Source organism: Ascidiella aspersa, chromosome 3 (genome assembly GCF_963924565.1).
Source record: "Ascidiella aspersa chromosome 3, kaAscAspe10.2, whole genome shotgun sequence".
Taxonomy (NCBI): domain Eukaryota; kingdom Metazoa; phylum Chordata; class Ascidiacea; order Phlebobranchia; family Ascidiidae; genus Ascidiella; species Ascidiella aspersa.
Window position 1 is genome coordinate 38,767,542 of NC_139449.1, and position 58,651 is coordinate 38,826,192.

Genomic DNA, 58,651 nt, shown 5'->3' on the forward strand with positions numbered 1-58,651 from the left:
TATGACTTATCGATCTACAACCGGCTTAATTATGTGCCAAAAGTACACAACGCCACTAGTTTTTATGTTCGTCCTGTCATAATTTCATTAATTACATTGAGATTAGTCCATCATTAAAATAAAGTTTACTTAAAATCAGTCTGTAACCTCGGGGTGATAATTGATTAACTTACAGGGGTCAATCACACATATTTCACGGTCTTGGTTTAGTTTCTCACCTAAAGTTTCGCAGCTGGCGCCTTGCACAATTGTCGACGATGCACCTGTTCGCTTTGCGTCTAAAGTTTCGCTTTTGCTGGACGTTAATTGTCTGTTTATGATTAGGTTTTTTGTCTATTTATGACGTCATTACCATATCTATTGTAGGACTTTTTTTAATTTCTAAATACAGCTCTGGTCTAATGCCATCTTCAGTTTTAAATTAAATAAAATAATTACGTTCTTTCATAGTTTATGTCAGTTGCTGCAATTTTATTTCCTACTGTGTGTAGCGACATGCAATTGGCGAATAGCATTGCCGAAAAAGTCTAGTTTTTCTGCCCTGTTGCTAACGGTATGTTTGAATCAGGGGCACGAGGTATGTTTTTTCCAAAGCCAAAAATGGATATTTTTCCTATAGAATGTTTACAAACCTACTTTATAAAGGTCATTTCACTCAACAAGAACTAACGACGATAAATCCTTATAAATTTTTAATGTTGTTGAGCGACTTACACAAAACACCGATGAAAGCAAAAATGCAATTTTATCGGAAAGGAGCCGATACCCGATATCAAGCGGCGGTACTCGTCCGATACTAAGGTGGTGGTATCGGTGCCGACTCGATATCAAGTTATTAGATCTATTTCCGCCCTGGTTTGCGGCCCGACGTATATTCGCATCTCGGCACTTCGCTCGTCCATTTCCCGATTCCGTCACTATCGAAGTCGTTGATGCATGTCGACGATCTGTCGCCAACCAAGCGGAACCCTACGTCACAGCTGAACGTGCACAGGCTGTTGAGGGAATTCCCCCGGTCGCAAACCACACGTACGTTGTCTGGTGCTTTTATTTGAGGGCATGTGATACCTGTGGGTGAAAGTTTGGGGTCATTTAGAGTTCAAAATGTGGGGAATGAAGTAAGTTAGAGAAATGCAAGGAGCCTGTGAGTTTGATCGACAAAGAAGCCACCAAAATGCTGTTCTACTTCGACGTTATTTGTTAGATTTGTTTTTGTTATTTCGAGTTCAAAATATTGGGAATGAAGGTAATTTTAGTAAATAAAGCAAGGAATCTGCTCGTATCGTGTTTTCCATAGAATTTTGCTGTTCTAGTGCTACACTTTTACTTTTGTTGTTTGTATTTGTTTAATTTGCCACAATGCTGAGTTCTTAAAATGTTTGTTTGGGCCAAAAAAGTCTACAATTCAACAAAAAATAAATGGTACCTACAACAAAACAGATAAACAAGCATACAAACTTAACCTTAAGCATCAATGTAACAAAATAGATAACAAACTAACAAGCACATTGCACAAAATTCACACAAACTAGCATGTAAACTCATAATCTGACAATCAGGCAACCATACAAGAAGACAACAGACAGACACATGTTCTTACTTTCACACGGGTTGCCGCAGATCTCCTCCCCAATCCGGTCAAGGAACTCTTGATCCGAGAGACTCAGGAATCCTTTCTTAGGGATGATCATCCTCTGTTCGCTTCCTGCTATCGTCAGCAGCTCCGTGCGGTTCAAGCGGATTCCCTTAGAGGGGCGGTGCACCCCCAGGGCGAACGTCTGGAAGTAGCGGTTGGTAAAAGCAGAGGTTCTTAAATGAACTAGTTCTAGGGGATCCATGTAACACAGTTTATTTATTTAAATAAAGTAAAAATTGAATATATCTAATCGAGCACATTAAGTAGCTCCCGTAGAACCCCATAAGCACTTAATACCTTGACTCCATCTGCCCTCAAGCTCCTCGCCACTTCGTCGATCGAGTCGTCCGACCTTCCATCAGTGATCACGATCAGCACGTTGCTCACACCTGCTCGATCCCCATTAGCTGGTTTGAATATCACGTCACGCGCGTGTCGTAACGCATGACTGGTGTTCGTGCCTGAGTCATGCAAGAGAGGTTTAAAAGTTGATTCATGCAAAGTTGTAAGTGGTGTTCTTAAATCACTTGAAAGAAGAATTTAAAATTGGAACGCAAAATATAAAACAAGTAAAGTTACAGAACACAGGCTTCATTAAATGAATAGTTCACAGTTTTAATTTCTTGGGACTAGAATTTAAGTTAGTCTTTTTATATTCTCACCGTCCGCTTGCAGCCACTGGAAATCATCCAAAGCCCTGATGAGCCCATCTTGGTCCCCGATATGATCGTTGAGTAGAATCTGTGAGATCTGGCTCGTGTGGGTTCCGTAGTTGAACGCAGCGAAGCGAGCCACGTCCTGGGACATCTGGAACAACCTGGGACCCATGGGGTTTGGGTTAAAAATTGGAATTCCCAAACTTATGTCATTAATAACTTGGCAGTGAAATATTTAAATTAAAATATTAGACTGATTTTTTTTATTACTCTCTCAAAGGTTTGAAGTTAAACTCACGCCAAGCGGATCAAGGTTAGTTTTATTTGAAAAAAACAAATAAATTTAGGCAGTAATATCTAAAAGTGAATTGCTTTAAAAACTGAAACAAAATAGTAGTTTATTGCAAGTGGCTGAAATAAACCCTTTTATTATAATATAGGTAATAAATTGTAGAAAAATTAATTTATGTACTTTAGTCCTATTTATAAGCCAGTACATGGGTCTTAACTAAATGACCGGGTCTTTAACGGAGGTTCGCGAATAAAACAATAAAATAGTTCAACTTTTACTGCAATCTACAAAACCCCGTGTAGTTTTAGTTAGCAAGTAGTTTACTAAAAATGCAGTCGTTACTCGTTACCCTAGGTTGTAAGCCACTCCAAAGACTACCAACTTAATTCACTACCCACTTAATTGACCACCCTCCAACCCCTAAACATGATCAACAACCACCTCACCTTATAACTCGTTTTACGAAGTTGACCATGATCTCCCAGTTCTTGTATCCAACCGAGAAGGTCGAGTCAAGGACGAAGCAAGCGTCCATGAAAGCACGTGGTGGACATGACTCTAAATGGACAAATATAAATCACGTGGTGGACATGCCCTCAATGGACAAATATAAATCACGTGGTGGACATGCCCTAAATGGACAAATACTAAGCACGTGGTGGACATGACTCTAAATGGACAAACACTAAGCACGTGGTGGACACGACTTTAAATGGACAAATACTAAGCACGTGGTGGACATGACTCTAAATGGACAAACACTAAGCACGTGGTGGACATGACTTTAAATGGACAAATACTAAGCACGTGGTGGACATGACTCTAAATGGACAAATACTAAGCACGTGGTGGACATGACTCTAAATGGACAAATACTAAGCACGTGGTGGACACGACTCTAAATGGACAAATACTTAAAATATTTTACAGGGTTTAAATTGCGAAACACATATATCTGCAACATCCAGCAAATAAGCTCAAAAAAATATAACAAAAATAAAAACTTTCACCAACCTGCACAGCAAGGTTTCGTCACGTTCCACTTATTAGCGGGGATTCCCCACTTGGGGCTTGTTTGTTGAGACCTGGGTAAATCCGGGTCACCACAGCGCGTTTTGTTGATGGGGTAAGGGGGGAATACCCGTCCCTTGGGGCACACAAGCTCGCACTCTGACCCCAATTTGAACCCGTCGCTGCATCTGGCCTCGCCGTTCGTGAGGTCAAGTGGGGGACAAGGGTTCCCTGAAAGTAACAACGTGTCAGTATTTATGCTTTTTTGTGTTTTTTTGATGTTTTTTGTTGAATTCCTTTTTGTACTTTAATGTTTTCTTACTTAGTATGACGTCACTCACTTAGTATGACGTCACTCACTTAGTATGTCGCCACTCACTTACTATGACGTCACTCACTTAGTATGTCGCCACTCACTTAGTATGACGTCACTCACTTACTATGACGTCACTCGCATATTATGACGTAACTCACTTTCACATCTCGGCTCTTTGCTTGTCCATTTCCCGACTCCATCACCATCGAAGTCATTGATGCATGTCGATGAGTTGTCGCCAACCAAGTGGAACCCTTCGTCACAGCTGAACGCGCACAGGCTGTTGAGGGAATTCCCCCGGTCGCAAACCACACTTCCGTTGTCTGGTGCTTTTATTTGAGGGCATTTGATACCTGTGGGTGAAAGTTTGGGGTCATTTAGAGTTCAAAATGTCGGGAATAAAGTTAATTAAACGAAGCAAGGAGCCTGAGTTGGAAGGAAAAAAAGCAAACAAATCTACTGCGTTGATATTTTTTAGATTTATTTTTGTTATTTTGAGTTGTTGGGAATGAAGTTAATTTCAGCAAGGATTTTGAAAGGGTTAGAAAAAAGGTAAAAAAGCAAGAAATTTTGTTGTTCTTGTGTTGCACTTTTACTTTTGCAACAATGCTCAGTTCTTGAAATGTTTGTTTTGGCCAGCAAATTATACAAACTAACGTAACAAAAAAAAAACAAGTGTACCAACAACAAAACAGATAAACAAGCATATAAACTGGCGAGGACATGTCACAACAAAAAAACAAACTAGCACGACAGACAGACAAACAAGCAACAACCGACAGACAGACAAAATGACAGACATTCTTACTTTCACACGGGTTGCCGCAGATCTCCTCCCCAATCCGGTCAAGGAACTCAGTATTTATGCTTTTTTGTGTTTTTATGATGTTTTTTGTTGAATTCCTTTTTGTACTTTAATGTTTTCTCACTTAGTATGACGTCACTCACTTAGTATGACGTCACTCACTTAGTATGTCGCCACTCACTTAGTATGAAGTCACTCACATAGTATGACGCCACTCACTTAGTATGACGTCACTCACTTAGTATGTCGCCACTCACTTAGTATGACGTCACCCACTTAGTATGACGCCACTCACTTAGTATGACGTCACTCACTTCGTATGATGTCACTCGCATATTATGACGTAACTCACTTTCACATATCGGCTCTTTGCTTGTCCATTTCCCGACTCCATCACCATCGAAGTCATTGATGCATGTCGATGAGTTGTCGCCAACCAAGTGGAACCCTTCGTCACAGCTGAACGCGCACAGGCTGTTGAGGGAATTCCCCCGGTCGCAAACCACACTTCCGTTGTCTGGTGCTTTTATTTGAGGGCATTTGATACCTGTGGGTGAAAGTTTGGGGTCATTTAGAGTTCAAAATGTCGGGAATAAAGTTAATTAAACGAAGCAAGGAGCCTGAGTTGGAAGGAAAAAAAGCAAACAAATCTACTGCGTTGATATTTTTTAGATTTATTTTTGTTATTTTGAGTTGTTGGGAATGAAGTTAATTTCAGCAAGGAATTTGAAAGGGTTAGAAAAAAGGTAAAAAAGTAATAAATTTTGTTGTTCTTGTGTTGCACTTTTGCAACAATGCTCAGTTCTTGAAATGTTTGTTTTGGCCAACAAATTATACAAACTAACGAAACAAAAAAAAAACAAGTGTACCAACAACAAAACAGATAAACAAGCATATAAACTGGCGAGGACATGTCACAACAATAAAACAGACTAACACGACAGACAGACAAACAAACAACCACCGACAGGCAGACAAACAGACAGACAAAATGACAGACATTCTTACTTTCACACGGGTTGCCGCAGATCTCCTCCCCAATCCTATCAAGGAACTCTTGATCCGAGAGACTCAGGAATCCTTTCTTAGGGATGATCATCCTCTGTTCGCTTCCTGCTATCGTCAGCAGCTCCGTGCGGTTCAAGCGGATTCCCTTAGAGGGGCGGTGCACCCCCAGGGCGAACGTCTAAAAGCAGCGGTTGGTAAAAGCAGAGGTTCTTGGGGTTATATGAAAGTCAAGTCGAAATATTAGTGTATATTTCAGAAGTAATCAATGTTTCAAAGTAAATGGTTTAATAAAAAATAAAACGTTTCCGCACTGAATGCGTTCAGACTCTATTTTACTTTCACATTTTGTGGATCGAAAACTGCAGATTTCTATTCTATTTGTACTGTGACGTCATTTTATGACGTCACTTTTGAGAACTTCTTTAACGTCAATTTATGACGTCATTTTTGACAATTTCTTGCCTACCGTGGTCCACAAGGAGCAAAGAATTATTTTAGGGGTCAGCGGTAAAAAAGTTGAAGAAGCCCTGGGTTAAAGTGATGCATTAAGCTTTAGATTACAAGGGTGAAAATGACACCCACAACGTCAACACATTTTAACTTCACAAACATGGGTTGGTATTGTTGCAATGACTTAAGTCACTGTGATCAAATGACTATACTTGACTCAAGTATTTTGAACAAATGACTTAACTTGGACTTAAGTCATAAACTAAAAAGACAAATATTTTTTATCTTTTTTTATTTTCTATTTCAGTTGGCATTTTTTTAGCCTTTATCTTAAAACTTGCTAAAAATTCACCACCAAGCTATACCTAAACATCATTAGAGTAGATTAGGAAACTAGATGTTGACTGTTTATGTATTTAACGGTCAACAAAATGGTGCATTAAGCCTAAATTAAGCTGTCAAAACCACAAATTATTTTCAATTTCACCAAATATTTGACATTAACAACACAGAGGTTATTTATTTAAATAAAGTAAAAATTGAATATATCCCATCGAGCACATTAAGTAGCTCCCGTAGAACCCAATAAGCACTTATTACCTTGACTCCATCGGCCCTCAAGCTCCTCGCCACTTCGTCGATCGAGTCGTCCGACCTTCCATCAGTGATCACGATCAGCACGTTGCTCACACCTGCTCGATCCCCATTGGCTGGTTTGAATATCACGTCACGCGCGTGTCGTAACGCATGACTGGTGTTCGTGCCTGTGTCATACAAGAGAGGTTTAAAAGTTTGCAGACTCATGATATGAAAGAAAGACTTTCAGAAAATCTTTTGAAGGAAGACTTTAAAATTGGAACCCAAACTGTGTTTTAAAACAAAAGAATTTACAAAACATAGGCTTCATAAAATAAATAGTTCACAGTTTTAATTTCTTTGGACTAGATTTTAATTCAGTCTATGTATCTTCTGAGTTTGTCTTTATATCTTTAAGTCAGTCTTTTTATATTCTCACCGTCCGCTTGCAGCCACTGAAAATCATCCAAAGCCCTGATGAGCCCATCTTGGTCCCCGATATGATCGTTGAGTAGAATCTGTGAGATCTGGCTCGTGTGGGTTCCGTAGTTGAACGCAGCGAAGCGAGCCACGTCCTGGGACATTTGGAACAACCTGGGACACCATAAGGATTGGGTTAAAAACTGACTACCCACTTAATTGACCACCCCAAAACTTAGGAAACCAACGACCACCTCACCTGATGACTCGTTTTGTGAAGTTCACCATAATCTCCCAGTTGACAGATCCAACAGAGAAGGTCGAGTCAAGGACGAAGCAAGCGTCCATGAAAGCACGTGGTGGACATGACTCTAAATGGACAAATACAAAGCACGTGGTGGATACGACTCTAAATGGACAAATACTAAGCACGTGGTGGACACGACTCTAAATGGACAAATATAAATCACGTGGTTGACACGACTCTAAATGGACAAACATAAATCACGTGGTTGACACGACTCTTAATCGACAAATACTAAGCACGTGGTGGACATGACTCTAAATGGAAAAATACTAAGCACGTGGTTGACACGACTCTAAATGGACAAATATAAATCACGTGGTTGACACGACTCTTAATGGACAAATACTAAGCACGTGGTGGACACGACTCTAAATGGACAAATACTAAGCACGTGGTTGAAATGACTCTAAATGGACAAATACTAAGCACGTGATGGACACGACTCTTAATGGACAAATACTAAGCACGTGGTGGACATGACTCTAAATGGAAAAATACTAAGCACGTGGTTGACACGACTCTAAATGGACAAATATAAATCACGTGGTTGACACGACTCTTAATGGACAAATACTAAGCACGTGGTGGACACGACTCTAAATGGACAAATACTAAGCACGTGGTTGAAATGACTCTAAATGGACAAATACTAAGCACGTGATGGACATGACTCTAAATGGACAAATACTATGCACGTGGTGGACATGACTCTAAATGGAAAAATGCAAAGCACGTGATGGACATGACTCTAAATGGACAAATGCAAAGCACGTGGTGGACATGACTCTAAATGGACAAATACTAAGCACGTGGTGGACATGACTCTAAATGGAAAAATACCTAGAATAGGCTACTCTACAGGGTTTAAATTGCGAAATACATATATCTGCAACATTCAGCAATTAAGATCCAAAGAGTTAAAATATAATAAAAATAAAAAAAATAAAAACTTTCACGAACCTGCACAGCACGGTTTCGTCACGTTCCACTTATTAGCGGGGATTCCCCACTTGGGGCTGGTTTGGTGGGACCTGGGTAAATCCGGGTCACCACAGCGCGTTTTGTTGATGGGGTAAGGGGGGAATACCTGTCCCTTGGGGCACACAAGCTCGCACTCTGACCCCAATTTGAACCCGTCGCTGCATCTGGCCTCGCCGTTCGTGAGGTTAAGTGGGGGACAAGGGTTCCCTGAAAGTAACAACGTGTCAGTATTTATGCTTTTTTGTGTTTTTTTGATGTTTCTTGTTGAATTCCTTTTTGTACTTTAATGTTTTCTCACTTAGTATGACGTCACTTACTTAGTATGACGTCACTCACCTAGCATGAAGTCACTCACTTAGTATGACGCCACTCACTTAGTATGACGTCACTCACTTAGTATGTCGCCACTCACTTAGTATGACGTCACTCACTTACTATGACGTCACTCGCATATTATGACGTAACTCACTTTCACATATCGGCTCTTTGCTTGTCCATTTCCCGACTCCATCACCATCGAAGTCATTGATGCATGTCGATGAGTTGTCGCCAACCAAGTGGAACCCTTCGTCACAGCTGAACGCGCACAGGCTGTTGAGGGAATTCCCCCGGTCGCAAACCACACTTCCGTTGTCTGGTGCTTTTATTTGAGGGCATTTGATACCTGTGGGTGAAAGTTTGGGGTCATTTAGAGTTCAAAATGTCGGGAATAAAGTTAATTAAACGAAGCAAGGAGCCTGAGTTGGAACGAAAAAAACAAACAAATCTACTGCGTCGATATTTGTTAGATTTATTTTTTTTATTTCGGGTTGTTGGAATGAAGTTAATTTCAGCAAGGAATTTGAAAGGGGGTATAAAAGCAAGAAATTTTGTTGTTCTTGTGTTGCACTTTTACTTTGGCAACAATGCTGAGTTCTTGAAATGTTTGTTTGTACCAAAAATTATACAAACAAACAAAAAAACCAACGTACCAACAATAAAACAGACAGACGAGGGGTTCCCAAACTTTTTTGGTCTGTGGCTCAAATGTCTGTTTAATAGCGATTCATGGACCACGTGCCTTGAAGATGTTGAGCAACATCGGTCTTGAGCGCTGCATCCAACTCAGAAAAAAATCCCAAATTCGCTTGAACAAGGCAGCTTTGCTACTCACCCACTTTAAACTGCTATCTCAAACACAGCAGCTAAACCCCATTGTTAGAAGACAATGACCTTTCTTGCTACATAATTATTGTTTTTTTAAATAAAGCGCATAATGTCTACAGCAGAGGAGGGCAACATACGGCCCGCGGGGGGACAGTTCTCGGTTGTGGCCCGCGGCCACATTCTGCCACGAATAATAGTGATTGCTTGTTATTCTTTAGTTCTTTGTTTCTTTGTGTTTTCATATTCTTTGTTTTGTGTTAACATTATATTTAGAATTTACAAGAAATATTTTCCCATGGATTTGCTAAGAATCGTAATTTGACGAAGAGTGTCGCGAATTTAACAAGGATTGGATGCAAAAATACTTTTTCACTCAAGTCGGCAATAATCAGAATTTTCTTTCGAATGACAAAATCTGCCTGAATCCTAATGGTGAAAACAAACGATTCTGGTTGCACATTAATCATATCGAATGTTTGGATGTTATAAGATGAATATATGTCGCTACTAAATACATGATTAGTATTGATGCTTTTAGTAGCGAAATATTGTTATCTTATAACATTCCAAATATACTGATTTTTGGTTTCCCAAGTTCTGTACTTGTTTATTTTTTACGTCGTGAAGAAAGAAGTATGTTTGATGTGCAATAAAATTGTCGCCGTGTTTAAATAGTACAACTCTAGCCGCAATTATGCGCCAAAACATGCAAGCTTTAGCAGTACCTAATCCGGCCCTCCAAGTACTTTATTTTCCCATATCTGGCCCACCGACCGGAGAAGTTGCCCGCCCTGGTCTACAGTATAACAATACAGTAGAATCTGCTCAAATGGGTCTGTGCCCATTGAAAATGTCTTGGTGGCCTAGCACTGGGCCATGGTCCACAGTTTGGGAACCACTGAGATAGACAGACACATGTTCTTACTTTCACACGGGTTGCCGCAGATCTCCTCCCCAATCCTATCAAGGAACTCTTGATCCGAGAGACTCAGGAATCCTTTCTTAGGGATGATCATCCTCTGTTCGCTTCCTGCTATCGTCAGCAGCTCCGTGCGGTTCAAGCGGATTCCCTTAGAGGGGCGGTGCACCCCCAGGGCGAACGTCTAAAAGCAGCGGTTGGTAAAGCAGGGGTTCTTAAATGAACTAGTTCTAAGGGGTCCATGAAGGTCAAATCGAAATATTAGTGTATATTTCAGAAGTAATCAATGTTTTAAAGTAAATGGTTTAATGAAAAATAAAACGTTTTTGCACTCAGTGCCTTCAGACTCTATTTTACTTTCATATTTTGTGGACCAAAAACTGCAAATTTCGTAAGTCTATTTATATTGTGACGTCATTTTTGACAATTTCTTGCCTACCGTGGTCCACAAGGAGCAAAGAATTATTTTAGGGGTCCGCGGTAAAAAAAGGTTAAGAATCCCTTGGTTGAAGTGATGCATTAAGCTTTAAATGACACCCACAACGTCAACACATTTTAATTTCAATAACATGGGTTGACAATGTTGCAATGACTCAAGTATTTTGAACAAATGACTTAACTTGGACTTAAGTCATGAACTAAAATGTCTTAAGGTTAGTTGACAAGTTTTATATATTTAATGTTGTTCAAAATGGGGCATTAAGCCAAACGTGTGCTGGTTAATATGGCGACGAAATTATTTCTACATTTAGCATATATTTGATATTGAAAACACAGAGTTTATTTATTTAAATAAAGTGAAAATTGAATATATCCCATCGAGCACATTAAGTAGCTCCCGTAGAACCCCATAAGCACTTGTTACCTTGACTCCATCGGCCCTCAAGCTCCTCGCCACTTCGTCGATCGAGTCGTCCGACCTTCCATCAGTGATCACGATCAGCACGTTGCTCACACCTGCTCGGTCCCCATTGGCTGGTTTGAATATCACGTCACGCGCGTGTCGTAACGCATGACTGGTGTTCGTGCCTGAGTCATGCAAGAGAGGTTTAAAAGTTTGCTGACTCATCATATGAAAGAAAGACTCATTCGAACGCAAACCATCGTTTATAACAAGTGCAGTTACAGACAACAGGCTTTATCAAATAAATAGTTCACAGTTTTAATTTCGTGGGACTAGATTCTAAGCTAGTCTTTATATTCTCACCGTCCGCTTGCAGCCACTGGAAGTCATCCAAAGCCCTGATGAGCCCATCTTGGTCCCCGATATGATCGTTGAGTAGAATCTGTGAGATCTGGCTCGTGTGGGTTCCGTAGTTGAACGCAGCGAAGCGAGCCACGTCCTCGGACATTTGGAACAACCTGGCACACCATAAGGATTGGGTTAAAAACTGACTACCCACTTAATTGACCACCCAAAAACTTAGGAAACCAACGACCACCTCACCTGATGACTCGTTTTGTGAAGTTCACCATAATCTCCCAGTTTCCAGATCCAACAGAGAAGGTCGAGTCAAGGACGAAGCAAGCGTCCATGAAAGCACGTGGTGGACATGACTCTAAATGGACAAATACATAGACGTGATGGACACGACTCTAAATGGACAAATATAAATCACGTGGTTGACACGACTCTTAATGGACAAATACTAAGCACGTGGTGGACACGACTCTAAATGGACAAATACTAAGCACGTGGTTGAAATGACTCTAAATGGACAAATACTAAGCACGTGATGGACATGACTCTAAATGGAAAAATGCAAAGCACGTGATGGACACGACTCTTAATGGACAAATACTAAGCACGTGGTGGACATGACTCTAAATGGACAAATACTAAGCACGTGATGGACATGACTCTAAATGGACAAATGCAAAGCACGTGTTGGACATGACTCTAAATGGACAAATACTAAGCACGTGATGGACATGACTCTAAATGGACAAATGCAAAGCACGTGTTGGACATGACTCTAAATGGACAAATGCAAAGCACGTGATGGACATGACTCTAAATGGACAAATGCAAAGCACGTGGTGGACATGACTCTAAATGGACAAATACTAAGCACGTGGTGGACATGACTTTAAATGGACAAATGCCAAGCACGTGGTGGACATGACTCTAAATGGACAAATACTAAGCACGTGATGGACATGACTCTAAATGGACAAATGCCAAGCACGTGTTGGACATGACTCTAAATGGACAAATGCAAAGCACGTGGTGGACATGACTCTAAATGGACAAATACTAGGCACGTGATGGACATGACTCTAAATGGACAAATACTAAGCACGTGGTGGACATGACTCTAAATGGAAAAATACCTAGAATAGGCTACTCTACTGGTTTTAAATTGCGAAATACATATATCTGCAACATTCAGCAATTAAGATCCAAAGAGTTAAAATATAATAAATATAAAAAAAAATAAAAACTTTCACGAACCTGCACAGCACGGTTTCGTCACGTTCCACTTATTAGCGGGGATTCCCCACTTGGGGCTTGTTTGGTGGGACCTGGGTAAATCCGGGTCACCACAGCGCGTTTTGTTGATGGGGTAAGGGGGGAATACCCGTCCCTTGGGGCACACAAGCTCGCACTCTGACCCCAATTTGAACCCGTCGCTGCATCTGGCCTCGCCGTTCGTGAGGTCAAGTGGGGGACAAGGGTTCCCTGAAAGTAACAACGTGTCAGTATTTATGCTTTTTTGTGTTTTTTTGATGTTTTTTGTTGAATTCCTTTTTGTACTTTAATGTTTTCTTACTTAGTATGACGCCACTCACTTAGTATGACGTCACTCACTTAATATGTCGCCACTCACTTAGTATGACGTCACTCACTTACTATGACGTCACTCGCATAGTATGACGTAACTCACTTTCACATCTCGGCTCTTTGCTTGTCCATTTCCCGACTCCATCACCATCGAAGTCATTGATGCATGTCGATGAGTTGTCGCCAACCAAGTGGAACCCTTCGTCACAGCTGAACGCGCACAGGCTGTTAAGGGAATTCCCCCGGTCGCAAACCACACTTCCGTTGTCTGGTGCTTTTATTTGAGGGCATTTGATACCTGTGGGTGAAAGTTTGGGGTCATTTAGAGTTCAAAATGTCGGGAATAAAGTTAATTAAACGAAGCAAGGAGCCTGAGTTGGAAGGAAAAAAAGCAAACAAATCTACTGCGTTGATATTTTTTAGATTTATTTTTGTTATTTTGAGTTGTTGGGAATGAAGTTAATTTCAGCAAGGATTTTGAAAGGGTTAGAAAAAAGGTAAAAAAGCAAGAAATTTTGTTGTTCTTGTGTTGCACTTTTACTTTTGCAACAATGCTCAGTTCTTGAAATGTTTGTTTTGGCCAGCAAATTATACAAACTAACGTAACAAAAAAAAAACAAGTGTACCAACAACAAAACAGATAAACAAGCATATAAACTGGCGAGGACATGTCACAACAAAAAAACAAACTAGCACGACAGACAGACAAACAAGCAACAACCGACAGACAGACAAAATGACAGACATTCTTACTTTCACACGGGTTGCCGCAGATCTCCTCCCCAATCCGGTCAAGGAACTCAGTATTTATGCTATTTTGTGTTTTTATGATGTTTTTTGTTGAATTCCTTTTTGTACTTTAATGTTTTCTCACTTAGTATGACGTCACTCACTTAGTATGACGTCACTCACTTAGTATGTCGCCACTCACTTAGTATGAAGTCACTCACATAGTATGACGCCACTCACTTAGTATGACGCCACTCACTTAGTATGACGTCACTCACTTACTATGATGTCACTCGCATATTATGACGTAACTCACTTTCACATATCGGCTCTTTGCTTGTCCATTTCCCGACTCCATCACCATCGAAGTCATTGATGCATGTCGATGAGTTGTCGCCAACCAAGTGGAACCCTTCGTCACAGCTGAACGCGCACAAGCTGTTGAGGGAATTCCCCCGGTCGCAAACCACACTTCCGTTGTCTGGTGCTTTTATTTGAGGGCATTTGATACCTGTGGGTGAAAGTTTGGGGTCATTTAGAGTTCAAAATGTCGGGAATAAAGTTAATTAAACGAAGCAAGGAGCCTGAGTTGGAAGGAAAAAAAGCAAACAAATCTACTGCGTTGATATTTTTTAGATTTATTTTTGTTATGTTGAGTTGTTGGGAATGAAGTTAATTTCAGCAAGGAATTTGAAAGGGTTAGAAAAAAGGTAAAAAAGTAATAAATTTTGTTGTTCTTGTGTTGCACTTTTGCAACAATGCTCAGTTCTTGAAATGTTTGTTTTGGCCAACAAATTATACAAACTAACGAAACAAAACAAAAAACAAGTGTACCAACAACAAAACAGATAAACAAGCATATAAACTGGCGAGGACATGTCACAACAATAAAACAGACTAACACGACAGACAGACAAACAAACAACCACCGACAGGCAGACAGACAGACAGACAAAATGACAGACATTCTTACTTTCACACGGGTTGCCGCAGATCTCCTCCCCAATCCTATCAAGGAACTCTTGATCCGAGAGACTCAGGAATCCTTTCTTAGGGATGATCATCCTCTGTTCGCTTCCTGCTATCGTCAGCAGCTCCGTGCGGTTCAAGCGGATTCCCTTAGAGGGGCGGTGCACCCCCAGGGCGAACGTCTAAAAGCAGCGGTTGGTAAAAGCAGAGGTTCTTGGGGTTATATGAAAGTCAAGTCGAAATATTAGTGTATATTTCAGAAGTAATCAATGTTTCAAAGTAAATGGTTTAATAAAAAATAAAACGTTTCCGCACTGAATGCGTTCAGACTCTATTTTACTTTCACATTTTGTGGATCGAAAACTGCAGATTTCTATTCTATTTGTACTGTGACGTCATTTTATGACGTCACTTTTGAGAACTTCTTTAACGTCAATTTATGACGTCATTTTTGACAATTTCTTGCCTACCGTGGTCCACAAGGAGCAAAGAATTATTTTAGGGGTCAGCGGTAAAAACGTTGAAGAAGCCCTGGGTTAAAGTGATGCATTAAGCTTTAAATTAGAAGGGTGACAATGACACCCACAACGTCAACACATTTTGATTTCACAAACATGGGTTGGTATTGTTGCAATGACTTAAGTCACTGTTATCAAATGACTATACTTGACTCAAGTATTTTGAACAAATGACTTAACTTGGACTTAAGTCATAAACTAAAAAGACAAATATTTTTTATCTTTTTTTATTTTCTATTTCAGTTGGCATTTTTTTAGCCTTTATCTTAAAACTTGCTAAAAATTCACCACCAAGCTATACCTAAACATCATTAGAGTAGATTAGGAAACTATATGTTGACTGTTTATGTATTTAACGGTCAACAAAATGGTGCATTAAGCCTCAATTAAGCTGTCAAAACAACAAATTATTTTCAATTTCACCAAATATTTGACATTAACAACACAGAGTTCATTTATTTAAATAAAGTAAAAATTGAATATATCCCATCGAGCACATTAAGTAGCTCCCGTAGAACCCAATAAGCACTTAATACCTTGACTCCATCGGCCCTCAAGCTCCTCGCCACTTCATCGATCGAGTCGTCCGACCTTCCATCAGTGATCACGATCAGCACGTTGCTCACACCTGCTCGGTCCCCATTGGCTGGTTTGAATATCACGTCACGCGCGTGTCGTAACGCATGACTGGTGTTCGTGCCTGTGTCATACAAGAGAGGTTTAAAAGTTTGCAGACTCATGATATGAAAGAAAGACTTTCAGAAAATCTTTTGAAGGAAGACTTTAAAATTGGAACCCAAACTGTGTTTTAAAACAAAAGAATTTACAAAACATAGGCTTCATAAAATAAATAGTTCACAGTTTTAATTTCTTTGGACTAGATTTTAATTCAGTCTATGTATCTTCTGAGTTTGTCTTTATATCTTTAAGTTAGTCTTTATATTCTCACCGTCCGCTCTCAGCCACTGGAAATCATCCAAAGCCCTGATGAGCCCATCTTGGTCCCCGATATGATCGTTGAGTAGAATCTGTGAGATCTGGCTCGTGTGGGTTCCGTAGTTGAACGCAGCGAAGCGAGCCACGTCCTCGGACATTTGGAACAACCTGGCACACCATAAGGATTGGGTTAAAAACTGACTACCCACTTAATTGACCACCCCAAAACTTAGGAAACCAACGACCACCTCACCTGATGACTCGTTTTGTGAAGTTGACCATGATCTGCCAGTTGACAGATCCAACAGAGAAGGTCGAGTCAAGGACGAAGCAAGCGTCCATGAAAGCACGTGGTGGACATGACTCTAAATGGACAAATACAAAGCACGTGGTGGATACGACTCTAAATGGACAAATACTAAGCACGTGGTGGACACGACTCTAAATGGACAAATATAAATCACGTGGTTGACACGACTCTAAATGGACAAACATAAATCACGTGGTTGACACGACTCTTAATGGACAAATACTAAGCACGTGGTGGACATGACTCTAAATGGAAAAATACTAAGCACGTGGTTGACACGACTCTAAATGGACAAATATAAATCACGTGGTGGACACGACTCTAAATGGACAAATACTAAGCACGTGGTTGAAATGACTCTAAATGGACAAATACTAAGCACGTGATGGACATGACTCTAAATGGACAAATACTAAGCACGTGATGGACACGACTCTTAATGGACAAATACTAAGCACGTGGTGGACATGACTCTAAATGGAAAAATACTAAGCACGTGGTTGACACGACTCTAAATGGACAAATATAAATCACGTGGTTGACACGACTCTTAATGGACAAATACTAAGCACGTGGTGGACACGACTCTAAATGGACAAATACTAAGCACGTGGTTGAAGTGACTCTAAATGGACAAATACTAAGCACGTGATGGACATGACTCTAAATGGACAAATACTATGCACGTGATGGACATGACTCTAAATGGACAAATTCTAAGCACGTGGTGGACATGACTCTAAATGGACAAATACTAAGCACGTGGTGGACATGACTCTAAATGGAAAAATACCTAGAATAGGCTACTCTACAGGGTTTAAATTGCGAAATACATATATCTGCAACATTCAGCAATTAAGATCCAAAGAGTTAAAATATAATAAAAATAAAAAAAATAAAAACTTTCACGAACCTGCACAGCACGGTTTCGTCACGTTCCACTTATTAGCGGGGATTCCCCACTTGGGGCTGGTTTGGTGGGACCTGGGTAAATCCGGGTCACCACAGCGCGTTTTGTTGATGGGGTAAGGGGGGAATACCTGTCCCTTGGGGCACACAAGCTCGCACTCTGACCCCAATTTGAACCCGTCGCTGCATCTGGCCTCGCCGTTCGTGAGGTTAAGTGGGGGACAAGGGTTCCCTGAAAGTAACAACGTGTCAGTATTTATGCTTTTTTGTGTTTTTATGATGTTTTATGTTGAATTCCTTTTTGTACTTTAATGTTTTCTCACTTAGTATGACGTCACTTACTTAGTATGACGTCACTCACCTAGCATGAAGTCACTCACTTAGTATGACGCCACTCACTTAGTATGTCGCCACTCACTTAGTATGTCGCCACTCACTTAGTATGACGTCACTCACTTACTATGACGTCACTCGCATATTATGACGTAACTCACTTTCACATATCGGCTCTTTGCTTGTCCATTTCCCGACTCCATCACCATCGAAGTCATTGATGCATGTCGATGAGTTGTCGCCAAACAAGTGGAACCCTTCGTCACAGCTGAACGCGCACAGGCTGTTGAGGGAATTCCCCCGGTCGCAAACCACACTTCCGTTGTCTGGTGCTTTTATTTGAGGGCATTTGATACCTGTGGGTGAAAGTTTGGGGTCATTTAGAGTTCAAAATGTCGGGAATAAAGTTAATTAAACGAAGCAAGGAGCCTGAGTTGGAACGAAAAAAACAAACAAATCTACTGCGTCGATATTTGTTAGATTTATTTTTTTTATTTCGGGTTGTTGGAATGAAGTTAATTTCAGCAAGGAATTTGAAAGGGGGTATAAAAGCAAGAAATTTTGTTGTTCTTGTGTTGCACTTTTACTTTGGCAACAATGCTGAGTTCTTGAAATGTTTGTTTGTACCAAAAATTATACAAACAAACAAAAAAACCAACGTACCAACAATAAAACAGACAGACGAGGGGTTCCCAAACTTTTTTGGTCTGTGGCTCAAATGTCTGTTTAATAGCGATTCATGGACCACGTGCCTTGAAGATGTTGAGCAACATCGGTCTTGAGCGCTGCATCCAACTCAGAAAAAAATCCCAAATTCGCTTGAACAAGGCAGCTTTGCTACTCACCCACTTTAAACTGCTATCTCAAACACAGCAGCTAAACCCCATTGTTAGAAGACAATGACCTTTCTTGCTACATAATTATTGTTTTTTTAAATAAAGCGCATAATGTCTACAGCAGGGGAGGGCAACATACGGCCCGCGGGGGGACAGTTCTCGGTTGTGGCCCGCGGCCACATTCTGCCACGAATAATAGTGATTGCTTGTTATTCTTTAGTTCTTTGTTTCTTTGTGTTTTCATATTCTTTGTTTTGTGTTAACATTATATTTAGAATTTACAAGAAATATTTTCCCATGGATTTGCTAAGAATCGTAATTTGACGAAGAGTGTCGCGAATTTAACAAGGATTGGATGCAAAAATACTTTTTCACTCAAGTCGGCAATAATCAGAATTTTCTTTCGAATGACAAAATCTGCCTGAATCCTAATGGTGAAAACAAACGATTCTGGTTGCACATTAATCATATCGAATGTTTGGATGTTATAAGATGAATATATGTCGCTACTAAATACATGATTAGTATTGATGCTTTTAGTAGCGAAATATTGTTATCTTATAACATTCCAAATATACTGATTTTTGGTTTCCCAAGTTCTGTACTTGTTTTTTTTTTACGTCGTGAAGAAAGGAGTATGTTTGATGTGCAATGAAAGTGTCGCCGTGTTTAAATAGTACAACTTTAGCCGCAATTATGCGCCAATACATGCAAGCTTTGGCAATACCTAATCCGGCCCGCCAAGTACTTTATTTTCCCATATCTGGCCCGCCGACCAGAGAAGTTGCCCCCCCCCCTGGTCTACAGTATAACAATACAGTAGAATCTGCTCAAATGGGTCTGTGGCCATTGAAAATGTCTTGGTGGCCTAGCACTGGGCCATGGTCCACAGTTTGGGAACCACTGAGACAGACAGACACATGTTCTTACTTTCACACGGGTTGCCGCAGATCTCCTCCCCAATCCTATCAAGGAACTCTTGATCCGAGAGACTCAGGAATCCTTTTTTAGGGATGATCATCCTCTGTTCGCTTCCTGCTATCGTCAGCAGCTCCGTGCGGTTCAAGCGGATTCCCTTAGAGGGGCGGTGCACCCCCAGGGCGAACGTCTAAAAGTAGCGGTTGGTAAAGCAGAGGTTCTTAAATGAACTAGTTCTAAGGGGTCCATGAAGGTCAAATCGAAATATTAGTGTATATTCCAGAAGTAATCAATGTTTTAAAGTAAATGGTTTAATTAAAAATAAAACGTTTTTGCACTCAGTGCCTTCAGACTCTATTTTACTTTCATATTTTGTGGACCAAAAACTGCAAATTTCGTAAGTCTATTTATATTGTGACGTCATTTTTGACAATTTCTTGCCTACCGTGGTCCACAAGGAGCAAAGAATTATTTTAGGGGTCCGCGGTAAAAAAAGGTTAAGAATCCCTTGGTTGAAGTGATGCATTAAGCTTTAAATGACACCCACAACGTCAACACATTTCAACTTCAATAACATGGGTTGACAATGTTGCAATGACTCAAGTATTTTGAACAAATGACTTAACTTGGACTTAAGTCATGAACTAAAATGTCTTAAGGTTAGTTGACAAGTTTTATATATTTAATGTTGTTCAAAATGGGGCATTAAGCCAAACGTGTGCTGGTTAATATGGCGACGAAATTATTTCTACATTTAGCATATATTTGATATTGAAAACACAGAGTTTATTTATTTAAATAAAGTGAAAATTGAATATATCCCATCGAGCACATTAAGTAGCTCCCGTAGAACCCCATAAGCACTTGTTACCTTGACTCCATCTGCCCTCAAGCTCCTCGCCACTTCGTCGATCGAGTCGTCCGACCTTCCATCAGTGATCACGATCAGCACGTTGCTCACACCTGCTCGATCCCCATTGGCTGGTTTGAATATCACGTCACGCGCGTGTCGTAACGCATGACTGGTGTTCGTGCCTGAGTCATGCAAGAGAGGTTTAAAAGTTTGCTGACTCATCATTTAAAAGAAAGACTCATTGGAACGCAAACCATCGTTTATAACAAGTGCAGTTACAGACAACAGGCTTCATTAAATAAATAGTTCACAGTTTTAATTTCGTGGGACTAGATTCCAAGCTAGTCTTTATATTCTTACCGTCCGCTCTCAGCCACTGAAAATCATCCAAAGCCCTGATGAGCCCATCTTGGTCCCCGATATGATCGTTGAGTAGAATCTGTGAGATCTGGCTCGTGTGGGTTCCGTAGTTGAACGCAGCGAAGCGAGCCACGTCCTGGGACATCTGGAACAACCTGGGACACATGGGGATTGAGTTAAAAACTGACTACCTACTTAATTGACCTCCCCAAAACTTAGGAAACCAACGACCACCTCACCTGATGACTCGTTTTACGAAGTTGACCATGATCTCCCAGTTTTCAGGTCCAACTGAGAAGGTCGAGTCAAGGACGAAGCAAGCGTCCATGAAAGCACGTGGTGGACATGACTCTAAATGGACAAATATAAATCACGTGGTGGACATGACTCTAAATGGACAAATACAAAGCACGTGATGGACATGACTGTAAACGGACAAACATTAAGCACGTGGTTAACATGACTCTAAATGGACAAATACTAAGCACGTGGTGGACATGACTCTAAATGGACAAATGCAATGCACGTGGTGGACATGACTCTAAATGGACAAATACTAAGCACGTGGTGGACACGACTCAAAATTGACAAATACTTAAAATAATTTACAGGGTTTAAATTGCGAAACACATCTATCTGCAACATCCAGCAATTAAGCTCAAAAAAATATAATAAAAATAAAAACTTGCACGAACCTGCACAGCAAGGTTTCGTCACGTTCCACTTATTAGCGGGGATTTCCCACTTGGGGCTTGTTTGCTGGGACCTGGGTAAATCCGGATCACCACAGCGCGTTTTGTTAATGGGGTAAGGGGGGAATACCTGTCCCTTGGGGCACACAAGCTCGCACTCTGACCCCAATTTGAACCCGTCGCTGCATCTGGCCTCGCCGTTCGTGAGGTCAAGTGGGGGACAAGGGTCGCCTGAAAGTAACAACGTGTCAGTATTTATGCTATTTTGTGTTTTTATGATGTTTCTTGTTGAATTCCTTTTTGCACTTTATATTTTCTCACTTAGTATGACGTCACTAACTTAGTATGACGCCTCTCACTTACTATGACGTCACTCGTATAGTATGACCTCACTTACTTAGTATGACGTCACTCACTTAGCATGACGTCTCTTACTTAGTATGACGTCACTCACTCGGTTTGACGTCTCTTACACAGCATGACGTCACTCACTTAGTACAACGTCACTCACTCAGTATGACGTCACTCACTTAGTATGAAATCCGTTACTTAGTATGACGTCACTCACTCGGTTTGACGTTCATTACTTAGTATGACGTCACTCACTTAGTATGACGCATGTGGGGGGAGGGTGTGTCCACCTTCCTCTAGTGCTTGTAAGTTCCTCGCACTCAGTCTCTTCGCTTCCCACGAGTCGGAATCCCTCGTTGCACCTGAACTCGCAAAAGCTGTCCACGCTCTCACCGCGTGAACACAACATCTCGCCGTTAGTGGGCGCGCTGATCGCCGGGCACGTGATGTCTGCGGATCAAAATAATTGAAAATGTGAAAATAAATTAGTAGGTGCTTGAAGACTTAGTTTTAATTGAGGGTCGGTGTTTAAGTACAGGTTATTTACGCTCTACTGTTTGCAAGGATTCTCCCGCATAAAATCAAGAGTCAATTTTACCGAATTAAATATTTAGACTGTTTATTAAAACATTAAATAGCAAAGATCATGTATAAAAAAATAAAACAGTAAGAATTAATATTATCTACTTAAACACCATATTTTATTCTATTATCCCTGCTTCTTTTCTGATTATGTGAAACTCAAGCTATTTTCTACAATCAATAAAGAAACATGATTATATTGTCCGGTGATTTTAAACAATAAAACAGCTTTCCCCTGACACAAAATGTCACCCTCCCAAAGCACAATATAACCAACAGGTTGAACAACTTACTATCCAGACACTCCAGATACATCTTGTTACATCCTTCAAAGTTGCAGCAACATTTACAGTGGGTTGTTGGGGCGTCGATGTTGCACTGCGTTGGAAACCAAGCTGCTCGTTCGTTCTGTGCATCAAGGCGGTTAATTATTTGGAGGACATTTTGTGTCCAATGCCATACTAGTTATAAACGTTGTAAGAATGTTGGTAAATATATTCGAAATTTAGGCTAATGTAAAACGAATTGTTATATTGAAAGAAATTTTGTGCCGCTGTCTTACTCATTTATCATAACACAATTTTTAACACAGTTTGTCGATCTTTTATTTTTTTAAAACTATTTTTAAAGTGTTTTGAAGAACCGAAGTATTCTTTCAAGTTTACTCAACGGTTTCTCGAAATATTGCCTACTTTTGTAATTACAGCAAACAGTTATACAAGCAGGTCGTTTCGGTCTTATAACATTTCTTAGCGGCCACTAAAGCCAAACAAATAATGTTTGTACCTAAAACTTGTGCAACGATGGTTTTAGAATTAATTAAATGCTCAACATAATTTTATTGGATTTAATTATTTGAGTTTTAAGAGTTTTAAACCAACACCTATTACAACCAAACAAATCCAAACTTGAAAGTTTTATGGAACTGTATGGTATATGGTAGGCAGGGGTGGATTAAGGCGGGGACTGAGGGGGCTGCAGCCCCAGGCCCATCACAAAATAGGCCTACCGCAACAACTTAAGTTATCTTTATAAAAAAACTATTAAGTTATAATCTAAAGATATCACCTATAGTACCAGATAGTTTCATTGCTTAGATTTAGAATAAACATCCCTCATGTTTATTTTAATTTTTTCGACCATAAGCTTGTAACGTCATTGCGTATTTGTTATTTCACAACACGAAGCTACTATGCGAAGAGAAGCTTTGCTTTGTCTAAATTCTAAAGCTATAAAACATGTTAATTGAATCTGGTTGATAAGAGTATAAAGCAATCTTATTTTAAGTAATTGTGGTTGGAACTATAAACAGAATGTAAGTAGACCAATAGGCCTCTGACTAGCATACAGCCCCAGGTCCATGAAAACCTTAATCCCCCCTGATGGTAGGATGTGAGAACCACAGTAAGATTGGACGAAAAATAAAACAAAAACAAAAAACAATCGCCTTGACCGGTATTTCATGACCGTTTAAAATGATCAACTAAATTTATTTTAATATATTTTTTATACAATAACTTACTCCTTTAATTTTGGGTAATCAGGTTTACATTCTTAGATCAAAATCTCTAACCAATTGCATTTTTTCTAATATTGGTTTCAGATGCGCTTGTCAGGGAATGACAATTTCTTGTGAGAACTTTATTTTTTCCACATTGAGTTTATATGGGAAACGGGATCATTGCGCGCCCCTGGGAACTATGAAACGACGCACATTTTGAGAAGTGCTGATTTACTGACCTGCACAAAGTTGTTGTCGCAAGCGAGCGGCTGTTTACATCTTTTGGTGATCTGAAGTGTTCCGTCGTTTAGCCGCAACTCGTTCTGACAAGCTCCCTGAAACAAAACAAGTGGAATATCAGTCAAAGCGATTTTAAATTATTTTATTGGCCTTCAACAAAAGACACATTTCACAACAAAAGGAATTTATGAAGATTGAAAGCAAACTTTGATTTAGAAATAAAACAAAATCTGTGAAAGGTTTGGGCAATTGCTTTAATGATCCACTGAATAATTCAATAGACAAATAAACCTGTGTATTTTATAAACTTTGTACAATTGTAAAACCGCAACTTTGCCGTACAATTTTTTAAACTTTTGACTTGGAGCGGTAATTTTACTTTTTTATAATTTTTTTACAATACTGAAACATCCATAAGTGTATACAACTGCACTTGAGAAGTCGCACTGACCAACGGAAACTGCAAGCATATCATGGTACACCGGGAGCCTTCAGAAGTCGTACTTCTATTACCGAGGTCGTGAGTTCGAATCCCACCGTAAGCCACTTATTTTGCTTTTTTTATTTTAAAGGTTGCAATGAAACGCATGGATTTAATCGATTGTACAAAATAGGTTAAGACATAATTTTTGGAATTTATGTCGTTAAAATAGACAAAAGCATACAGTTTGGGGGGCATTGACCCGCCCCTGTTCAAAAGGGCCAATAAACTCTGACTATTTTCTGAACTTTGTGAATATTTAAAATCGTGACTTCGCCGATACAAGGCTTCAAACTTTTGATTCTGATTTAACTTCTTTATAAAATGTTTTAGCCTAGTTATCTTTATTATTTAGCAATCTATTGTGTCTAGATCGTTCATTTCTGTTAAAAAGTGTTTGTAAATTGGGAAATCCCGAATTTTCTGTTGCCGGGTTGAAACTACATGTTTGTAGCAATAATTATATTACGTTAACCTAAACCCTGTGAAGCAATATTTTTTGTTGATCTGATAATATTTATACACAATATTATAGCCTCTATATTGAGAATTGAGTTTCCAGTTTCTCTCAAAGCAAGGTTCTAAGTACGTTTCAATATTTTCACACAGCCCTTGTGTTAGTTTGTATTGCCTGTAATGAAATGCATCTCAGCAGTTTGCATGCGGCAATAAACTGAAGTTGTTTAGAGTAACTTTCCAGTTGGTTTCAAGATTTCTTAGATCATTAAATAACATTTTGACATCCATATGTTCAACATTTAAATTAACCTTGATATAAATCGTCCATATAACCATTTCTAACGTGAAGAATATACACTTGCTGCCAAGCATTGTACCAACTGTAATTTGTTCTTCGGCGTATACTTCTCTAAGGTTACGTTACCTCATTAGGAAGGCATTGCTTCAATTCCCCGTTGCGAATGCAATCTTCGTTGCTTCCTTCGTTCGTGCAAACCCAACATTGGAGGGCTGTGAAAATAACAAACAAACTTACAAGGGAGTAAACAAGTTATTTCCCAGCACACATTAATGACAACTTGTAAACAACACCTGCAGTGGCACACTTGTTGCCTCACTGTGGAAAACAACTGAATTAAAGTTGTAAGGAAAAACAGTTAAAAACCGTTCTTTACAGACCCTCCCAACCAATCATTTTACCCAAACAACCTCGTGGGACGTTTAGGTTGCATTTAGAATCTAAAGCCAGGGATGGTTTTAGGACACACAAGGCATTTAACGCTATTTCAACATAACACAGAACTTTCTGCCAGGGCTGTGGAATCAGCCCCGGGGTTTGAGTGAGACAACGCGAGTACCGAGTGCGCTATATTAAATTTAAAGCTATAAAGAAACCTCGAACTGTCAATTGTAAAGGTTGAATAGCAAGAGTTTGAATATTTTTCCACCCAAGTATCGATTTAACTCATATTAGGTTAATTCAAAAAGGTTTAACATTAAGTTCGACCATAATTATTATTTTAAGACGCTAACGAAATAAATATAAATTATTTTTTTTGTTTATTCAGATAGTGACGAAGTCATTGCTAACCATACATATATATATAATTCAACATTTATAGATAGTGTCTGGCCTTTTACCATGCTAAATTCTTTCAAACAGATATTTTTTTTAATTATTAATTTCACGTATTTTGTCTAAACCGAAGTTCCTCTTATTGCGTTTTACTTTCTGCAAAAAATATTACTATAGTAACTTATAGTCGCCAATTCTTTCGGTTTCTTGCAATATTTCGCCGTAGAACGTTATTAAGCCAACATTTTGTCGTTATTTCTGCAAGTAAATGTTTTTTTTTGAAAGAACAAAGTGCAGAATGCAAATATTTAAACCCGTTTCATATACCTATTTCTAGAGAATCAAAAATGATTATTACAACTCCATAATACAAGAAAATAAGCATTAAAACCTAAATTTAATAGTAAAAAAAATTCAATATAACTGAATATCGAAAACTTAATTTAATTTAAATGCGTGTTATAAATTTAAATAAAATTAAAGTTGCATTAAAAACCTGTAATAATTTCATATTATAAATCTTAAACTAAACGAAAAGCACCAACCTTGACAATTCAAAATGAAATTTGCGATCAGGAAACTTGAAATCAGAAAAGTCTTCATCTTTATAACCTTAAAACTCAGTTATCGTGAAACTCAGTTAATATGGATGAAATCAGCGACATGGGCCTCTTATATTAGCCGCTCAAACGCGAAAAAAGCCGAATTGTGCCTGATTTTTTTCTTTTCGTGGTAATTAATCATCTCGCGTTTTCCCAGATGCAGTTTCACCTAGTTTTTCGCATCGCTGGCAAAACAGCTATTCATGACGTCAGTAAAGTTGCGTAATGGCGGGAAAGGCACAAATTTTAAAGAATCCATAAATAAAAGCACCAACGAAAAAGTGTTTTTCTATTGAGTTTGGAGATTTTAATTTTATCATTTTAAAGTGAAGCTAAAAAAGAGGGATTTTTGCATTAAAATACAATAATGTCGGTTCTTATGGGATACTAGGGCGTAAATTTCTACACCAACAAATAATAAGTTAAAATTGTATATTTGCTGCAAACCATTACGCATTTGCATTTATTTGGCAGTTTATGATGATAATTAAAACACGAAATAGTCAACGTATTGGGAAGTTAAGTGTTTTTTTTCATATTTTAAGCTACCTTTACTTTGGTATTTCTAAATATAATCTTCGGATCTTGCAAATTTAGCGTATTTTGTGGAAGCTTCGTGCATTTTGATCAAAGTCGATGTAAAACAACGTATTTATTTCTTTTAAAATGTAGCCAACACTTGAAGTAATGGAAATAATGTTTGATTTTCGATCCAATCTAAATTATGTGAATTATATCGTTTCTGCTTCCGGTCTGTTGTTTGTCGAATAAATCAACCTATTAATTACAAGTAGGCTACACATTACTCAAGGAGTTTTAAATTTTTGTACAAAATGCAACTTTAACGTCGCTATAATGATGTAATTAAAATTACGTAATTGCAACCTCTAGAATTCTACAAATGCGAAAGAATTAAGTCAAAGTGAAAACAACTTATTTTCCAGTCTCACCGGCTCGGTAAGTTTACTGCGAAATGTAATATTTGACAACACACCTGAGACTAAGCCTGGAGCTATTTACAGCAGTTTGCGAACGAATGCTGAATACCTGCGGCGGAATTTAGCTGCTGTAGTTTAACAAACTGGTGGAAATGCCGAAAAGAGCTCTTTTCACTTTCGTATTTGTGTTATTTTCTTCAGCGCTCGATCGCAAACTTCCGTGAAACACCCGCTTAATTAAGTTTCGAAACTCAAATGACACATAAAAGTTTTTTAACCGCGCAAATATTTCGAGTTTTCGGTTATGACGTCATTTGTTACTCTTTGTGAAACGAGTTTGAATAAAAATTTAAATAAAAAAATTTACGACAGACCAGGAAAAAGTTTTTTTATTTTTTTTGTTTTTTTTTAACTCATTCATTGTATTACGAGGTGTCATTAATGGCCGAAACGACAAATTTCAAACTGATGACTTAACAAGGGAATTTATTTCCATATATTCAAGGTAAAAATGACTTTTGTTTGATTAAAGAGTCGAAGCGGGGTAGTGGCGTGGAATTGCGCAATAACAAATTTCAATTGCGCAAAAAGAAACTTGTCAGTCAAGTGTTTAAATGAGTTTTTTTCCCAACGTAAGAAATCCACTCAATTTATTTCGATGCGCAAAACTTTGCGAATTGACTTGCTATTTTAACAAATGGCTTGGTTGGGACTTCAATCATTTCAAAATTACTTCTTTACAAAACTGCCTCAAATTAAACAAACTCTATAAGCGCCTCTGTCATTTCCTTGGGTTTCCAGCAATGTAGAGATCTCGGAATGCACAAAATTTACTGAAATATCGAGAAGTGGTAAAATCTTAAGTTAAAGGCATTACATTATTAAGGTGATACATTGTTGGCTTGTTGGCTGCTGTATTTTAGTAAACTGGTGAAAACAACGAATAAGGTTGTTTTAACTCACTTTCATGTTGGTGTGTTATTTCCGTGAGCGCTTTATCCTTTTTTTTTCAGTTTCGAAACTAACATGAAAACCCGTGTTTAATTTGAACCAGTTTTTCAAACAACCTTAGTTTCAACTTTGACCTGGCATTTCCAGGCGATGGCAGCGCTATTGCAGTTATGCTTAAGACACGTTTTGTTGACAGGCTTAATTACGCTTGGAAACTCAAATGACACATAAAAGTTTTCTAACCACGCGAAAGTTTCGAGTTTTCGGTTATGACGTCATCAGTTACTGTTTGTAGAGCGAGGTTAAATAATAAAAAAAAATTGTAGAAGATCAATCAAAAAAGACTTTTTATTTCTTTGTGTTTTGCTGCCATTTGTTGTCAAACGTCGAGAATAATTACAATATACCAAGTGTTTTTTTTTATTAATTATTAGCAAAAGGCTATTAGAACAAAAATCAACAGTTGAATTATTTTAGTGAAATAAATTGTCGCTGGTCTAGAATCCCTCCATATTTTTGTGGGTTCATATTACTAACGTTATTTCAGTTTGGGTGAAGTACTTTTATCATATTTCATTTCCCATATTTCCTTTTTTCGTGCAACTTAAATTTTGACAACTTGTTTCGTTACTCCAACAAAACGGTAGGATTCTAGACCGGCGCGTAAAATTTAACAACACGGAAATTATAGGACAAGTATGTTGAGCATTGGACAGGATGCAAATAACAAATGTTAATTGACAAAAATGGTGAAAATGGAGTTTCTCGAATAAAGACAGTTTTATTTGTTTTTTGCAAAGATGATGTCACGCGGGGAAATCTTAAACAAGTGACCTAAATAAACCTGACGTTATCGTTCAATGTCGTGCACAAATATGCAACTCTTGGAATCTTAGAATCAATACATTAAGGAGATAAAAAATGAGACATTTTATTTCACTACGACGTACGAACAAAAACATTTCACACCACTGGGTGTAAACGAATTAACAGCTCAATTTTTAATTGTTGCTTCATTGTGCACCAAATTACTATTACTAACAAACTCGCTTTTAAACAAACTTTAATCTCTAACCTCCGCTTGTTTTATTAAACTCCGAATAACTGCCAGGAGTCAAAATGGTGTCCAACGCTAAACATGTCACCACGTCTGTAGATTAACACAAGCATATAAATAAGGAATACTTTTTTGTCTTTTAACTCTAATGATTACTCACAAATAAATATGATGTAAAAAGAAAAAAAAATGGTCTGCTGTCCAGTATCCACAAAATATTTTTTCCTAAGCAACATAATGCATATTTTTCCCTTTGGATTGATCACAAACCTACTTCATAAGGATATCCACTCAAGAAGAACTAACGACGATAAATCTTTCTAATTTTTAATGTTGTTAAACGACTTACACAAAACACCGATAAAATTAAAAAAGCAACTTTTGTAAAATGTTAGTAAAACACGAAAAGCAAATGAACATCGAACGTAATAATTAACCTAAACGCAAATATCGTGTCAGAAAAACATTTTGTCAATGTGTGTTTGTAAACTTTCCCGAATTGTTTTACCCCGGGGCTAATTCCAGGGTGAATCGTGGTGAATATAAAGCTGGGGGCGCTGTTTGTTATTTTATTTTAATTTATCCGCGTGTTAGTGATATGTCCGATAATATCGGATCGAAGCCGATAGCATATATCAAGTGGCGGTGCTCGTCCGATACCAGGGTTGGTCTGATTCGATACTAAATTAACATGGGGATTCCAGAGATGATTTAACTTCGAACTTAGCGTTTTCCGCTTTCAAAGGTAATTTTATATAAAATATTGGAATAACATTTGGAGGTAACTTAACTTCTCAACGTTAAATCAAACTTTTGCCAAATAACCAGGAAAAAGTCATTTCGCTATAATTTCATTAGTTTTGGTTGTTGGAGCATAGTGATGACGTCACTTGGTATCGGACAGCGATACTTCAACCAACAATATCGGGTATCGGAATAAAAACAAACAACTCTATTAGTAACCATAGCAACACACGCACAGCTTCGGTGACGTGTTTCATGAGCTTGTGACGTCACTGCCGGAAACCTCGCCACTCGCAAGGTTGGTGACGTCATCGGTTACGTAACGTTTATGTTGTTTTGGGGGGTTCCCCGCTATCTACTTCATAGATAAAGCTCGGAACATCTGAAACAAATAAAGGTTTGTTTTCATTCATTTTAGCGAGAGCTGTGAAGGCGATTGGAAATGACATTTAATCAATCATAGAGACGGGGGATTAAATTCGGCCATGAGCATTAAGTCTAATTTATTATATTATTATTTTATTATTTGTCTTTGGTTGTGGGACACAAACCAAAAGGTATAGAGCAACTGCGCTGCAATCTATTGTCACATTCTGTAACGAAAGATCGCGTTTGTTTATTCTGTAATTTTCATGACTTGGTTGTTAAGTTTAGTGATGTTTTTTGCCTGGTTTGTTCCCCTGCTACAAACGGTGCCCACTAAATCCAACATAACACCAGCACCTGAATGCACAACTTGGTTAGTCGTCTTACTTATTAGTTTCATATTTCTAGAATTAATTTACATTGCGATGAAGATTTGATATCGCCATAAAACAGTGATTCTCAAGTATGCCGCGAACTTTTTGTTATTTTGGAAAATAACTGCTGTAATGTACAGTAATACACACTATGCATTAGAAAACAAATAATATTAAGATATCTACACATATACGCCTTCGGATTAAAACAAATTATTAAAATGGGCACGTATTCAAAAAATTGCACATAATTGACAGAAAATGGATTTCATGACTCGTGAAAGATCTGGCGTTCTACAAATCCTGATCAGTTAAATGAGGTGATTTAACCTCGGTTGTTTTAAATGATTTAAAATTTCAATACATCGTTTTACTCCAAATAAGTAACGTAATAAGTAAAATTCGCATTTTACGTGGTTGAAAGGAGCGAAAATACAATTGAGGGGGCATGCACCCCCTTAATCCGTCAATGTTGTTAACTTACTCGAATCATCAGGAAGTTCGCATCTCGGCACTTCGCTCGTCCATTTCCCGATTCCATCACCATCGAAGTCATTGATGCATGTCGACGAGAAGTCGCCAACCAAGTGGAACCCTCCATCACAGCTGAACACGCATATGCTGTTGAGGGAATTCCCCCGGTCGCACACCGCAACCCCGTTCTTGGGGAATTTTATCCTGGGGCATTCGATATCTGTGGGTGAAAGTTTAGGGTCATTTCGACTTTAAAAAGGACGGCAATAAACTAAACTAACAACAAATTTGCAACAGACAGACAAAAATAGAGACAGACAGACAGACAGACTAATAAAAAGACAAACAGACAGACAAAAAGACATACAGACAAACAGACAGACAAAAAGACATACAGACAAGAAGACAGATTGACAAAAAAACAAAAACATAACCTTAAGCATCCATGCAACAATCACACAGAAAGACAGAGCGACATACAGACAGATAGGTAGGAGACGGACGGACAGCAACCTACAATCTCTTCCATGATCTTACTTTCACACGGGTTGCCGCAGATCTCCCTCCCGATCCGATCTGCAAACTCCTGCTCGGAGAGGCTGAGGAATCCTCTCCTGGGGATGATCCTCCTCTCCTCGCTCCCTGCAATCATCAGCAGCTCTGTGCGGTTCAGGGGGGTTCCCCGAGTGGGGGGGTGCACCCCTAGGGCGAACGTCTAGAAGCAGTGGTTTGGTTAAAGTGATGTATTTTATTTCCGAGATTTTGGACAAAAGTAACGTATGTTAAATACGCGTCAAAATAAATTTGCATCCCTCTTCTAAACGAACAAAAAACACTATTTAAAAGATTGATTTCTGATTCAATATTCATCGATAAGTTTGAGTTTAAACCGAAAAAACAATGAATGCCTTTCCAAAATTCAAGTAGAAATACCAACCATTAGGCAGAACAAAACAGTAGATACACAGACACGATATACCTTGACTCCATCTGCCCTCAAGCTCCTCGCCACTTCGTCGATCGAGTCATCCGACCTTCCATCAGTGATCACGATCAGCACGTTGCTCACACCTGCTCGGTCCCCATTGGCTGGTTTGAATATCACGTCACGCGCGTGTCGTAACGCATGACTGGTGTTCGTGCCTGAGTCATGCAAGAGAGGTTTAAAAGTTTGCTGACTCATCATTTAGGAAAAGGCTTTCAAAAAAGTATTTAACAGAAGATTTTCAGAACGTAAAATAAGAACCTAAACTGTCTGTTAAAACAAGTGCAGGTTTAATCAAATAAATAGTTTCGTTTTTTTTTTTTAGGCGTTTTACTAGTTACAAAGTTTTGTGTAGGCAAAAAAAAATGGTTTGTATTAAAGTTAAAGTTGTTGCTCAATAACTGATCCACGGGTAAAAATGCTTTAGTTATAAATTACAATTACCAACACAACATCTTTTTAGCATACAATAGTTACTTATTACAACGTTAGCAGGGGGGGGCAACATTTTAACCCATGGAAGGGACAACAACCAGGGCTGCGGAGTCGGACTCGAGGAAGATAACGTAATACTACCCGAGTCAACCGTGCGCATGCGCAGTAACAAACTTTGAAACTGATAAGCCGCAGACTTTAAAAACGGCAAATTAACATAAAACATTTTCCAACTATGGACTGTGAGCAATTGAACCGTATCACCACCCTTTGAGTGGATTGCTGAATATCCACCTTGTCAGTTTAGTCTGACGTATGGACAGAACAATGACTGCAGAGTCTAAGTCGGGCTCGGCACTCGACAGAATTCACAAAGTAACTAAAGTCGGGTTTATTGTTTGAAGTCATATTGTTAACCGAATCCCTGGCCACAACACACTTAAGGGGTACTGGTATAAGTAGTTGGTCTTTATAACTTCTAAGTTAGCCTTTATGTTTTCTAAGCTAGTCTTTATATTTCTTACCGTCCGCTCTCAGCCACTGGAAATCATCCAAAGCCCTGATGAGCCCATCTTGGTTCCCGATATGATCGTTGAGTAGAATCTGTGAGATCTGGCTCGTGTGGGTTCCGTAGTTGAACACAGCGAAGCGAGCCACGTCTTGTGACATTTGGAACAACCTGGGACAATGGGGATTGAGTTAAAAACTGACTACCTACTTAATTGACCACCCAAAACTTAGGAAACCAACGACCACCTCACCTGATGACTCGTTTTGTGAAGTTGACCATGATCTCCCAGTTTCTAGATCCAACAGAGAAGGTCGAGTCAAGGACGAAGCAAGCGTCCATAAAAGCACGTGGTGGACATGACTCTAAATGGACAAATACAAAGCACTTGGTGGACACGACTCTAAATGGACAGATACTTAATTTACAGGGTTTAAATTGCGAAACACATTTATCTGCAACATCCAGCAATTAAGCTCAAAAAATATAAAAAAAACAGAAACTTGCACGAACCTGCACAGCACGGTTTCGTCACGTTCCACTTATTAGCGGGGATTCCCCACTTGGGGCTGGTTTGTTGGGACCTGGGTAAATCCGGGTCACCACAGCGCGTTTTGTTGATGGGGTAAGGGGGGAATACCTGTCCCTTGGGGCACACAAGCTCGCACTCTGACCCCAAGTTGAACCCGTCGCTGCATCTGGCCTCGCCGTTCGTGAGGTCAAGTGGGGGACAAGGGTCGCCTGAAAGTAACAACGTGTCAGGATTTCAAAAAAATAAATAAATTAAAAAATAAAAAAAACTGATGACAAATACACCATCATCCATCTAACAAACACAGCTTAATGCCAAATCAAATTTCATGTCCAATCATTGTTAATGTGATATTTGAGGAACTGGGCCTTGGTTGGTTGTAATTTGCCATGAGTTGAATTTGAAAAAGAACTACCAAATACTTAAACACGATTGTTGAAAACAAACTTTGTATAAGCCTCAGAAACAATCTGTTTTTGATTAATTTCTTGTTAAAGCTTCTATAACTTTTGAAAAAGAGTATTGAACCCTGACTTGCAATAATAAGAAACTTTTTTTTTTTTTAACTTGTTTTTTCTTAAATTAGTTTGTTTTACGCAAGATTACAAATACCGCTTACCATAAGGCACGCAAGTTGGTGGTTCGATGCACCACACTCCCTCGGTGTCGCCGTCATAGTCATCCTTGCACACCGACACCAATCCACCTTTGACCTTGAACCCGGGGTCACATGTGAACGCGCATGCGCTGTGCAGAGCGTTTCCGTTGCTACAGACAACGTTGCCGTTACGAGGGGGCGCTGGAGTGGCGCTGCAGAACACCTCTGAAAGAAACACGTGATTATGAAGGTCATGAGGTTTTGCAGATCTGAAGGTCGCGTGACTTTAAAGTTCATACGGTTTTAAAGGTTAAAAGTTTTGAAGGTCACGTGGTTTTGAAGGTCGTGAGGCTTTGAAGGTCGTGAGGTTTTGAAGGTCGTGAAGTTTTGAAGGTCAAAAGGTTTTGAAGGTCACGTGGTTTTGAAGGTCGTGAGGCATTGAAGGTCATGAGGTTTTGAAGGTCATGAAGTTTTAAAGGTCATGAGGTTTTGAAGGTCATGAAGTTTTGAAGGTCGTGAGGCTTTTAAGGTCGTGAGGTTTTGAAGGTCATGAGGTTTTGAAGGGCGTGAGGTTTTGAAGGTCATGAGGTTTTGGAGGGCGTGAGGTTTTGAAGGTCATGAGGTTTTGAAGGGCGTGTGATCTAATATTTTAAACTCGTTAATCCACTAATTTTTTTATGTTAAAAAAACTGAATGTTTTATATTTCTCATTGCAGCATCACACTTCCTCACCTTTGCATGGATTGCCGCAAATCTCCTCGCTCATTATGACGACATAAGAACCAAGGTTCTCGAAACCAGCCTCTGGAACGAACATGCGATCACGTGATCCAGCTATCAGCAAGAGTTGAGTCTCGTTCAAACCGGGGCCTTTTGGGGGATGCACCCCGAACGCGTAAGTCTGGGTGAAAATGGGGGTCAGAGGGTAAATGTGATGAAATGCCTTGGATGGTGGAGTGCTCTTAAACCTGTGGTTCCTGAACTGTGGGTAGTTACCTCTCAAAAGTTAATTTTAAAGTTGTATTAGGTATATAAACTATTGCTACCAGGCATGATATTTACTTAAAGGAACTTGTATTGTGTACACTATGCACGGATCTGTAATGTAGCTTGATAACAAATTGCAAAGCCAAAAAGGTCAAGTAGATCGACATCATTTCGTTTTGAAACGTCTTGATCAAGATGCTGTCAATCTACTCGACCTTTTTGGCTTTGCAATTTATTATCAAGCAACTCGTATTGTATTTGTGTTTCTTCTCAAACATTCGGTTTGTCATACTTTGTATCGCTAGCGTTTGGCGTCATTCACCCTAAAGAAGGCTACTTGAATAGGTTGAAATATAAATACCAGAGGATCTGTTTTGATATTTTTTTGGTGTTATGTTTGATAAGAGGCTTTTTGCCGAAAGTAAAAATATGGAAAATACCATAATTGATATCTTAAATGAGTGATTCTTAACCTGTGGTAAATAACCGCTTAAAATGCTATTTTGGCAATTATTTTAAGTTATTTCTTTAGGAAAAGGCTGACGCTAACAAGTAATGTGACCCGGATAACAAATAATGTAACCCGGATAACAAGTAATGTGAAAAATTTAGGGGATAAATATTGAATATATGCAAATTTGGGAAAAATAAATTTGATAAAACTACCACCCGAACCTTAACTTAAAAGTGATGCAATAAATTGAACTTTTATGAACGCTGGAAAAAATTTAATAAGTTAAACCTGAATCCGCAGTTTTCTTAAGTTCATAATGAACGCCCTCTCTAAAAGTCTCAAGCCTACTTTGGTTTTCGCGAACTAAAAACTTTGAAAATCCGTAATTAGACCATCTACAACTGACCCTATGGACCCACCTCAACCCCCTGGGATCTAAGTTGTTCAGAGATCTCCTCAACCCCATCGCAAGAAACGCCGTCGGTTATCACCACGAGGACATCACCGACGTTGCTTCGGGCGCCATTTTGTGTCTTGAAGAGGACGTCCTTAGCTCTTCGCATCGCCATCCCGGTCCCAGTTCCTGGTCGACAAAATGTGTTTTACTTATTAAACAGAGTCACTTTGCTGCATTCAAAGTTTTCTCAGAAGCATCAATGCTGTGTTTTGCCAAATTTCAAGCGGAAATGTGTTCTGTGAGGTGAAACTTTAACTACAGTAGGCCTAGTCGAAATAATGAATTATGTTTTAATTTTAAATAAACTTTCCTTAACCGAAACATGCACAGATAAACTCTAACAAGTGTTGGCTTTCAGTTGACCACTACAAAAGGCTGATTAGCTAAAATTTGGATTGGCAATTTACTATTAAAGTCATTTTAGCAAATATAATAATTTTTTCTGTCACAAAACATTATTTTAGTATAATTCTTACTAGAAGTGTGACGACACGAATTATATATTTTCTGACGTCAGGAATACGTCATGAAAAGTTTTCTTTTTAAATTATAAAACGCATTTCTGTATTTCCATTCCCATCAATTTCTTTAATAAAATAAAATTAAATCAGGTTTATAAATAAAATCAGGTTTATGCTGCTTAAAAATACTAGAACAAACGAAAGAAAGTTGTCAGTTTCAATGTTTGTGTTGTGCAGAGTTAGGCATAGTTCAGGATTGTAAATATAACTCTTAACATTGACCAACCGTCGGATTCTAACCACTCGAGGCTCTGCACAGCTGATATGAGCCCCTGCTTGTCGCCCACGAACTGGTTGAAGAGGATTTGTGAGTTCTCATCGTAAAACATTCCGTAGCTCATCACAGAGAAGCGGGTTTGGTCGTTGTCCATATCAGCAGCTCTACAACACGCAAAACAAGGATGAACTCACACCTAAAATGTGTTTAATCCTAGTTTAATTGCACATTCACGTGTAAATTCGATTGCAACAAAAGACCCTCTTTGAGTCAGATGTTGAGTGACGTTACGCAATGACGTATTTTATGACGTCATATTTATATGATGATAAAAACTGCTATATCTGGTGACTTTAGAAGCAACCTGGTTGTCAGCCCTATAATATGGTAGCCCTTCCTAAAACTTAACATTTATCTCTGAAAACAATCATTAGACGACTGACTTTATTTAAGGCTCAAATCAATCTGACGATAAATGTTATTTATTATTTAATGCCCGCAAATAATATATTTATACATTTAGACAGGCCAACTTGCTAAAACAAGATCATTCCCACAGTATCCAATTATTATTAATCTGATATTACTTGTAAATATTAAACCTCAAACTATATTACATTTTAGTAAATTAATAATTGTTTAGTAACAAACAACCCACTAAAAATAGGGTTTTATCACAGAGTATAAAACACGTTAAAACTCCAGGAACTCACCTTATAATGCTGACCACGAAATCCTTCATCAACTGCCAGTTCTTAATCCGGACCGACGAGGACGAGTCAAGCACGAAGATGACGTCACGGGGAGGGCACGTTTCTGATTGGACGAAAGCAAGTCACGTGAAAAAGTAAGAATAACCATTTGGGAAAATGGTAGTATGTGATTTAATTAAATCTTCCCTAATATGTTACCATAGCAACAAGGTTTCATAATAGGTTACCATAGCAACAAGGTCCCATAATAGATTACCATAGCAACAAGGTTCCATAATAGGTTACCATAGCAACAAGGTTCCATAATAGGTTACCATAGCAACAAGGTTCCAGATTCTTCCACTTGTTCCTGGGAACATCCCACACAGGAGGAGCGATCTTCTTCTCTTCTTCCTCTACTTCATCCAAGGAGGAGTTCCGGCACACCAGTGTCTCCGAGTAGTGGGGGAATACCCGGCCCTCCTGGCACGAGAGGGTGCAAGTTGACCCCAGGTTGAACTCGTCGGTGCAACTCATCTCACCCCGGTGGATCACTATTTCGTCACAAGGGGGGACTGTCGACGAAACAATGATGTTTACGTTTGAAATGCGAAGTGAGTTAATAGTTTGTAGTCTGTGATGTTTTTTCAATTATAAGCGATTTAATTTATTTTTAAAAAAAAAAAAAATGCTACTTTTTTTTACAAGAAAAATGCTACTTCTGAATGATATTGCTTATAATTCTACACGTGAATACAACCTCTTCTAATTATGACGTGACAATATTGATTGTTTATGGAAACATTTAAACAATGCCCATATTTTGAGACATTGAAACATTTTAAACTCACCAAGTGGCTCACACTGTATCGCCCCAGAGGTCCACCTCCCCTCAAGGTCACCGTCAAGGTCGTCCACGCAAGTTGACATCGAGTCACCTTTAACCTTGTAGCCGGGGTCACAGGTGAAAGTGCAAACGCTGGAGAGGAAATGACCTCGAGTACACTCTACGCGGCCGTTGGAGGGCGCCACGTGAATCGGACGACAAATGACCTCTGTGGAATCAAGGTCACACGTGGTTAGTCAAGGTTAAAAGTGGTAATATAGGTCAAACGATGTTAGTCAATGTCAAGGGTTGTTATCAAGGTCACACGAGTTAGGTCAAGGTCACACGAGTTAAGTCAAGGTCACACGCTAAGTAACACGTGGTTAGTCAAAGTATCATGTGGTTAGTGGTGAGTCAAGGTCACACGGGGTTAGTCAAGGTCATAAGGTGGTTAGTCAATGTCACACGAGGTTAATCAAGGGCAAACCCGGTTATTAAGGTCAAACGCCGTTATCAAGGTCATTTCATGGCAACACGTGGTTAGCATTTTATTTCGATCACGCTTGGAGACCTGAATCCACGATTTGTTTAACTATTGGTGGTTTATTAACAAATATATTTGTCAGGACTTTAAGGCTCTTACAATTGTTGTTGAAAGAAATAATGTTGCTGTGTTAAATGTGTCCATGCGTTTTAACATGCTTTTATTCCATTGTTGAGTAAATACATGGAGATTCTTTATCTCGTAAGCATTTTTACAAAAACAAAATGCTTTAAACTATTTTACAAAACGACGATAGCGAAACATCTTGCTAATACAATACTGATTAACTCAACTCATTTCCTTTTAAGAGTGTTCAGAATAATAAATCTATACCCAAGGCATGCATAACAGAATAATGTCAAACCTAACAAAAACAACCATTAACATGAGCATCAACAAAAGCAGCTAAGCACTCACGTTTGCACGGATTCCCGCATATCTCCTCCCCCATATACTGGTGGAAGTAACTTGCATCCAAGTCCTGGAAGCCGAGCTTGGGGATGAACAACCTTCTCTCTTCCCCAGCAATCGAGAGGAGCTGGCTTCTGTTAAAAGATCGGCCTTTGGGTGGGTGAACCCCTACCGCGAAAGTCTGCAACAATAACAAGTAAACTTCAATTTAATTTTTTAGTTTCTGGTTTAATTTTGATGTTTTTTTTAATTATGCTTAAACAACAATTCTTTTGTGTTTTTAAAAATTTAAATGAAGTTGAATTTCATTTTACTCTGTCTTTCACAGACATTGATATACTATGAAATAAGCTATTGCTGCCAGGCATAAGTATATAACGAACTGCTGGAAGAGCAACACTCCGTTATATTGATATGCTATCATTTAATTATAAACTAGTCTTGTATTTTTTCCTCACAAATTAAATTCTTCAAGCTACAACCGTGTTCCCGAAGAATCCCTTTAAACATTATTATTGGAAAAAAAATAAACATGTTTGATGTTAATTTAGGAAATATTAAGTTTTTCATTTTGTGTTTTCTAGCTTTATTTAATTAGGCTGATTCTTTATACCTATCTAAACATACAATAAAATTAACAAAATCAGTGATCTTATTCAGTTTTAATTTTGCAAACTAAGCTTAAGCATGTACCATTTTTAGCACGTCTCAATACTGACGTCACACTACTGACGTCACACAATGACGTCACACGCACCCTTATTCCCCTGCTCCTCATTTCCTGGGAAATCCCCTCCACCTTGTCGCATGACTGACCATCCGTGACCACGATCACGACGTTGTCCACGTGGGGGCGTTCTCCGTTGCGCGGCTGGAAGATGACGTCATTGGCGTGACGTAATGCACGGCCAGTGAACGTTCCTGAGAAACAAATAATAGCTATAAAGTATAGTTGTTTTTCTTGTCTGCTCTGCTTGCATCATTGATTGACAGATTCGGTGAGTCTGCGATGGCTTTCGGTGTACTATAATATGTAAGCCGTAATCGTTGGTCATAAAGCAGCTTTAGAAGGGCTAGATCTCAGTGGTTGACATGCACATATATATGTGTGTACATGTTTCATTGAGTTATAAAGTTATTTGAGGCAAACAAAGTGTTTTTAAATGCCGTTTTTTAATCTTTTACTTATTTCCTGGAAACCATTTAAAAATTACTTGCGGATATGTTAATTTAGTTTTATTTTGATTCGATTTTAAGACTTTAGCAATAATTAGGTTAGGGAAGAGGCAAAACCGACCCGCCATCTTCATTACGAAATGTGCAAGAGGTCATTTCTTATATTATTTAGCTATTTAAAGCCAAAATAATTTTCAACTGGGTTAATGCGAAAATACATTTTGACCAGTCACCTAGTTTCTTTCACCAGAAATCTATCCCACCATTCGCGCGCGGAACTAAACGGAAATTACAACCTACAGTGTTGGCTACACTAAACTGAGTTTGGTTGCAGTTTACAGTCCATATGTTTTGTGGTAACACTACGATGTCAGGAAGAACTTCCCACCTACAATTTACAAGACAAATAATTACAGCTCTTCACCACAATCATAACATCGTGGGAATATAAATTTGCTAAAACGTTGTATAAAGGCATTTTATACAAAGACAATTTGATTAATAGCAACCCCAGTCTTAAATTCAATCAACTAATAACTCAGGAATTTTTTTGGTTCGCGTGGACGACAGAAGGCATGGGAATTTAGAGGTGACGTCATAAACTGACGTCTTACAATAAGCAGAGAATCGTGCAGGTTTTGGTCGAGAAAATGTAACAAAAAAAATAAGTCTAAATGCAATTAAAGAGAAGGCGCCGAAGCTTTTTCAATTAAAACCTTTCTCTACGAAATTTCTTTCATTTGTCAAATTGTACACCAATATTTCAAATCGGTCCCAGTTTAAATCTCCTGTTTTAAGTAAATAAATACATCATTATGACAACCCACCATCGGCCTCCATCCACTGCATCGCGTCAATCGCATCCAACAACCCAGTCTTGTTCATGACGTAATCACCGAACTTTATCTCGGTGACGTCATCAGTAAACATCCCGTAGCTGAACACCGCGAACCGCGCGATGTCGTGAGAGAGCTCGAACGAACTGTGACGAAACAATGGGTTAAAACAATAGAAACGCTAGAAGCGCATAGTGAGTTGGCCAAGAAAATGATGAAAGTGGATTAGAGTGGGCGCTAAAGTAAACCAACTTTAAAGTAAATATTTTTGTTGATTTATAACTTGGATCGATGCTTTCAAGTTTCCTCGAATAAATTGTGTATACGTTATAATGACGTCATCCATATTTTGTAAAGGCTGAAATAAGGATTTAAACAGTACCGCCTTATTAACAACGATTTGTAAGAAAAAGATGGAAAAGATGACGTACGTTTATCCGAGCGAATTTTAAGTTAGACAACCACACAAACAATTCTTAAGTATTTTGTTAGATAACAAGGATGACCCAGGATGACCCCGGATGCAGGGATCTCACACCTGATGATTGATTTAGCGAAGATCTTCATCTTCCTCCAGTTTTCCTCCTTCACTGAGTAGGAAGAGTCGAGGATGATGGCGGCGTCCATGTAAGCGTAAGGAGGACATGGCTCTGCGGAAAATGGAGTTCTAGGTTTGGCATTTATCGTTTCCCTCTACGCTTCTAAGCTAAGCAAAGTGACAAGAATCTTTCTAGGCCAAAATAGTGGTAAAATTCCAAAGGATGCATATGTTAAAAAATTAGAATTACGTAATAGGCTGGCACTTAGTGACTGTGTGCCAGCTTTTTAGAAAATGCAATTTGCGTTACGGTAGGTGTTGATGATCTGCTTAGGATGGCGGACATCGTTCTGTGGAGGAATCAGGCTTGTTTGAACACACTTTGGAATGTCCATGTATAAGGACGTTAAAGGTGGGCAAAAATATTGGGTTAAATATTTGTGGACGAAATACCCTGGAGAGACTTAATGACATGGGTCTAGGAATAAATTGACCTAGATTCTATAAGAAATGATTGGTGGAGACCTTTTTTACAAAGAAATGACTTGAAGACAAGTTAACTTTGGGACAAAATGTGTTGGAACTAATAGAATTTTGGACTAAATGACTAAGGGAAGAAATAACCTAAAACTAAAAATGACATTTTTCTAGTTCAAAATAACCTGTCGACTATTGATCTCGGTGATGAAATGTTTTTAAGACGAATTGGCCTTTAGACCCATGGACGTTTGGTCAAAATATTTGGAGGCAAACAGACTTATGGTAAAAAGACCTAGAAACGAAAATACTTGGAGCAACTGGCTTACGCACGAAAAGACTTGTTAACAAAATATTTGTGAACGAAATAATAGGAAGCTGAAAAGAGGTGGCGTCCCAGCGCCGGCGCATGACCTAGTGTTGCTATATCAAACATTTTTATAATTTGTAACTTTTACTTGAGGCATACTGTAGAATATCGGCAAGATAACACAAGTGTCAAATACTCACGTCTGCAGCAAGGCTTCTCAACCCCCCACTTGTTCTTCGGCACCATCCACTCAGGGTTCATCTTCGGTTCCGACCGGTTACCACAGCACAGCTTGCCCCCCTCCAGCGGGGGGTACGGCTCCCCCGACGCACACAAGATGTCGCACTTCGACCCGAAGTTGAAGCCGTCCGAACACTGGAAGGCGCCGTTGAGCACAACCAGGTCCTTGCAAGGATTTTCTGAAAACAAATGCGGTGAAAATGACGTCACTACCTGTTCAGTGACGTCACGCATCGTCTATTGGGGAGTAGAAATGCCCGATACTTTTATTCCGATACCTATAAACGATGGTGACGTCATTACTGCACGAGTAAAGTGGATGATAAAGTTTAAACGGTTTCAGGTAGTGAGATAATTGCTACAGTTTTAAAAACTTAAATTACATCCAGTCGTTAATCTTGAAAACTGTTTTCCGGTTTACTACTTTTTTTATCCAAATAATTATTTGGTGGAACAAATTCTAGATGTTTTAAAATAAATTTTAAATGTTACGAATAAAATTCATGATATTATGATCATGAAAGGGTAGAACAACCGTGATATCAAGTTTATGTGATTAGCAAATTAACAGTTTGTAGCATAATAGTTAAATATTTAGTTAGACATAGTAGGAATGCTAAAACCCATGCAGAAAAAAGAGTTAAACAGTTTTAAATATGATTTATTAAACTCACCAGGTTCGACACAAGTGGGTTCTGGTGAGCTCCACACTCCACTTCCGTCGTCATCGAAATCACTCATGCATATCAGGTTTCGTTCGCCGTGTATGACGTAACCCTCGTCACACCCGAACGAGCACACGCTGTGTAGGGAATTCCCCTTGGTGCACGAGTAGCGTCCGTGATCGGAAACCGTGAAAACTTTGTGGCATTTGGTCTCTGTGCGAATACGAGAGTGTTGATTCGTGATTCGTGAGTCAAGATTTTGTGAGTTTGTAATTTGTAAGATATGAGTCGTGAGTTGTGAGATTTCGTGAGTTTGTATTTCGAGAGTCCGTGATTCGTGTTTTCATGAGTTGTGATTCGTGAGATGTGACTTGTTAGTTGTGACCCGTTGGCTATAATTCGTGATTTCGTGAGCTGCAGTAGGTGATTCATGAGTTTGTATTTCGATTCTTTGTTTATCCCATGTTTCGTGATTTGTTATTTGTGAGTTGTGAGACTTTGTGATTCGTAATCTGTAAGATATCATGATTCGTAAGAAGAAATTGGTAATTTTGTTTGTTTTTTATCGTGAGTCGTGAAAGCACCAAAGATTATTCTAATCGTAATGCAAGAAAAATTACCAGCAATCGTTAACCAATGAAGGTGAAGGTTTTTGCATTTCGTCTTTTAAAAGATCTAATTAGGGGATTCCCCTCACCCACCGTCGCAAGGGTTCCCGCAAACTTCGAGGGTGATGGCCCCCAGGAAGGCGGACTGGGTGAGCGCCTGGAACCCCCGTTTGGGGGTGATCAGTCTCCCCTTCGACCCAGCGATATCGAGAAGTTGCGCTTCGTTGAACAATCGACCGAATGGTGACGTCATACCCACTGCGAAGGTCTGGATTGGAAAAAAATTGTTAGTATGTTTTTTTAGTAAAGACAGGTTAAAAGGATTTTAAATTTGGTAAATGTAAAGTATTCTGTAAATTTTCCCAGGCAGTCTAAATATTTCAAATCTTTCACAAGCAAGAATCTAAATATTAGATTTTGTTATACACGAAAGTAGTTCAGCTTATTTTATTTGAGTTTTTTGTCTGAAGCGGCCTCTGAAATACCAATTTCATAAAACAAACTAATATTTAAAGCGACATATTTTCCGTCCCATAGGAAATAATATATAGATTGCGGCACTCCAACAAGATTTTCCCGTAGGTAAATCACTAGAATGTCACAATAAACGAAACTGGAACAACACACATCAACTCTACACAACGCAGGAAGTTATAATTGGATTTATTTCACTCTCATCTTACATAAAAAGATTTAAGAGTTGAACAAAAATTGGATTCCTAAAGATTCTCAAATATATATCTCGGCATCCGTGCCGCGGCACCTAGGCTGAGAACCGCCGTTCTAAAGCTTCCAGTGTACTATGATACGTAAACCGTTATCCTTGGTAGAAAAACGACCTCTAGGATATATCACAGTTGTTCACGTTTCTGTAAAAAATTTCTATGGCTAGTAAAACATAAAATCATTTAATTCCAACAAAGAGCCTCAAACCCATCAAAAATTTCTCATTTGCTATATTTTATTCCTTCCCCGACCCACCTGCACCCCCTGACCCCCCCACCCACCTGTACCCCCTGACCCACCTGCACTCCCATACTCCTGAGATCCTCAGACACCCCCAGAACGGGGTCAGCGGAAAACCCATCTGTGATGACGATGAGCAGGTTCTTCACCCCGGGTCTTTCCCCGTTCTGACGCCGAAACACAACGTTTTTGGCGAATTGGAGAGCTCGGCCGATGTAGGTGCCTAAGGACATGAGGGATTTAAACATACGTGCACCCGGCCCCATTCGGAATGAACGGTGTGACAAAAAAGAAACACCATAACTTTGTTCGTTCATCTAGCTCCTAAAGATCACATTGAAACGTAAACAATGTTAATTTATAAAAAAAAAAATCGCGTGAAAAACAACTTATTTACAAAAGGAAAACATCCGAAAGTGTGAGAAACGACCTGGTGTCTAGTTTGTCGAAAAGGCGAATGATTAACATTGCTGGGCCTTTAACAAATACACTGACCGAAGCATACGAAATGCGCTTACCGTCAGCTGCAAGGTACGGTAGCAAGCATACTATATGCGCTTACCGTCACCTGCAAGGTACGGTAGCAAACATACAACATGCGCTTACCGTCACCTGCAAGGTACGGTAGCAAGCATACAACATGCGCTTACCGTCAGCTGCAAGGTACGGTAGCAAGCTGACTTTCTCCAGCAATCCGTCCCGATCCGCGATAAAATCGTTGAGCAAAATGGCGGATGACGAATCCGGTTCAATCCCGAAAGAGAACACTGAAAACCTGACGTCATCCTTGTCCATTGCGAATTGCCTGTGATGTAACAGCAGCACATAATATCACATGTTATATAACGAGTGAATTTTACATCGTATGGCGGGTTGTATACTATAACACTTAGTAAAGTTATGAATCGACAAAATAGCTTCATTATCTTAACTGTTGTGAACTATATTATACGGTAATTGTTACATCTTGTGATGACATCACATAACATTACGAAATCACGACTCACATGATAAGTTCTGTTGTGAAGTGAATCATGCGCTGCCAGTTTTGTGGCCGGATTGAGTAAGATCCGTCGAGAACAATCGCGATGTCGACGCTCGCCGTGGGGGGGCAAGCAACTGGGGGGCAACGTCGTGCGTTAGAACAATGGAACACAATCGGCAAACAATGGAACACAATCGGCAGGAATTTTAATTAGTGTCTTTTAAACACAGTTTCAATCTTTAAATAAATGACTTATTTAATTGGGCGCTCAACAAAACAATATAAGTCAGTACATTTTATTAATAAATCTAAGTTTTATCTATACTAAAAACTATTTCGTATTTGGGTAGCCATAGGTTTCTTTGAACGTAAAAATACAATATTCAAATAAATGCAAACTATTGCCGCAGATTTAACAAACAATAAATATTTGTTTCACCTGCGCAACAAGGCTTTGTTATGTTCCATCTCAGTTGAGATAAATCCCACTCCGACTCGCCAAACTGCGAGATATTGCATACCACGTTGGAGGGGTACGGTACCCCTGTGGGGCAAGTGACGTCACACTTTGACCCCAGTTTGAACCCGTCCGAGCACTTTGAGTTCCCGTCTTTTACAAGTAGCTCCTTACAAGGCGGACCTGCGTGAAAATAACATATTTTTAAACTTTGTGACTAAATTGGTACAAACTTCAGTGTTGCTCGTTGACAAGCGATGAAACTTTTATTTGTTCGAATTATGATTTAATTGCGCTCCTCTCATATTAACGGCTCTTTACATAGTGACAGAGCTACCGCGACCTTGGAAAAATATGACCTTGACTCACCGATGGGTTTACCATTACCTTCAAGGTCAGATATATAACCTTACCCACAGGGGGTTTACTATGACTTCGAAGGTCAGATAAATGACCTTTCCTCACAAATAGGTTTACTATAAACTTGAAGGTCAGATATATGACCTTGACTCACCGATAGGTTTACACGTGGGTGCTTCATGGCTCCACCTCCCCTCAGTATCCCCGTCTCCATCGTCCTCACATTTCGACGTCTCACTCCCATGGATCATCCGGTCGTCGTCACACTCGAACGAGCACGTGCTGTTTACGAGGTCGCCATTGGAGCAAGTCACTCTACCGTGAAGCGGGTTTTGGTGTGCCGGATGACAATGGATTGCTGGAGGCGGGAAATGGTCACGTGATTAGATGAGTAGCAAACACGTGGAAAGTTAAAAAAAACAGTTAATGTGAAAAAAAGGGTCAACTGATATTCAGCTGAATATACATTTGTGCAAATGGTTTCTTGTTTAAAAATCGCCTTTCTTAAATTGTAATTTTTGGCAAATTTCTAACATCTGTTTTATAATTTTTATTAAAAGGGATTTATTTAAAAATTATAGGTACTTGACTATTCCCAATTTTAAAACAATCCAGTTAAAATTTCTTCCCCTTCTTGATTAATCCGAGTTTAGAAAGTGTATTTTTTGTTACTTGTCACCAAAACTAGTCGCGTCGTCACATTATGACGCACAAAGGCGCTTACTATCGCAGGGGTTGCCGCAGATCTCGATTGTGATTTCATCAGCAAAGATCTTCCGACTGAGATCGACGAATCCCGACTTTGTGGTGAACTTGCGAAGGGGACTCCCCGCAATCTGAAGCAATTGCTCGTCGTCGGGGGATCCATCTGCGGGGGTTACCCCAATCACGAACGTCTGGAAAAATAAGTCGAAAATTTTGAGGGCGTCAGGAGACGTAGACCAGTGGTTCTTAAACTGCTGTCCGACGACCCCTAGGGAATAACAAGGGGTCAAAATTGGGGGTCTGGAATATGGTCAAATTTTACGCTGATTAAATATTCCAGTTAACATAATCACACATAGCTTCTCCGTGGCTTTTTTAATATTTACCCACTTTGTACAGATATGTTGCAACCAGTGTACCAAGTTTAGCGGTTAAAGTTAAGGTCAATAGTTGAAAAAGTCACAATTAGATTTGAAGGTTAAAGGTTTAAAATGGGGTCAAAGGGTGGGGCTGACATAAACTTTGAAGATAAGCTTACAAACTTGTGTTTTTACCCCTTTTTGTTAAAAGTGAATTTAAAAATATGTTTTGGCTTAACTTAAAGTGCACCGACGATGTTAATTAAAATATTGAAAGAATGTTATTAGGTTAACTTTACCACTTCTTCTGTAATTTTAATCGAGTTTGTCAATGCAGAACGAATAAAACATCTCTAAAAAAAAAAACCTCGAGCCACTAAGTTGAAATCAACAGATTTAAAATGGCAGGAAAATCTTAAGAATTTAACCAAATTAAATTCTTTATTTCCTACCTGAAGCTCTAAACCTAGTTTTTACGAATGGCTTAACAATTCTGACGTCATCAAACTTGCTGAGAAGAAGTGTCATATTTCTAAAGCACGGTAATGTGACCTTGAACCGACCTTTACGCCACGTGCTCTCAGCTCCTCCGATACAACCTTGACGTCATCATATGATTTACCGTCAGTGATGACGAAAAGTACGTTAGGAACCGACGGCCTGTCCCCGTTGTTCGGTTGGAACATTATTTGGGCGTGTCTCAGAGCTCTCCCGATGAAAGTACCTGAAGTGTGTGGTATGCGGTATTTGGAAATATTTTGGTAGTAAAGTGGTAAGAAAGCAGAAATTTTTACTTCACTCTTTTTATATTTTCTTAATCTTGTGTCACGATCTTCGTAAAAACTCATGACACGAATATTACAGAAAATCGTATCATAAATTTAATGAGAAACTCATTTAACGATTTACAGGCTATTATAAGATATTTCGTGAAAGGCTTAAATCACGAATATCACGAGAAGCTCCTGACACTAATATCATGACAAGCTCCTGACACTAATATCACGAGAAGCTCATGACACGAATATCATGACAAGCTATTATAGCAATTTCATGAAAAGCTCATATCACAGAATTTGTGAGAATCTCATATCACGACAAGAAGCTCATATCATTGCAGGTTACTCTCACAAATATCTCATATCGCGAACATCACGATAATTTTACGACTTCACTCACTGCCAGCGTTGGTGTACTCGAGGTTCATGACAGACTTCACGAGCCCCTTCCTGTCTCTCACGTGGTCAATAAAGCGTATCTGAGACTTGCTACTCGGGAAAGTACCGAACTTGAAAACCGAAAAACGGGTGCCGCCAGCATCGACGTTGAAAGCTCTGCATAGTAAAGTGTTAAATAAGATATACTGCGTATATCACAATTTGATGGTGTACTGTAATAATTTAACGTTGAAGACTCTGCGTTTGAACAAGTGGGTGCTAAACTTGATGTTATTTATATTTATTTATTTGATGATATACTGATCATATATTTATTTAATGATAGACTGTGTATATCATAATTTGTAGTTGAAAGCTGAACATGATAAACTGTGTATCAGGGGCGGATCTAGTTACTTTGTTTAGGGAGTCATGACAATTTTTCAGAGAAGGGGTCGCATAGTTATATAAACGTGACGTCATAAAACGTTTGCCCTTATAAACACGATACAGTTCGTTTATTTTGTTAAAGTGTTAGATTGGACAGAAGTTACTTTCAATACAAAAGTTACATTACAAAGATGTTATCGATTTGAACAAAGCGGAAAAACACCTTTATTATATTTAATTTGCCAAACTTTCATTTCCGATGTTGCTATAAGACGCACAACGCCTCTGGGCTAAAAAGATTTCATCTAAAATGGGTTAAGACTTTAGTTTGTAGCAAAAAATCCGATTTAAAAACTACTTTTAACAAAATCGGTCGGCCTAAGCAGGATTCAAAAATAAAATCGCCATATAAAGTGTTTTTATAGGTTTGCTATATTTTCACCAAATAAATCATTTTAATACAGGAAGTAAGTCATAATATGAATAGGTTATCGTTGGTTGCGCTTTACTTGGTCAATGTTATCGAAATGTTCTCACTCTATAATCCTGACCGCGAATTTCTTCATGATCATCCAGTTTTCACTTCCCACTGAACTTGTGGAGTCGAGAACAATACAGGCGTCCATGTGAGCATGAGGTGGGCACGATTCTGTAGTTATTAAGCATTTAATATCATTTTTCAGGTAGACTGTTTTTGTTTATAGCCGTTCATAAAATAATTTGTGTGTAGTTTTTTCTTTTACTAATATCGTCGAATCACATGATCTGATAATGATAAAGATATTATATTTTGTACATAACTATGTTTTTTGTTTCTAAATCATATGATGGTCAATGGTTTATATTATTTAATTCACAGCTTACAAATTTGTATATCGTGAAATTAATAAACTTTTTCTCAACCATAAATTATATGATCGTTATTATTTAACTTATTATTTACATGGCGTCAACTCATAGCTCACATAAAGATTCTAATATTCTTACATTCTTGATTTATATTAGCGACGCGTATATTCACAACTGATATGATGGTTTACACACTTTCACAATTCATGCATATTTATGATACAAATAATTGTCAACTTAATATTTTACTCAAAACTCAGCTGATGGTTCACTCATTTGTTCACTGATGACTTTAATAGCTGTTTGTTTCATTTATAGTTAACGTGATCCATTTCATGATTTTCATGGTCTTTTCTCACGGATTTTTCACCGATGCAGCACGATTATATCTCACAATTCACTTGATAATTTACTCACGATTCATATGATTATTATTTTACGGTTCACGGGCACTCACTATTTATATGATACATAAGAATGACAATACAATGAACATTAAGCAAGAAACTTTTCTTGCACCCTCGTATCTTTTTCTGTGCAGTAGCCGACTTTAGAAAGCCGCAACCTCGTTTTTCGCATTGTCCAGTTATCGGGTGTTTATCTCGTTCACTCCTCGTGGTTTAGAACGTGGTTCATTGTCGTTTTTCCTTTACTATTTGCCTGGTATATATAGTTTTTTCGTTTATATTTGCAATAATATTGGCCTGAAGAAGAAGATTGCCCGAATAGGTGGTCGAAACGTTGGCACTTTAATAAAATTTTACCGGAAGAACAATTTTACAATTGAAACAGCGGCTGGCAGCAACAGCATATTCACATGATACCTTTACATTCACTCACCGACGCAGCAAGGTTGCGTTACGTTCCACTTCTCGGGGGGCACGCTCCACTTGGGGCGGGGTTGCAGGTGGGGGGGTATCAGGGGGTCCCCGCACGTGATGTTGTTAGACACAGGGGGGTATATGCTCCCCGACAAACAAGTGACGTAACAAGTGGAGCCGATCTGGAACCCGTTTGTGCATTCATATGAAGCTCTGCTCGATATGAGATCCTCACATTGTGGCGCTGCGATCACGAAACAACAGATTGGTCATATGAAGGAGTCATGTGAAGTATAAATAATATAAACAAGTTCTCAGGATTATTTTGCAAGACAAATATTTATACTTCTAAAAAATGTTTGTTTTTCATGGCCCCCTCATCCTAGTATGATGTCACTCGTCCAGTGCGACGTGTTATGACGTAGCCTTATTGGCAAAACGCCATCTACTTTGCATGAGGAAACTTACCTAATATGACGTCACCCACTTAGTATGACGTCACATACTTACTTAGTATGACGTCACTCACTCAGTAAGACGTCCATTACGTAGCATGACGTCACTCACTCGGTTTGACGTTCATTACTTAGTATGACGTCACTCACTTAGTATGACGCATGTGGGGGGAGGGTGTGTCCACCTTCCTCTAGTGCTTGTAAGTTCCTCGCACTCAGTCTCTTCGCTTCCCACGAGTCGGAATCCCTCGTTGCACCTGAACTCGCACAAGCTGTCCACGCTCTCACCAAGTGAACACAACATCTCGCCGTTAGTGGGCGCGCTGATTGTCGGGCACTGGATGTCTGCGGGTCAAAATAATGAGTGGTTAGTTAAATATCTTAAGTTTTAATAAAGCTGCATGTAAGGAATCTTTTGAAGTCAATAAAAATGGAATGTGTAAATCTATTTTACAAAATTGATATTATTGGTTTTATAAAAAACAGAAATTACTCTTTTGAACAAAGTTTATTTTAATTTATTTATTACTGAAGGATTTTTAAATGCCAATCAAACCACAACTTATAAATAAAAAAACAGCTCCTCTGGTAAAATGCCTTGTAGCAACAGTTCAATCCACGGCTTAGTTGTAAAAATTAAGAAATAGTTTACTATTAACTTAAACTATCAAATAGTTGAATATGCTGTTGCCGTTAGGCATTGTTTCAATGGTAAAATTGTTCTTCCGGTAAATTTTATATGTTTTCGCCTTCAGTTGCAATTATATTGCGCTGAAGAAGAATGCCCGGATAGATGGTCGAGACTATGGACTTTAATAAAATTTGCCGGAAGAACATTTTTACAATTGGCACATATAGTAATTCCATTAAGGCTTACCTAAACATTTTAGTATATATCCATTTTTTCCTTTACTTTTTTTAATTTGAGTAATTTGCGGTAGTCGCCTAAAAACAGATGTTTCAAAGCGAAATCACAAAAAATGGAAATTTCTCTTTCGATTTCGTCTGTACAAAATTTTATCTATCCAAAGCAGGGAACCGAACCGGAACTTTATGAACCGGTTTTGGGTCAATTTTTTCCGAACAGTAACCGAACCTGAACCGTTTTATGTAAGATTTTAAGGAGCCGAACCGGAACTGAACCGAATATTTCAAAAGAACATGAACCTTAACCGAACCCCAACCTGTAACAAACGGTTCACTCCATCATGACGTCACAACTTGTATTTTAAAGACTCACGTTATGCCATGTTTAAAATTTTATGAGCAAATATAAATATTGATTAAATAAAAGGTTGATTTTTTATTTTTTAGATATTTCAATAATGAGTTGCTGTTTGTTTAATACGCCACGTAACTTAGATTAAATGAATTACGATTCAAAGATGATTCTCTACATTTTTTGAACCACATTTTGAGATTTAACGCAAATTATATTATATTCGAACCGGAACTTTATGAACCAGTTTTGAAATAACGATGTTCGAACCGGAGCTGAACCGAAACTTTTAAATTACTCCGAACCGAAACCGGAACTGAACCGGAAAAGTCAAACGGTTCGACTCCTTGATCCAAAGCACATTTTGCCCCCACTTACTTTCCAGGCACTGCAGATTCCTCTTGTTACAGCCCTCGAAGTTGCAGCAACATTTACAGTGGGTTGTTGGAGCGTCGATGTTGCATTGCGTTGGAAACCAAGCTGCTCGTTCGTTCTGTGCATCAAGGCGGTTAATTATTTGGAGGACATCTTGTGTTCAATGCCTCATGCTAGTTGTAAACGTTGGAAGAATGTTGGAAAATATTTTAGAAATTTAGGCTAGTTCAAAACCGAATTTTTGACATTTTTAACTTATTTATCATAGCACACTTTTGGTACAGTTTTTGGATCTGTAAACATTTTATCACAGACTGAGTTTTGAGATTTTTAACCAATCCTTTTATGACAGAACAAATAAAAGTTTTATGTGAGAAGCTATGTTAGATTGGACAGGAAATAAGAAAATAGAGTGATTTTGAGGGTTGAAAACGGTCGCTGGGGTTTCGTCAAAAGTTTTTTAAAAGATAGCTTACTTCTGTTGATTTTCACATACTCAGATCAAATTGTTACGGTCTCTTAAATTCCTTAGCCGCACCTTAAAAAGAACTCTGTCCTTTTTAAACAATTCTGGCGTGGCAGCTTCAGCAATTATTCGTAAACTGAAATTTGCGCTTACCCATGTTATTATTTGTGTTTTAAACGTATTTATTTTGTGGTTTTCCTCACAATCGACTTCCTCGTTTATAAAAGAGTTAGTTTATAAGCGCCGGGTTTGAAACGAAATTAGTGTAAAGTTATTGAATAAAAGCGGATTGTGGAAGCATTTTGCTTCGAGCTTCCCGATTTATAACAAATTGCTGACTGTGTAAAAAGGTCGATTGCATCTTGACAAAAAAGTTCTAATCAACGCTCCGGGCATTTATGTAGTCTAAAGTATTTGTAAAATAAACACTTATCGGGGTTTGTTTTGGAAATAAACGCCTGATAAAACTTCACGAAGAACCAGTTCGCTTGTGATCAGTATCTTGAAACAACGAACAACGAACACTGCGCCCTCTTCACAGTTTAACAAGATTGCATAACCTTTCGTCTAAACTCTAAACCTTTGCTCGCCAAACTACGGCCCCGAGGTTCATTCTTACAGGATGCGGCATTTTTACTTAATCAAGATAAAATAAAGTTATTAACAGTTTGATAAAGTAAACATTCACCTGGTGCAAATATGAAAACCCTACATATTTGGTGAATTACTGAATTTAAGTTTGTGGTGAAATTGATCTGTCTGATCTCAAAGATACAAAAAAAAATAAAAAAGGCCTTTTTAGTGCTTTAAATCATGAATTGTTCATACAATTGCATAAAATAAATGTACAATTGTTTGCACGTTTATTTGAGGAACTTCAAACCACTTTTTATAGCTTTATATTTAAAAAAATATTTCGCTTAAAGGCTCAGAAAAAGCTGTTTACGACAGAAATGCGTACGCTTTATACTTATCTTCTTAGTTTTTTGGAAGACCAATTAAGTATTTTCAATTGCTTTTGGATTTTTGAAAATCACTAACATAACTACTAAGGGTTATAGTTGAAGGGCATTTATCAACCTAAGCTTGGCGGAATTAAACTTGCCTTTGGGATATTCATCTAGGAGGTTTGGCACACCAATATCGCCTCCAAAGTTAAACAAAATATGAACTTGTGATTCTTTTGTCGGCGCCAGACACAATCCAGATAAATACGCGCAAAATCGTGTTTTATCTGGTTCTAGTTTATCACAAACAACCATCTTTACAAAATCCAGAATATTGTTTGGGAATAACTTGTTATCTTCTATCCTCACCACGATTCAAAGAAACATTTAAAGGTCGTGTGTCCAATCAGTGTCTGTCAGTTTAGTGGAGATACAATCCAAGTGTGTCCCGTAGAACTCCAGGTCCAACCACAGCTAACATCACACTCTAGTATTGCAAGCTGATGTCTCGGCTTGTGCGTCCCACAGCAGCTCGTACCAATCACGACATCACAGTGCAAGTCACGACAAGCGCGGCCCCTGGGCAACCAACTCAAGGCTGTATTTACGCATTCCCACGATGAAAACGTCTGGCACTAAATTTAAGTTAGTGGTCCACAACGTGCGTTCCCTGGAATGCTTGTAAAGCTCAAGGGTGCGAAGAAATATTTGAAAATTAAAAAATGTGTTTTAGTTTTTTTGGAAGCCCCTTGCTACAACATCATGTGTACGATTGGAGTACTTTGAATCAAATTATATTTTCCTGCATGTGTAGACTTGATTGCGCTCTTACAATTCGTTGAAGAGACATTACACCAAACCGTTTTGATAAGGATTTATTATTTCTGGGATTCACGCAAATGCTAATAAAAGTATGAATATTTATCCTTTATGTGGTCCACTCGTTTTATATGGCCATAAAAGGCTCAATTACAGCCTACCAACTAAAGGTTGCTTGGTAAACGTCCAACTACTTCGAATTAGCTACCGATATTTAGCGCAACTTAAAGTGAACAGTTGGTTGAGTTTTTATCAGCGACATGCAACGAGCCATGAAAGGTTGAGAACTGCTTCAAGTTCTCGTAAAATAAAGCGATCCACATTTCCGCATTAAACTCATCAAAACCACAGCAAGTCTAGTATTTTCTAACTGATGTACGTCGATTATAGTTTAAAGTAGTGCGTAGCCGGTTAAAAATAATCCGAGGTAAAGCCTAAAAGAATTCTAAATATGTTTACTCAAATTTTTTTCATAAAATCTAATTGTTTGTTTTCTTTTTTGTTCTTTTGAAGTCATTTAGTTTAGATATTATAAACAAAACTGGATAATTTGAAAGCTCGCTGTACGTGGATCACAGTTATATCTCGCCTCACATCTCCCAAATGTTTGTCACAACAGACGGTGCAAGCCACAAGCATCGCGCACCTTGAGGCTACAATGTTCAACCGAGAGAAGCATTCATACTTTGCACGGAAACTTTACTTAAAACTTGCGTACAACAAATCATTGGACGTAAAACTGTCCGGAATATCTCGCAAAAACTTTATAAATATATTGCTATTAAGCGTGAAATCATGAAAGTCCGACGAGACTTTTCTAAGGTTTAGGCCGACGACTTGAAAATTATTTAGCTTGAATAATATTCATAAAATCATTTGCATTTTGTCTGTCCTAATCCGATTTTATCAGATCAAATTTTAATATTCGGCCAAACGCGCGCCCGGTTCTGTGGTTCACTGGTTCTGTGGCTCTGTGGCTCTGCGGCTCTGCGGTTCTGCGGTTCTGCGGTTCTGCGGTTCTGCGGTTCTGCGGTTCTGCGGTTCTGCGGTTCTGCGGTTCTGCGGTTCTGCGGTTCTGCGGTTCTGCGGTTCTGCGGTTCTGCGGTTCTGCGGTTCTGCGGTTCTGCGGTTCTGCGGTTCTGCGGTTCTGCGGTTCTGCGGTTCTGCGGTTCTGCGGTTCTGCGGTTCTGCGGTTCTGCGGTTCTGCGGTTCTGCGGTTCTGCGGTTCTGCGGTTCTGCGGTTCTGCGGTTCTGCGGTTCTGCGGTTCTGCGGTTCTGCGGTTCTGCGGTTCTGCGGTTCTGCGGTTCTGCGGTTCTGCGGTTCTGCGGTTCTGCGGTTCTGCGGTTCTGCGGTTCTGCGGTTCTGCGGTTCTGCGGTTCTGCGGTTCTGCGGTTCTGCGGTTCTGCGGTTCTGCGGTTCTGCGGTTCTGCGGTTCTGCGGTTCTGCGGTTCTGCGGTTCTGCGGTTCTGCGGTTCTGCGGTTCTGCGGTTCTGCGGTTCTGCGGTTCTGCGGTTCTGCGGTTCTGCGGTTCTGCGGTTCTGCGGTTCTGCGGTTCTGCGGTTCTGCGGTTCTGCGGTTCTGCGGTTCTGCGGTTCTGCGGTTCTGCGGTTCTGCGGTTCTGCGGTTCTGCGGTTCTGCGGTTCTGCGGTTCTGCGGTTCTGCGGTTCTGCGGTTCTGCGGTTCTGCGGTTCTGCGGTTCTGCGGTTCTGCGGTTCTGCGGTTCTGCGGTTCTGTGGTTCTGTGGTTCTGTGGTTCTGTGGTTCTGTGGTTCTGTGGTTCTGTGGTTCTGTGGTTCTGTGGTTCTGTGGTTCTGTGGTTCTGTGGTTCTGTGGTTCTGTGGTTCTGTGGTTCTGTGGTTCTGTGGTTCTGTGGTTCTGTGGTTCTGTGGTTCTGTGGTTCTGTGGTTCTGTGGTTCTGTGGTTCTGTGGTTCTGTGGTTCTGTGGTTCTGTGGTTCTGTGGTTCTGTGGTTCTGTGGTTCTGTGGTTCTGTGGTTCTGTGGTTCTGTGGTTCTGTGGTTCTGTGGTTCTGTGGTTCTGTGGTTCTGTGGTTCTGTGGTTCTGTGGTTCTGTGGTTCTGTGGTTCTGTGGTTCTGTGGTTCTGTGGTTCTGTGGTTCTGTGGTTCTGTGGTTCTGTGGTTCTGTGGTTCTGTGGTTCTGTGGTTCTGTGGTTCTGTGGTTCTGTGGTTCTGTGGTTCTGTGGTTCTGTGGTTCTGTGGTTCTGTGGTTCTGTGGTTCTGTGGTTCTGTGGTTCTGTGGTTCTGTGGTTCTGTGGTTCTGTGGTTCTGTGGTTCTGTGGTTCTGTGGTTCTGTGGTTCTGTGGTTCTGTGGTTCTGTGGTTCTGTGGTTCTGTGGTTCTGTGGTTCTGTGGTTCTGTGGTTCTGTGGTTCTGTGGTTCTGTGGTTCTGTGGTTCTGTGGTTCTGTGGTTCTGTGGTTCTG

The 58,651-nt window shown here is 39.2% G+C and overlaps 3 protein-coding genes across 3 annotated transcripts; all 3 read right to left on the minus strand.

Moving 5' to 3' along the window:
- Positions 1-709: 709 nt before the first annotated feature.
- On the minus strand, positions 710-16,802 carry LOC146162911 (uncharacterized). The gene is made up of 19 exons (XM_083385329.1): positions 16,714-16,802; positions 16,474-16,628; positions 16,061-16,224; positions 15,011-15,188; positions 14,354-14,548; positions 13,412-13,606; positions 8,928-9,122; positions 8,438-8,665; positions 7,430-7,541; positions 7,190-7,344; positions 6,775-6,938; positions 5,725-5,902; positions 5,069-5,263; positions 3,599-3,826; positions 3,031-3,142; positions 2,299-2,453; positions 1,934-2,097; positions 1,601-1,778; positions 710-1,068 (listed from the first exon to the last, which is right to left on the minus strand). Exons 1-19 carry the CDS (start codon positions 16,800-16,802, stop codon positions 842-844), a joined length of 3,267 nt encoding a protein of 1,088 aa, XP_083241455.1. The 3' UTR covers positions 710-841.
- Positions 16,803-17,675: 873 nt separating this feature from the next.
- On the minus strand, positions 17,676-25,979 carry LOC146162912 (P-selectin-like). Its single transcript, XM_083385330.1, has 12 exons — positions 25,964-25,979; positions 25,710-25,795; positions 24,345-24,440; positions 22,898-23,012; positions 22,278-22,472; positions 21,675-21,902; positions 21,219-21,330; positions 20,980-21,134; positions 20,638-20,801; positions 19,779-19,956; positions 18,174-18,368; positions 17,676-17,911 (listed from the first exon to the last, which is right to left on the minus strand). The coding sequence occupies exons 1-12, from the start codon at positions 25,977-25,979 to the stop codon at positions 17,676-17,678; spliced, it is 1,776 nt and encodes a 591-aa protein (XP_083241456.1).
- Positions 25,980-30,978: 4,999 nt separating this feature from the next.
- LOC146162913 (collagen alpha-6(VI) chain-like) lies at positions 30,979-49,937 on the minus strand. The gene is made up of 29 exons (XM_083385331.1): positions 49,895-49,937; positions 49,279-49,439; positions 48,376-48,547; positions 47,806-48,009; positions 47,274-47,474; positions 46,857-46,968; positions 46,500-46,654; positions 45,909-46,072; positions 44,977-45,151; positions 44,285-44,488; positions 43,571-43,789; positions 42,584-42,695; positions 42,037-42,191; positions 40,791-40,954; positions 40,040-40,214; positions 39,104-39,307; positions 38,588-38,827; positions 38,274-38,376; positions 37,570-37,724; positions 36,785-36,948; positions 35,657-35,825; positions 34,946-35,149; positions 34,308-34,535; positions 34,048-34,159; positions 33,811-33,965; positions 32,846-33,009; positions 32,404-32,581; positions 31,877-32,086; positions 30,979-31,034 (listed from the first exon to the last, which is right to left on the minus strand). Exons 1-29 carry the CDS (start codon positions 49,920-49,922, stop codon positions 30,979-30,981), a joined length of 4,743 nt encoding a protein of 1,580 aa, XP_083241457.1. The 5' UTR covers positions 49,923-49,937.
- Positions 49,938-58,651: the final 8,714 nt, after the last annotated feature.

Bases quoted from the DNA above. Each gene is read 5' to 3' on its own strand.
- LOC146162911 (XM_083385329.1), bottom strand. From the start codon at position 16,802: ATGGACGCTTGCTTCGTCCTTGACTCGACCTTCTCTGTTGGATCTGTC. The intron at 16,225-16,473 runs GTGAGAATATAA...TGTATGACACAG, and splicing joins CCAGTGGCTGAGAGCGGACG to GCACGAACACCAGTCATGCG. The intron at 7,542-8,437 runs GTTCGTGAAAGT...TTGTCCATTTAG, and splicing joins GACGAAACCGTGCTGTGCAG to AGTCATGTCCACCACGTGCT.
- LOC146162912 (XM_083385330.1), bottom strand. The intron at 24,441-25,709 runs GTAACGTAACCT...GTTTTGTTTCAG, and splicing joins AGCAATGCCTTCCTAATGAG to GGAGCTTGTCAGAACGAGTT. The intron at 17,912-18,173 runs GTGAGTTACGTC...TGTTACTTTCAG, and splicing joins CAAAGAGCCGATATGTGAAA to GGAACCCTTGTCCCCCACTT.
- LOC146162913 (XM_083385331.1), bottom strand. From the start codon at position 49,922: ATGAACCTCGAGTACACCAACGCTGGCA. The intron at 48,548-49,278 runs GTCGGTTCAAGG...TTATTTTTCCAG, and splicing joins TGAGAGCACGTGGCGTAAAG to ACGTTCGTGATTGGGGTAAC. The intron at 33,966-34,047 runs GTGAGGTGGTCG...CCATTGTCCCAG, and splicing joins TTCACAAAACGAGTCATCAG to GTTGTTCCAAATGTCACAAG.